This window comes from Crotalus tigris, unplaced genomic scaffold (assembly GCF_016545835.1).
Source record: "Crotalus tigris isolate CLP2741 ecotype Arizona unplaced genomic scaffold, ASM1654583v1 scf7180000018354.2857554, whole genome shotgun sequence".
NCBI lineage: Eukaryota > Metazoa > Chordata > Lepidosauria > Squamata > Viperidae > Crotalus > Crotalus tigris.
Genome location: NW_024096961.1, coordinates 190,544 through 260,685, shown reverse-complemented (window position 1 = coordinate 260,685; position 70,142 = coordinate 190,544). Strand labels below are relative to the sequence as shown.

The 70,142-nt window shown below is 37.6% G+C and overlaps 1 long non-coding RNA gene across 1 annotated transcript; it reads left to right on the top strand.

Moving 5' to 3' along the window:
- The first annotated feature begins 9,496 nt into the window (after positions 1-9,496).
- LOC120311346 lies at positions 9,497-47,793 on the top strand. The gene is made up of 4 exons (XR_005557594.1): positions 9,497-9,596; positions 13,598-13,662; positions 41,464-41,555; positions 47,326-47,793. It is a non-coding gene; the product is annotated as an uncharacterized LOC120311346 (long non-coding RNA).
- The last annotated feature ends 22,349 nt before the right edge of the window (positions 47,794-70,142 follow it).

Here is a 70,142-nt window from a genome sequence, read left to right as displayed (position 1 = left end):
AAAGACATCAATGACTTTGTACATAAGTAAGTTCTGGTGCCTGGAACAGTAAATTAAGGGTTCAGGGCCTGTGAAGCAGAGATTTTTGCCTGGAGGGCAGCCTATCATTGGGCATCCTATATTCTTGAGAACCTTGAAAATACTTTTATTTGCCTATTTTTAGGCAAAGATGACATTTACTGAACAAGGATGCTTTAACGCTGCTATCAACTCCTTTCCCTTCTCCATTTGTCTTAATGTGTTGTTTCTATATTTATTATAAACAGTTCTCTTTTTAGCTATGGGAGGGTCTGTTTTGGTGAAAAGGAATGAATTATTTATCTTGGAATATTGTCAGACAACTTTGCATTAATTTCTTTTTTTTTTTTTATCAAAATAAATAGGATCAGTTATTTCATGGAAATTTTAATGAGTGGCAGGTTCCTATGGGAGAAGGTACGTAGTTCTTCTCTATACTCTCTAAAGGTTTGATTCATTAAGTTGGCCAGTGGGGACCAAGTTCTTTTAGCTCCAATGCTGGTTATCTCAGATCAATTAAAAAAGCACCTTGTTAATCTTTGTGAGACTGTAGATGAAGAAAAGGGCTTGGAACGAAAGAGAAACAATCACAAATAAAAATGTATTGTATCTGCTATCTTCTTTAGAGAAATGTATATGTGATTGACAATATGAGAATAGCTTTAGAATAATGGAAAGTAGTCATACGCTTAATAGAATTGTTTCAAAGGGTGAATTACTTGGAAGCATTTGGTAACTATGTATGAAAGGATTTATTAGGTGCTGTACCAATCGGTGCACAAGTGTAAGATTTCTTTTTCTTTCCTACCTTCTCATGAGAAAAAGCTATAGATCTGTGGCAGGACAGGTATTTATCAAGAAACGATCCCCATGTCTAACTTTGGGAAAGGCATCTATTTAAAACCTTAAAGCAGTGTTTCTCAACCTTTTTAATGCCGCGACCCCCAACCGGTCGTAAGTCGACGACTACTCAACCGATCGTAGGTCGAGGACTACTCAACTGGTGCAGCACTGTTTGCAGAATGGGACTTTTGGCGGGCTCAGCAGGGCAGAGACAGCCTGGACAATTCCTATTGGCTTTTGAAAGCCAATAGAATTAGACTCTATTCAAGAGAGTCTATTCTATTGGCTTTCAAAAGCCAATAGAATAAAAGGGAGTAGCACAGCTAAGGAAAAGGGAGAAAAAAATGGCAGACTGCATTGTTTGGCGACCCCCGTGAAATGGTTTCGACCCCAAAAGGGGTCCCGACCCACAGGTTGAGAACCACTGCCTTAAAGAGTGATTCTCATCATTCTAGATAATACTGGTATGGGCCTCTGGTCTGATTTTATATTTGGTGTTCCAGTCCTAGGTCCATTGTAAATTCATCTCATGGAATTCTGCAGTGTTTAATAAGGAAAATCAGTATGAAATCATTCCAATATCTACCGAATGCTGCGTAGAACTGCACAATCCATATTCACAAAAAAGCAACTGTGTAAATGGTTCTCACAGAACAATATGTCATTCTCCTGTAAAAAAAAAAAAGACCTTGATTTCATTTTGAAAAAAAAGAAGGAAAAAGTCTGCTGCATTAATGATCAAGCCAAACTAATTGAAAGGTAGAGCATTTTTTTAAGGTATTTTTTTCCTTCCTATGTGCGGTAAGGAGACCTTTTTATTATCATATAGGAGAAGGCAGATGCTTCCTGTTTGTATCATTAAATTATGCTATTTCCTGAAAGGAAGCTTTGATGAAAAAAAGCTGTGGATAGCTGAAATATCTAACACCACCCTTGTTTTTCACTGGTTGACATGAAATATTTTCATTCATTTTAACCCTACATGTGTTTGCTGAAACTACTATTGCGCTCATTACCTAGACAGTTATTATAGTCTTATAGGAACTGGACTAAAGGAATGCTTACACAAAAAAATATTTTATTTATTTATAAAATGTATTGGCTGCCCAGCTTACCATAGTAATTCTGGGTGGCTTACAGTCAAAACATAAAAAGTTAAAATCAGATATTAAAACCAAGGACACATGGGGAGGGCAGGGGGGGAGTAGGGAGAGGTGGGATCTATTATTACTCAATCAACCACCTCCATTGCTCTGTTCCCCCCCTGGACCCCAAGCCCACTGGCAGAGCCACATCTTTAAGCCCTGACAAAAAGATAGGAGGGTTGGGGCCAACCTCACATGGGGGGAGGGCAAGATGTTCCATAGGGTAGGAGCAACAGCAGAGAAGGTCCTCCTCCTGGAACCCCACCAGCTAGAATAATTGGGCTGACAGGGCCTGCAGCATGCCTCTTCTGTCAGCATGAGTGGGGCGGACCAATCCCAGTGGGGTGAGATGGTCCCTCAGGTAACCTGGACCCATGCCATTATATCTTCTTATAATCTACTTTTCTACATATGGTCAAATGTCTGTTGTTAATGGGGGAGGAGGTTGGTGTTTTATTACATAAGTATCATCTGAATCTTGTAAACTCCTTGTTTCCTACCCCTGATGCTGATGTCATCGCTCCATCTTGTTTTAGGTCTCTTTCTTGGATGCTTTTTATCAAGTGGGATCCATTCCATGACTCCCTTGGTCCACCTGCCATCAGTTCTTCTTGCTATGTGACCAGCCCATTTCCATTTCAATTCTTTTACTTTCTTGATGATATTGTATACTTTTGTTTGCTCTCTAATCCATGTGCAGGTCTTTCTTTTTTGGCTTGTAATGCCGAGCATGTCTTGTTTATTTTTATTTATGCAATTTATATGTCTATCAATCTTATCATAGTTACTCTGGGTGACTACCAGCAGTTAAAAGCAATATATCTTAGTCAGGTACTATTAGTATTTCCATAATATAATAATAGAAATTGGAAAGTTACACTTTATCTGCTTTTCTGTATTGAAATTAGAATGCCAGTTGGAGAGAATTGTAAGATTATTCTCTTATTCTCTTACATAGTGTCTATGTGTCTGTTATTTTACAGAAAGTTTTAAGTTAGTAGAAAAAAATAAGTTTAAGATGAAGTCAAGAGAACAACTGAATGCATGGGAAATTTAGTTTTCAATGGTTTTCATATGCACAATTAAGAGAAAGATTTAATATAGATAAAAAGGTAACTGGAACTGAATATAAGATGGAGTTTGAAACTGAGCTATGGACAAATGATGAACATGTGATTTTAAACATGTACAAACTTTTATTCAGATTTGAAATGAAGAAGAAATTCATGATAAAATATGCTAAGAATTTTGGTTATAACATACAGATGGATCTATGGGAAAGAATGTGGTTAAAAGGATTGAAATTCACATTGTGTTATAATTTAAGAGACTTTTTTAAAATAAAAGGATGTACAGTTGGTGTGTGATACGAGAGTAATTATTCAAGGTACTTCTGGTCAATGTTCAAAATGTGAAAAATATGAAGGGGCATTTTACCATGCATGGCAGGCTTGTGAAAAAGAAAAAAAAAGATGCAGATACATATGTTTCTACAAAGAATTTTGAAGATAAATGTTGAGATGAAATGAAAACTTTTCTTATGGGGATTTAGTAATAATCATTTAGAAAAGACTTGTGGAAAATTGATTTTAAGAATTGTAACTGCAGCAATTTATTACATGCTTGGTGATGGAGAAATACTCAAACACCCACACTGAAGGAATAGATTGCAACGATGACAGAATTAACAGAAATGACAAAACTGACATTTCAGTTATCACATGGTCAGTGATAAAATAGTAAGTACTTTTCTAACTGACTGGAAACTTCCTATGAACTTTTGGCTGGAAATAGAAAAAAGTGAAATGATGATTGGTAGATTTGCTGATTGAAAAAGAGTTGAGTATGGCACAGAAGGAATCTCTGTAAAGTAAGCTGAATGAGGGAGGGGAAATTATAACTTTATAGAATATTCTTTATTGGCAAAGTGTGATTGAATGTACAAGGAATTTGTCTCCAGTGCATAAACTCTCAGTGTGCACACAAACAACCAATTAACAATCATTGGGATACCAATAGTGGAAAGTAATAGGAAAGATTAGAAGGATAATAATAATATGTCCCAAAGGTGCTTTTTCAAGAGGCAACTAGACTTTCTCGTTTTTCTTTGAAGACGATTCACTTCTCATCCAAGAAGCTTCTTCAGCTCTGACTAAATGGTGGGGAATAGAAGGATTTATATTCATTGCAGAAAGCTGGTCATTTACATTCTTTTAGAGAGATGTTGAGGCCACTTGGAGGTTTACCTATGCCCTCAGGATAGTGCCCCTGAGTAGAGCAAATGAGTGTGGAGCCTTCTTGGAACTGCTGAAAGTGACCTTGTTGTAGACTGGATATAAACTCTCAAATCCCTCCCCCTCTGTTGAGAGAGGGCTGTGCAATTTTAACACAGACGGCTTCTTTGACCCCTCTTTCAAACCAGCAGTCCTCTCTGTCCAAAATGTGGACTATGCTATCCATGGATTGCTGAATCTTGTCCTGATGGATTTGTTCTCCTATGTTGTGCCATACATTTATGAAGTGGTTGTTTTGTTGGCCAAAGAAGCCGTCTATGTCAAAATTGAACATACCTCTCTCAACAGAGGGGGAGGGATACAACATCATCTATCTCCAGTTTACAATACAGTCCTTTCATCAGTTCCAAGAAGTCTCCACACCCATTTGCACTACTAAGGTGAGATGAACCTCCAAGTAGCCTCAACAACTCTCTAAAAGAATGCAAATGACCAGCTGTCTGCAAGGAATATAAATTCTTCCATTCCCCACCATCCAGTCAGAGCTGAAGAAGCTTCTTGGATGAGAAGTGAAGTGTCTTCAAAGAAAAGTCCAGTTGCCTCTTAAAAAGCAGCTTGGGGACAACCATGACCTAGATGACTTCTTAGACAATAATAGTAATACAGCTTCATCTGTATTTACTACAAAGATGGTTTTTTTTAACTGTATTGTTTTCTTCACTATTTTTTATCTTTTTCTTTCTTTCACTTTTCATTATATTTCATGTTTATTTTCTATCTATAAATTTTCAATAAAATTTATATTTAAAAAAGGAGGCAGTCTCAACTGAAAATAATTCAACTGAGTTGGTTTTCTGCAAGCTGCTTAAGACCTGGCTTTTCCAGCAGGCCTGGGGTTTATAAAATCTGACCCCTGGATGAATGTTATTGTATTGTTTGTTTGTTAAGTTATGTTGTGTTTTTATTGTAAACCACCCGGAGTCCTGCGGGAGTGGGGCGGTCTATAAATTTTAATAAATAAATAAATTCAGCAGTGAATTAAATCCTGAATTAAATACAATTAAATAAAAATATAAAATACATTTTCTATCAGGCCCGTATGATTACCACTTTTTTGTATTATTACTATAGTGGTTCCCAAGTCCTGAAATCAGTTATCAAATTTGTTAATACTGACCTTGGAAACTGATCCTTTTAAATTAACTTTCTTAAAGCCCTTTATTTAGGAAAGCCTGCAATTAAGGCTTAACTATTGGCTTTTGTAATTAATTTTTGTAATGAACAGGTGGTTTTAATATTATATCTTTGTCTTTTATCACATCAAAGTGATCAGAGTTATTCTCCTTTATTTGCATTTCTTCATTTCTTTTCTTCTTAAATTGTAATCTCACCAATAGTTGGAAACTGCTCTCTCTCTCTCTCTGTCTCTGTCTCTGTCTCTCTTTCTCTCTCTCTCACACACACACACATACTCACTTACTGACTCACTCTGTCTCTCTCTCTCTCTCTCTCTCAAAGAGTAATTCACATATTTGAAATTTACATATTTTGGGGAAAAAAAGTGAGTAGGTGATAAGAAGTCAAATGATTCTAGGCTAGAAGAAACATATTGACTCCTAAGATACTGAAATTGCTCACAGAAGTTGGGTTCCAAAGAATCTATTTGAGGGGGATGCTTAGTTGCAATGTCAAAATACAATGGAATACATATCTACAGGAAGCAATACATTTAAATGATGAATGAGCAGGGTTAAGACAATATGACTAACTTGACTTTCTGAAAGGAATGTGAAACACTTCAAATGCCTCTTCACTAGGGGTTTGTGTTTTCAAAACTCAAGTTCAAGGAAAGGATTAAGAAAGACTGCCACATTTCAAATGCTAGTCTCATTTGCTATTTATAAGGAGGGGTGGGGAGGCAAAGCTCTCTGGAACTGTCTGTCATATGCAGCTTGTCCTGCTTGTCCTCATAGAACTTTCTCCACTCAATGATCTTGCTGTGAATTTGGAATTTACAGTAGTGGCCAAAATTGTGGAAACCTTTTGGGAAAAGTGTATTTTTGAGGTTTAATGGCACCTCAATAACACCCCCTTTTTGGAGTAGTATCATAAAATTATATATCAATGGAAGATAATTTAATTAAGAATATAATGTAACATAGTTTGTTCAATTATCTTTACTGTATTCTATGAAAAGATATAGCCAAATAACCAGAAAAAGGAAGCACAACTTGCTTAGGTTGATATCAGGTAGCTTTCCTTCATCTGATTGTAGCCAATGAGCTTGAGTGTTTAGAGAGCCAATCAGGTGTCATCTTGTTTTGGCAATGAGCCAATAAGATCACAGTAGGATTCAGCTATTGATGTCATGTATTAAAGCTGAGAGGAGGACATTTGTCGGTATGTTATGTGATCGCTATCAAGTTGGTTGGGTTTTTTTGTGTTCTTTCATTTAGTGAGCTTGTAAAATGTAATAAAATTAAAGTAATGATGCAAAGAGTTGACTAGTTACTCAGAAAGCGATGTAAAATAGTATTATTAAATGAACAAGGCTACAGTTATAAAGAAATTAGAAGAAAAATTGGTGGAAACTTAATCAAAGGTGGCATTTCTACTGTACATTTTTCCCAAAAGATTTCCACAATTTTGGCCACTACTGTAGCTCTTCCAGAAGAAAAAAGTTGGAAAGCAGAAGGGGTGCTCCTAATTCATGTCTGTTGGACATGGACATTTTACTCCTATCTAACTCCTTCATTCTTGGCCAGTTGCTAGCATCCTGGAGATAATTGGCTGGAGCCAATTATCAGTTTCTTTGTTAATTTTGTTATGAGACACTAGAGAATGAAAAATCACTTGGTCCAATTCTGATTGTTTCAAGGCTATTTGGACATGAGCTATGCATCATCACTGTCATCATTTCTGGCAGGTAAAATATCTAGAAAAAATATCACCATACTTTGTCAACAGAAAAAATCACCAGTCATTTAAAACATGATGGCTGTTCCAAGATGACTTCCCAGATCTTTCCTTTTCTGTCCTATTCAAGAGACAATTATTTAGTCGGTCAGGACAAATATAATGAGTCTCCTTCTAGTAATGAAATATTCTATTTTTAAGAGAGTAAAGGTGAAACTATTCTGGATCATGTGCATGTTTGTAATGTAAGACATGTGAAAGAGAACAGAGAGGAATTGTAAAGGCCAGCATAAATGGAAATGGAAAAGTGGACGGTTGCATAATGTCTGCCATCTGCAAATTACGATGCTACTTCTGCTGCCTTGTGCTTTACAAATTTCCCAAGAAATTTGGGTTGGGTGTAAGTGAGGGAATTGTTAGAATAGAAAGATTTCACTTCTGCTATTTAATATCCTCTCTCTTTGGCCATTTGTCAAAGCAATACAAAACAGGGCTTTAGGAGTTTTGCTGACAAATGTGGCAGTTTATCTTGAAGTTCTAGTAGCATTCAGCTTCCTCTTTAAGAAATCAGGAATGAGGAGTATAAGTGGTGGTAGCTGTCATTTAATGCCACAACAAGATTTTTTTTATTGTAGTGTAGTGTGTTTAAGTGGCCTCATTGTGTGTCAGCTTGTTAGCACAGACGCTCATAGTTTCTCAAGGGCCTGCTTGCTTCCAGTTTCTATCCACCATGTTGTGAAATGCAAACTATGCTATCTATACTGCCAATGCCCCATGTAAAAATAGCAAAAGTCAGAACAAAACCAAAACAGATGACTTTTAGAAATCCCAGTCTTAAGCGTTGTCATTTCTGAATGTTACTACTGAACTACATCAAAACTCATGCAAACAGACCTCCAACAGGAGATTTCCTTAGTCTCCTCTTCCCACTCTTCATGTATCTTTCAACCCTGCTGCAGAGGAAGCATCAGAAGAATCCAACCTTTTAAAAGCTTAATACAAGAAATTGAAAGAAAGGATTGGAAAGGACTAATCTAATCAACTTTTGGAAACATATATTTAAACCAATGTTTGTCAACTTTGGTAACTAAGATGTGTGGATCTCAACTCCCACAATTCTGAGAGCCACCAAGGTTGAGAAATACTGATCTAAATATTTCTTATCAGATATCTGGCACTGATCTGCATTTACAGAATAATTGGAATGCAGTGTAGATAAGCCCAACCCTTTAACCTATTCTTTAGAGAGAACAACTGCTTGAGCTAAAGGAGATGTTGGGCTCAGAGAGCTTTCCCACTGCCATTAGAAAACAATGCTGATATGGTTTGTATTCTGGGAATCTCATAATGTGGGTTTTGAGTCATGCATCCTGCTTAGTTTAGAATCATACACAATTTGGCAGGCTGAAGGATTGACTAGGTGAACTACAGATAATAGTCAAAGGAATCAGGTTTTTGAATAGAGTCAGCAGCATCCTGAATGAACCCAAGTCAGGGTCTGGATGTCAACAGCTAAATAAGAATGGTCAAAGAAGCAATGTCAAGAAAGGTTCAGGATGGAACTAGGAAAAGCTCCTTCTAACGCTCCAAGAATAACCAAAGCTTTGGGAGCAGCTCACTTCACTTTGGGTCTCTTCTCCACTTGCCCCAAACCACGTTGCAAGCAAATCTTGGTAAAATTCCTTTTGTCAGCTGCCATGTTTTAAGTTCTGTCTGGCTAGGCTGAAGTTAAAGTGTTTCCCACCTTAAGCCAATTGTATCCAACAGCTGCAAAGGATCAAAAATCAGTTATATTTTGCTATCCATCATATTGAAAAAGCAAAGTCAGATCATCAGCAATGGGTAGTATTAAAGCAATTCTTACTGACATGTTTCCTCTCCTTACTGACATGGCCTTATCCTGTCTGCCACCATTCTGTTGTTGTCTTCCTAAAAGTGGACATAGCAGCATGGTGCCGATGTGATCTGTCATAATTGTGCAATAGTGCTAAGCTAAACTATTCAGCTAGCAAGACTGTAAGTGCATTTACCTCTGTGGTCCTTACTGGCAGAGAAAAAGGCTGGAATAGCAACATAACAATGATAGGACCATCCCACCCTTGTCTTCTGAACAGAGGTAGGAGTATGAAGAAGCAAGGTATGCTATTTATATAAAAAAAGAAAAAGCAGGGAAGAGAAACCTTAAGGAAAATGTTGTTTGTGATTCAGCTTTGTGGTACTAATCAGGTTCTTTTGGTTTGTTTTGTTTTTAACTTTATTCAGCTCATGTTAGGGCAGGATGTGGTGTAAGAAGACAGGCAAAGGAAGATGGGCAGAATCTGGCAGCCAGACCCACCCCATGCTGACTGCAGCAATAGAACTGCTAGATGTTTTTCTCTCTGACTGGTGTCGTGCAGAACAGAAAGGACAGCAAAGCTGGAGGAATCGACCAGTTTCACAGGTGGGACACCTGAAAAATCAGAACAGCACCATTTGGTGTTGAGTCAAAGCAGTAGAAGCAGGATAGGAATAGGAAGTGGGGGCAACAAATTTCATGCAAGTGGTTTTCTTCCAGGATGGGTGGAGAGCACTTCAGCTCAGCTGGGAGGACATGCCTTCTAAATCATTCCAGTGGAGGTCTTGAACATTTCTGAAGCAACCTAATTTGGTTCAGTATTCAGTTATTTAATCCCCAGTCCACACCCATCTCTCCCTAAATCTAGCTTAGTGTTCAGAGGCAGGCTATTATATAGGAAAGCTAGTCATGTTGATTATTGTTGAAATCATTGAGGTATATTACTGTGAATTTGTGAATTGAACCTGTGCCAATAATTTCAGAAAGATTTATATATGGATACCTTATTCTGGATAAAGCCAGAGATTTCCAAAGGTCCCAGAGCAAAATCAAATCAAGTAAGCAGCCCAATTTTCAGTTTCATTTATTGCACATTAGTGTCCAGCCGCTGGTGCCAAATAACTAGCTTTCAAAATATTTTACAGGAATAATAAAAACTAACATTAAAGTGGTTAAACTGTTAAATGTCAGTTTTTGAAAGGATAACTAATGAAAGAGAAAGTTGTCCCTGGGTTAAAAGTCCCAAAGCATTAAAAGCCCCAGAAGTATTTTACACTGAAAGCTCCCTTTGATACCTTACCATTAAGAAACAGAAGTGTGTACATGGCCATGTCTTGAAAAACTCAGTGTGAGAAAACTTGAGCCCCAAAGCATCCACTCAGCCAATTCAAATATCTTGTAAAGTTCAGTTGGAACAGATAGCTCCCAGAAAAACAGCAAAATTAAGACAAGTTTAATGGAACTGAGATTGGCTAAGGGCTGAAACTAATACCCTTAGCTCTTTAGCTTTCCAAATCAAAATATGCCAATGGTTTTAAAAGTCCATAAAGGATATAAAGATGTGACATTGTTCCAATTCAACCTAAAATAGCCACTTAGCACATTCTACTTTTTAATAAACGAGCAGCCTTCCATACTAGTTATTGTTTGAGATTCAAGAAACATATTTTCATGCAAACAACAGTAGGCTGAGATATATCCTTGACTGAAAGTGCAGTAACCATAAAGAATTAACATTTTCTTTGAGAAATCTTTAACTTGCTCACTTGCTTCATAGCACCAAGTTCCCATTATTTTTTGAAGATGTCTTACCTCTCAGTCCAGCCCAATTTCATTTAAAATCCAGATCAGACCTGTAAAGAAATTCAGAGAAGCTATCCTATTCAGGACCTGTGGATGTTCCCTTGGTTCCTTCAGCTTCATTATGAAGTGTCATTCATAAAAAACAAGTGTGGTATAAATAATGTATTATATTCAGACATGGTCACCATCACCAATACTCTGCTAACATTCAAATAATACAATGGAAGAGTGTGCCATGTCTATCTACATTGTCAAATATTTAGAAAGTTCAAAGGGGCAAAAATACAAGCTGCTGCTTCATAAAGTGGAGGTTATGTTCCAAACAGCATAAATAACTTGTATCTTATTCTTTGGGTTACTATCTGGTTCCAGTACCAGTTTGTAGCATTTGTTTGATCTTCCATATTCTGCATACTCTGGGGGCAAGATGAAGTCCACTTCTTCCCATATGCCTCTACTTGGAAATTCAGGTCAATGTCAGGGACCTTGCTACGTATTCAATTTTTGGTCCATGCATATTTTCTGGCCTTGTCCTCCAAACAAAATTGTTTCATTTTTATTACTCAGTTTTGTCTTTCAGGACAATCCTAATGCATATATAAAGTAAACAATAAAGATTCTCAAAGCTCTATTTCTTATGACTTTATGGGCATGTCCATGTAGCTTTCTTAGCAATAATATTATGACTGATTTGCCTCTGTTTTCTTCCAGATGCTTATTGGCCTGCAAGTTGGAATTATTAAAGTCAACTAGTTTGGTGCAGTGGTTAAGGCATCAAACTAGAGGAGATCTTGAGACCATGAGTTCTAGTCCCACCTTAATCATAAAGCCAAGTGGGTGACCTTGGGCCAGTCATTCTCTCCCAGGAAGTGGACAAAGGCAAACCACTTCTGAAATTTTGCCAAGAAAACTGCAGGGACTTATCCAGGCAGTCATCAGGAGTCAATACTGACTAGAAGGCACCTACACACATGTGCACACACCCCAAATTTATAGCTTTCAGAGTTCCCCATTCATAACCTAGTACAGTCTGACCTTGCTTGTTTTTTTTTTTTTTAGATCAACAAATGCTGGCTAATTGCTGTTATCTACATTTAAGAGAATACATCTAATTAGACTGACTCTTTGAAAAATATTCCAGTATCTGACCAAGGGACAAGAGTTGGTTAGGGTCAGAGAATCTCAGCCAATCACTACCACAACAATCTACCCAAATTTCCTTTCACTGAGCCATTTCCAGTTCTTAAACAGAGAAGAAAATTGTGGTCAAAGTACAAATATTTTATTTATGGCACTGCAAAGTGTCTTTGGTTTTGAGGGTAGGATCCATCTGCTTTTCTTCCAAAAGGAAATGGGATTCATTTTCTGTTTGGGAGAAGATGTTGGTCAACATGAGGTTGACCTTACTGCTGGGTTTTTATTTTTATGATGTGAGGATTGGTGGCTACTTCCCAGTTCCCCTTCTGTATTTGTGCAAAACTTTGAAATCAAAACCAGCAAAATGAAGATGGATCTTATGTTTCTATAGTGCTACACTTAACATTAAGCACAGATTTAGCTCTTATCCTGCTTATTACTGTTTTCAGCTCTGTATTTTTTGTGATTTTTCAACAGTGCTGCATTTTTCTTGTCCTTTTTATTAGAATTCTGGTCTGCCCTGGCTAAATTAAAATATTTTTTATGAGAGAAAGGTGAAGTAAAATGAGCTTAATAATGAAACAGTAACAACAAAAACAACAGTTATCCTGTGTTGGTGGATTGTCAATGAGCAGAGAAAAAAAAAAAAGGGCCACCAAGATGTTTTGGGTATGAAGTAAGACAAAAGAATGGCTCTGACTGTAATCAGCAAGAGATTAGAGTACGCCTATGGCACTGGGCAGCTGAGGTCATATTCCCTCTCTGTTTTCTCCTTGAGGGTGTGGTGGGTTTTCCCTGCAGGCTTTTAAATGCTAGGAAAAGGGGAGGCGTGAAGGAAGAGAAATATCAGCATGAGAAAGGGGTAGTAACTTTACCTGAAAGTTGACATCAGACTCAGATAGTGACACAGAGTTGGGAAAAAGCCATTCCCTGAGTTATTCCTGAAGATAACATCAGAATGAAAAGGGTTTTCAATACAGAATGAAATGGGCAGTGAGTGGAAAGTGGGTGGAGGAATCCAACACTTCAGAACAATTAAAGGGTAGGATACTACCCGGCATAATAAATAAAGATCCTGAGGTGAAAGCCGGAGTGAGAGTGTACCTCAAAGTGGGTCTCTAAAACTTCTAAGGCCACTGTGCCCATCCTAGATAAATAAGAGATGTGTGGCTCCATCAAGTTCAAATTAAATGAATTCATTTTGGAATCACATGGTTGAACTGAGTCCATCTGGAAGAAAGACTTTGTTTGCATGTACAAAAAGCCATCAAAATATCAGATCAATCTGAAGGTAACCAATTCAATCTGATTATAGAAATCTTTGTCCAGCCCTAATATTATATATTTCTCTGTGAACTTTAGAGCTTCTGAAGAGACTCATGCATTTTGGAGAAACAGAACATCTGGATTCAAATGTTAGGGTCACTTCTTTCAATGAAGAGAGGACCACCCTCTCTTGTAAAAATGTATTCACCTTATGGACCCAATCATTTGCCACTTCCCAGGGCTTAATAGTTGAAAGGCTTGCTCCATCCTTGGAGAATTTCAAGAAGAGTTGGGACAGCCATTTGTCTGCAATGATATAGGATCTCCCATTTCAGAAGGGGGTTGGACCACTAGAAGATCTCCAAGGTCCCTGCTAACCTTATTTTCTATGTTCTAACCAGGAGAGACAAAAATCTAAAATACAAATGGCTCACAGCTCCAAAGACCTTATCGCACATGGAATAAGGTAAGACTATTTGTGAGACTGGATTTTTCCCATCATCTCTGCTGACCCCACCAGTCCTGATAGAGAGGACATACTCTGTAACCCTTCTGTGAAACAATGTCTTCTTGTTGAACCCTGGAATTGTATCTTCTCAGTGCTAGCACCTATACCATAGAACAGCATGTCTCTGGAAATGTAGCTGACACTTGTTTTTCACAAGGCACTGAAGATCTGCTTCCTCCCAAAAAATTTAGACCAGGGGTTTACATACATTCTGCTGCTATTGAGGTGTTTCTCATGAATGCAGTTGTTGTTTTACCCTTGGGTGCTAGAGGTTGCATGCTACAGCTTTTGCATTTTAATCATTATGCACCACTAAGATTCATCATTGTGAGATTCACCATAGATGGTCATATAAATCATATAGACAAATAAAGAAAAATGCAAAGCAATAGTAATAGTAATAATAACAATAATGACAATTATTCTAAATGTATTTAGAAATATGCAACCAGATACCTAATAAAAACAGATGGCCCAACAGCTGATCCTGCATCAGGTTCTCAAATATAATATTGGCCTTTTATCTATTAAATCATTAACTATTTTGAAAGTATATGAATATTTATTACACTAATAACTCATTGCAGCAGCTCAAAATGTTTAGCAATTTCACAGAAATAATAAAGTATCCATAGTCCAGTAAGATCCAAAAAACCTCCCCATAAAATACAAAGCAGAAAATCTAAAAACAACCAGAACAAAAAACAAAAAACAGTGTAGAAAAACTGACATGAGGTCTGAAGAATTCTATCTTTAACTCCTTCTAAAAGATACCGTAGTTAAAGTGAGGATTAATTTAATGTCTAATGGGAGGCCATCACAAAGGCCAACACCGGTTTAGAAAAGTTGTCCTGAAGAAAGATCTCTGGAGCTGCCCAAACATCCCAATAAACAAATAGCTCATTTTGCTAAGATAAGTTTTAATTGGTTTTCTCCTGTTGAGACCTTTACAAACAACAGGACTTCAACAACTTATCTAGTACAACCCAGGTAGAGAGGTAAAGCTGAGTGTCTTATCATACCACACTCCAACCCATCAATGATCTTACATAGTTTCATGTAGATATGTACAGTAGTGGTTTCCTCAAATGTACAATAGTGGTTTCTTCATATTGCATAAGATCTGCAGCTTGTGATCAGTCTGGCATATTTGCTGGTCAAATAGTCTGTTATGAGCTTCTTGGCCCATCGCTACCCTTGCTGGCCTCCTACAAACTCCTTAATGTTTCTTGGGAAAGACTCTTGGTTTTTGGCTTCAGTGTATTCAAGTCTGAAAGGCTTCCAGGTGAGGCTGTTATTGAGAAATTGTCTTGCCTCATTTGTGGAATTTTTTTTTTGAGACATCTACAGGAAATATCCATCATTTGTAATTATTTAGTGCTTCCCCACTGCTTCTTCTATTTGAGAAAGACAAAATAGCCATGCCTTTTGGCTGATAATGCTAGCAGCCCTTAGTCCGGAAACACTCAGCAGCTTTTGCTAGGGCCAGCTATATGGTTCTGTAATTGTAGAAGTACTCAAACTTGCCATGAAGTACCCCAATTTCCTAGTGACTTGCATAATACTACACAACATTTGCTCGCACTCTTTGCTGTGTTGGAAAGGCAGGGATGAAAAGAACACAGTCTGCACTCATTTCAGTATTAATATCTGTTCCAAGGATAGAAAAGTATTTTGCACACACCCAGTCTATAAATCAGATTATATAATGCTAATAAATTATCTCCTATGAGCCAATGCATCTGTCTCAGCCCATTCCCTTTGTCCAACTGTGCTTGCATCTTCTTCTGCTTCTCTTGTCTGCCCACTCTTTGGATGCTGCATTTGTTACCGTGTGATTCAGCTGGTCTGTGTCCTGCTTGTGGGCTCGTCCTAAATTCCAACCTCTTGTCTAATGATAAGCAGACAAAAATGTTGGCATTCAGTTTCTTGGCACTCCACTGAAGGAGTGTGGGGAAATATTTCACCTCCCAGTTGCAGTACAAATGTGGACCAGTTATTAGGTCACTGACACAAAGCCTGAACAAGCCCCACTTCCTCTGAAGTGTTGTGCTGAAGTGTTAACACAGCTGGTTGTATTCCATACAGGTGAGTGCTGTAGAAGAGAGACTACAGGGGGAATTTGGCAGTAGCATCAGTCAGAGGAACCTTCTGAGCTAAACTTGTGTTCTTTCCAACCTCTTCCTTTTGTTAAGTATTTTGTTTGGTTTGGTTTTTAAATTAGCAAGGAAAGCACAGAGCCTGATTTGTGATTAGCCCTAATGGTTCAGAGAGAAAAAAAGAAGAAGCTTGATTCCTGGGATACTCAGAGGGAGTGTTGAGCAACCTGATGAAGGCCATACACATATTATTAAATCACAGAAGATCTTATTCTCTAGTTTGCAATTTTGCATTTTAATTGTAAATGAAACTTCGATCTAGATTGTTCCCAAGTCACTGCAAAGCCATGTTTCCTGTGGTGTTTAATAGCATGAAGGCAGGATTGAGGAGACCAAGAAAAATATACCTTCTGGACTAGACAGTTAAGCATCACGCTTGACCCACAGCTATTTATTTTCTAACTTTTGTTGATGATCAAGGGTTTTTTTTCCCACATTTTTTTCCCTGCATGGTATCACTTTCCCCCTTTTATCCTTTCAATGCTTGCCTTATGAACTTAAGGAACATGTCATCAGGGAAGACTGTGGCTGTCCTAATTTCCTATTTTTCTTTAGAGTAAGAGAAACACTCAAATACTGTTTCTGCTCATCCCCCCCACCTCCTGATCCCTGTTGCTTTCATTGGTTAGACAAGGTGATTTTTGATTGATCGAGCTACCTGTCATTTTGTCTTTGGCATCTATTATTGATTATGAGTCGGTAGCAAAGAATTAGAGGTTGATTCCAGTTTGCTTCCATCTGGGGGTTTATCTGGAGTTTTGTGGTCCAGATCTGGCAGTCCTATTGATTCCTGTTAAATAGGTACACAGCTACTCTCTTGCCTACTAGAGCAGTTCCTTTCTTTCCAGGCTCTGCTCTTATTTACGTTATTCAGTCACATCTCTTGCATTGTTGCTGCCTCTTACTTACAAACAGAGTGCAAAATCCCTCATTAGGCCCAGTGTTAATGATCCCTGAGGTGTACGCCAGTCTTTTAAAATGACTTTTTTTTAATGACCTGAAAAATAATTGTAACACAAGCCTTTGTTCAATTAGGTGTTTCATCCTTCATTCCCCTGAAAGCCAGTTTGGTCTAGTGGTTGAGGCCCCAGGCTAGAAAGTAAGAGACTATGAATTCAAGTCCCACCTTAGCCATGAAAGCTAGCTGGATGACTTTGGCCCAGTTACTCTCTCTCAGCCCAAACATCTCAGGGTTGTTGTTCTGAGGAAAATAGAAGGAGGAAGGTGTTTGCCACCTTGAGTTATTTGTACAAATAATGAAAGTTGGATATAAATAAATAAAAATATTGTCATGTATGTTAATTTTTGATTTTTTTAAAAAAAATATTAATAGACGTGTAAGAGCATTATCAACACTTTCAATGGAAGTCAGATGACAGCAGAGTCTTGAAGCAGAGGAAATAGGGTTAGGATAAACAAGAACAGCAACAAAGATCACCAATTTCATGTTATAATAATTATCTGTCATCTCAAGGGTAGGCTGACAATTGAGCAGTTGAGAAACGTAGTGTGTTAGGTGGGACCTGAAAAATAACAGCCAAAGAGGTACATCAGGAGATCAGAATAAAAATCAAATCTAGCACTAGGAAGATTGAGTTACTTAGGTGAAGCTTGATTGGAATAAAAAAATGCTCTAAGGGATCTAATACAGTGGTATCAAACTGCTGGCCCATGGGCCAGATGCGTCACATGGAAGCTGTGCCCACCCCAGCTCTGGCAAGGGGAAAAAAGTAGCGATATGTCATGACACGTCACATGATGCGACGAGTTTGACACCCCTGATCTAATAGATCAGATGAGTCAGCCCAGGGCTAAACTTTATTAGACATGGGAAAGTTGTGCTCTTCTAAACTCTGTTGAACTCTAGCTTCCATCAACCTTAGCTATTGGTCAAGGAGTGAACACTAACAATTTCTGGAGGTTCATAGGCTCTTTTTTTGACCTAGACAGATCCTGCAACTTGGCATTTCATCTTGTGGGTCAGTTATACAGAAATCCTGTAACTGGATCAAATTCAAACAATTGATATTTGTCTTAATCCAAACTCCTGCCTTTCATTCTTAGCTTGTCCCAGTTTAGACTGTCTGACACAAGTATATATGCATGCTTGTGTTTATTACTTTTTCAAGTTCTAGCAAACAACTGAAGGACCAAAGTTTTTTTATTTCTCTTAGAAGGGTTCTTTCTCTCCAAGAGATTATAGGGATGCTTCTCCTAGTTAAATACAGTCTGCTTTACTTGATTCCAAAGAAAAACAGGTGAAATGATTTTGTGACCCAACATAGATTTTGATCCTTAAAGTAGGACATGAATGGATATGCTATGGTGCCAGTCAATAAGTATGATATTGGAAAGTGCTGTAAAGAGTTTTCAAATTCAAGTTGAGGTAGTGGATTAGGAGTGTACAAATAAGAGTCTTCAAGATTGCTTTTTAAAGAAATATTGTTAGTTCTGCACAGAAGTCCAGGAAAAAGAGAACCACTGCAAAAGTGTAATGCTTTTGACTGTATGGAAATACTAGATTTAGATATTGTAGGACAACTTTAAAAGCTATGGGAAACTGTTCTGAAGAGATAAATGTCCACTGGGACAAAAATTTGGGGTACTATCATGTTTGTATTTATAACATTTCAGTTACTGAGTGCTGCCTTGAAGCTTACAAAAGGCATAATATAAATATTTTACATACCTAGAAATAAAATCATGGTGTTTAAAATTTGAAACAAAATAATGGAGAGATGCTTTGAAAGTGACTCCTGGGAAAAAGTGGCCAACTGTGGGTTATTTTCTATACAGCTAAACTAAAAATTCTATCACAATAGTGTGGGATATTGACACATTTCATTTACAATGAATTGCTGCTGGAGAGAACCGGAACCTTCAGATCAGAGGCAGTGTAGTCTTGACTTTTTAGGTTCTAGGATCAAATATACCTTCGATGCCCTTATAAGATGTTTACTGGCAGATGATATATTACCATTGGTTAAAGAGTGGTAGGGCTCATTTGACTTTGACTTGCTTAACTCTTAAAAATATATTCTGACTTCTTTAGTTCAAAGATATTTTGAGTGAGTGTCGTGAGATCCGCTCGCAAGCTGATTCCCTATTCACAAAATAGCTATCATGGGGGCCTGAGCAGACACAAAGCACCAGTTTGTAAGAAAATCCACAGTTTAGGCTCCTCATTTTCTTCCCTTCTATCTTCATCATTCTTCCGGATGGGTTCTATCACAATTTGTGCAGAGTTGTGGCAAGGCTGGAGTAGAGGTGTACTGCACTGCACTGCATGGAATGTATGTAGCTATCATTTGGGGATGGTTGTAAGGACGTTCTTTTTATACATCAGCACTTGATGTTTTCCACCTGAACGTGCCTTGTCTTCCCTTGTCTCCTAGCAGGAAGTTGGCACCAATAAACACACAGGTGTGTATCTCCGTAAAATGCAACTTTGGGATTTGGCAGTTGTTTGCGCCAGCCCATCTGCAGCCCTCTGCAACCTCCTCTTACCCATTAACCCCTTTGCAGCATAGGTATATGGGATGGCTTGTTGTTAATTGCGAAGTCGTGTCCGACCCATCGCGACCCCATGGACAACATTCCTCCAGGTCTTCCTGTCCTCTACCATCTTCTGGAGTCCATTTAAATTCACACCTACTGCTTCAGTGACTCCATCCAGCCATCTCATTCTCTGTCGTCCCCTTCTTCTATTGCCCTCAATCTTTCCCAGCATTAGGCTCTTCTATCCTTCCTTCTCATTAGGTGGCCAAAGTACTTGAGTTTCAACTTCAGGATCTGGCCTTCTAAAGAGCAGTCGGGGTTGATCTCTTCTAGGACCAACCGGTTTGAACGCCTTGCAGTCCAAGGGACTCGCAGGAGTCTTCTCCAGCACCACAGTTCAAAGGCCTCAATTCTTTTGCGCTCAGCCTTTCTTATGGTCCAACTTTCACAGCCATACATTGCAACTGGGAAAACCATGGCCTGGACTATGCGCACTTTTGTTGGCAGGGTGATGTCTCTGCTTTTTAGAATGCTGTCTAGATTTGCCATAGCTTTCCTCCCCAGGAGCAAGCGTCTTTTAATTTCTTGGCTGCAGTCCCCATCTGAGGTGATCTTGGAGCCCAGAAAAATAAAATCTGTCACTACCTCCATTTCTTCCCCATCTATTTGCCAGGAATTGAGAGGGCCGGATGCCATGATTTTGGTTTTTTTAATGTTGAGTTTCAAGCCAACTTTTGCACTCTCCTTCTTCACCCGCATCAAGAGGCTCTTTAGTTCCTCTTCACTTTCTGCCATTAGAGTGGTATCATCTGCATATCTTAGGTTGTTGATATTTCTCCCGGCAATCTTAATTCCAACTTTTGATTCATCTAGCCCTGCCTTTCTCATGATGTGCTCTGCATATAAGTTAAATAGGCAGGGCGACAGTATACAGCCTTGCCGGACTCCTTTTCCAATTTTGAACCAATCAGTGGTTCCGTGTTCGGTTCTCACTGTTGCTTCTTGACCCGCATATAGGTTTCTGGGATGGCTATGGGCAGGCAACTCTAAGTCAGCCTTGAGAAATAGCCCCGTGGGACAAGGAGCCTGGGAATACCATTGTCTATGGGCTCATTGTAGCACATAGCCACTGCATTGCCAGCTTTCAATGGTGTTCATAGGGACCAGTGACAGCATATTTGTGTCATCATGCCATCACACAAAATCCACCACTTAGTTCCTTGTTTTAGATCCTGGCACAAAGTACATAATGACAACATTTGTCTGACACCATTATTGCACTGGGGTCAATCATTTGGTCATCAGAATGATTTGGTGTAGATCTGCTAGCAATCTGCCTTTAGTCTTTGATTTCCCCCCTCTTCCCATTGTATCCATAGAAGGCTGGAAATTCTAACAACCATTCCACTAATTTTCATTCTCAATTATGTCAGTCAAGAGTAGAATGTGCAAGTTCTTACTGAGTGATATAGAATGTACAGGCTATCTAGGATTTGGTCATAATACCTTCCTTTCCCTTTCCTCTGCATTACCTTAACCCGTTTACATTTAAGAAATTCAAAGCAGGTTTTCCTACTTCTGGTTGAAATAGAAAGGGTTAGCCCAATAGAAATACCTTCTGAAACTTGATACCAACCCCATCACCTCATTACTACAGATCATAAAGAACTTTATAAAACCCTAGTAAGATCACACCTGGAATACTGCAACCAAATTTGGTCACCATACTACAAAAAAGATGTTGAGACCTTGGAAATAGTTCAGAGAAGAGCAACTAAAATGATCAAAGGCCTGGAGACTAAAACATATGAAGAATGGCTGCAGGACTTGGGTTTGGCTAATCTAAAGAAAAGAAGAAACAGGGGTGACATGATATCAGTATTCCAGTATTTGAGGGGTTGCCACAAAGAAGAGGAGGTCACGTTTTTCACCAATGCACCAGAGGGCAGGACAAGAAACAAAGAAAGAAGCAACCTGGAATTAAGGAGAAACTTCTTGACAATGAGGACAGTTAACCAGTGGAACAGCTTGCCTCCAGAAATCTTGGGCACTCCATCACTGGAGGTTTTTAAGAAGAGACTGGACAGCCACCTGTCTGAAATGATATAGGTTCTCCTGCTTGAGCAGGGGGCTGAACTAGAAGACCTCCAAGGTCCCTTCCAGCTCTATTCTATTCTATTCTATTCTATTCTATTCTATTCTATTCTATTCTATTCTATTCTATTCTATTCTATTCTATACTGTTCTGTTCTGTTCTGTTCCGTTCCGTTCTGTTCCAGTAGCAATTTGTGGAAAATTTTTAAATGTATTGCTTCTCAGATCTTTAAAATTATCTCCCCCCCTCCCTATGCTCCTACTTGACTTGTGTGTATACTTCCCAGCTTTTGTTTCCTAATTGGAGGGGTATCCTTTATGTACATTCTAGTTCGCTGTGTGTGGATTGCAAAATGTAGCAGTTAAGAGTGGTACATAGGGAATTATTTACCACTGGAAATGATTTACAAACCTAACAGCATGCCAGTGTTTAGGGTAAACTAATGAGAAAGCCAACTTCTCTGAAAGTAGTGTTATGATTATAATAAGGGCAGACAAGGGACAAACAATATCTTTAAAGAAATTTTTAAAGAGAGGAAGTTTAAAGAATAGCAGCAAACACCGTTGACATGCCTACACTGGTTATTCAATGGGGATATTCTAGTTTATGGGGAAAGTGCCTCTCTATTTTTAACAGCCTTAGTGTGTGTTGCACTTAGTGAAAACTTCACTATTTCCTGCCACAACTCTAGGCCCTCCAAGCAGGGTTTATCCTGGCATATGATCTGATGTGCCGCCAAGCACCTTTGTTTGCTGTAGTGGGAGAACAATTCTGGAATGTGTTTGTCATTTCTATTGTTTTAGAAAGGAAGAACTGACCTCAAACTCTTTAGTGTACCCCTCCCGTCCTGCTCATGGTTTTCTTCTAACTTCTCAATTTGTTTGATGGCTATTTTTGTGTCTGTTTTACTTGAGGGAAAAGCATTTCTGGTTTTATCACAAGACTGTACCTTCAGGTAGAAAAGTCACTGATGTTGTCCATCCTCAGAGTTCAATGAAACCTGTTCTATATGAGTGAATATAGGATTGCATTCAACCTGTTGACTGCCCTTCAAAGAACTGCTAATACCAAACTTTCCTTTTCAGATGTGACTGAATTTCCTCCATTCAAGATTATTGCGACAAAACAATACAATACACTATAAACATGAAATCAGAAAGCAGCCTTCCCCAGTTAATTTTTTCCAGCTATGATTTGACCATCTTAGCTTGAAAAGAGCATGTTAAAATCCAACCCCTTTGAAAGTTATCTGGCTGATGAATACAGATATAAGCATGATGATTACAGTATGTGCTGATCTTGAAGTTATACTTCATGACATCTGAATCAGATAAGACTGTGCTGGTAGTGATTTAGAGTCTGGATTAAGAAATAGGCTGTCTGAGGGCAAATGAATTGAGGCTGAATTCTGACAAGGCAGTGCAGTGTGGTTAACCAGTTAAAATATATAGTTCTCATGTCCAGGAATTGGGTGTACAAGATAGGACTGCACTTCTTTCCTAGAATAGCTTCAGAGTACTTTTTGACACACACACACCCCTTTTTTTTTAGCTAAAGCACAGGTGTCTTTGGTATGTAGTAATGCCTATAAGCAGATTCCTTTGGTTTTCTAGCTTGGACTTTTCCTGACTTTGAACTCTGGCCAAAATACTATTTGAGCGACTGTTCTTCAAATCAGGTAGGATCTTAAGCATAAGCACATTGAAGGGCTAAACACAAATGGAGCTCCAGAGACATGTCTTTCCAGCAATCAGACTCAGTTTGTAGCCTTCCAGCTATAGTTTAGTTTAAGGATTGACACCGAATACCAATTCACAGAATTGCTTCCCACCCACCCCCACTCCCAAAGATTTTCATGCTCAAGGGCCCTTGAAATAGAGAGCCAACAAAATTCAAACTAATTGCAGTTTTGGGGCAATCTTCAAAGTCAGCTCCCCATATTATCCCTTACTATCTATACTTATGTGTTGCCCAGTAATGACAGTTCTCTGGGTGACTAACTATAAGAGTAGAAAAATGCATGAAAAAAATACAAAGGATGGAATCTAAACCTTGTATAAAATAGTACCAGAGAATAGCATCTTCTTCAGTTGGTGAACTAGTGGCAAAACTTGGCAGGATTTGTTGAAGTCCTACACTTTTTATGGTATTTGAGGGAGGCCTACTTTATGAATCTTAAGGAAAAGCCTATTATGATCATCATATTTTGTATACAGTTTCATCAAACTAATATTTCAAAAAGACGAAGCATGTTACAGTATGGCTGGAAGTGAGGAAAGGTGCCCAGGAATGGAGTGACAGTGGCAATTACATTGGAAAGCAGAAAACAAGTGATTGCTAAATAATGACATTCCAGCCAGAATACTAGAGGTTTTTAAATATAGAACAAGAACTCCATTTCATAAAGAATGTCTTTTATGACCAACTTCCAACATACATTGGGAACCTGTTGTCTATTGGGTAGGAAATAGCCTATGCCATATGCCATTATTTTTGCATTAGCTGGGAGTAAATAAAAAAGAAAAGATGGAGCTATTTAATAAAATAGGAAACAACAAGGTTGGGCAAAATGTACTACTTGATGTAACACTGCATCATTAAAAATGTAAAACTCTGTCATATGCCAAAAAGCTAATGTTAGACTGAAAAGTTAGAATCCAACATTTCAGCACCAAACTGTGGCTTCTCTCCCTGGAGAGTTTGTAGACAGCCTCAAGTGAACTGCTTCAAGGACAGAATTAGGAAATGAAGAATGCTTGCAACATAATTGAAATAGAATCCAAAATAGAAAATTATTTCTTGTTTCTATTTTTAATTATATGTCTTCCATAGGCTAATATCAAGCCCTGTCTTGTAACATGGGATTATAAATTAAATGAAATACTCCAAAGTGTCTTCAGATAAGATAAAAGATAACCTTTATTGTCATCTTTTACTGTGAGCACACTGGCCCACATTAAAAATGAAATTCTGTTGCCTGCTCTCAAAAGAAAGTATATATCTACTCAGAGCCATACATGGAAAGAGGAAATTTGAAAGTTTATAAGGTTGATGCTATTATGGAACAAAACTGTGACTGAATCTGAATGTTCTGCTTCGGATACCACAAACCCTCGTCCCAGAAGATAACAAGGAAAACAGGTCGCGAAGAGGATGTGTAGCATCCCAGACAACCATGCAACCTTACTCAAGCATCACTCATATGCTATATGTCCTGGGTAGAAGGAAGTGAACTACCCATACTCTTTTCTGCCATCCTCACCACGTTCTGCATCGTCTTCCTGTCTGAAGCAGTAATGCCTCCAAACCAGACAGTAGTGCAATATGACAAGATGCTCTCGATCATCCCTTTATAGAAAGTGGTAAGGACAGGGGAAGGAAGATGTAATTTTCTCATGCGACGCAAAAAATGCAGGCACTGCTGTGCCCGCTTCACCAGTGTCTCACTGTTGAGCGACCAAGCTAGTCTACTTGCTAGCTGCACACCCAGAAACTTGATGCTGCTAACCACCTCCCCAGGTGAATCATTAATACACAGAGGTGTATGGCTGTGTCTGTCTTTTCTGCAATCAACAGTGATCTCTTTATGTTTAAATGTTTAAAATGAGGCTGTTTTTGTTACACCAGTTCATCAAACCCTCTACTTCCTTTCTTTAGTGTTAATGAACAATCTGATCCTAACTAGTTTCTGCAGCTTGATGGACTACCATTTGTGTGGGTCTGACTCAATATAATTTTCTTGATTATGGTTTTAATGCAAATAATTTTCAGAGGTTAGGGGGTTGGGTGATTTTGCAATGGTTAAGCAAACTGGCCAGTAAAATCAGAATACTAAGCGCAAGGTGAAAATACAGGTAGCTCTTAACTTATGACCACAACTGTGATAAAATTTTCCATTGCTAAGCAAGAAGGTTATTAAATGAGTTGCTTCCAGTTTTATGAACTTTTTGGCCATTGTCAAATCACTGCTTGCCCCCTCCCACCACAAAACTATATAAATAAAGGATGAAAAACAGCTTATCTGTTTATACTAAATGAACTATCCATTTTCTTTTGCATATGGTAACTGCAGTAAGACCACTGGAATACCTACAACAGAGAAATGAATAGTAAAGATGACGGTATTTGCAAAAATGGCAAAATTGAGCTGTTTGATTAAGGATAAGTAATTTTATTAAAGACTGGAAACTTTCTATGGACCTTTTGCTGAAAAATCAGGAAAAAATAGTGATTTATGAATTTGCTGATTAAAAAGAATTGGAATCATCTCTTGGTGAGATGGATGGCATATAAGTTTAATAAGTAAGTAAGTAAGTAAGTAAGTAAGTAAGTAAGTAAGTAAATAAATAAATAAAGAAGAGAATTGTGATGCAATTTTAATGAAGGAAAAAAGAGGAATCGCTTCTTTATATATCTTTTCTTTTTATTCTTTTTGTATTTCTTTTTCACTACACGTTATTCTTTCTTTTTTCTTTAATCTTACTTTATATTATTTCATCTTTATCTTATTACAAAAATTATGTTTAAAAATGTCCATTTTAGGGGAAAAATCTAGTTTTTCTTTCAGTAAATACAGTAAGCATTAAAAAGCAGTGGAGAAGTTAACTTTAAGAAAAGGTTTCAGAACTGTTTAGTACCATTTCAACCTTCCTATTGGTTTAGGATGATGTCACAGACATTACAGTAACACATCTTAATGGGTTTTCCTTGTTATTCACACATTCCATTTCACATAGGCATTTCTAACAGTAGACTGGAGACAACAAATGAGTTGAATAAACTTATTTGATCTTCAGTTCCCAGTTTCAGATTCCTACCTAACATTTAGGCTTGGCAACCTTCAGTTTTAAATATCTTACCTGTAGTCTTGGAGAAGTCAGATTTCTCTTCTTTTAATTATTCTGTACATGTTTTAATTACTGTTTTTGTCAAATCAGGTTAATACAGAGAAAAACTGGTAAATAAATTTTATATTTGTTTGCTATTTATTTATTTCTGCCTTTAGTTATTTTTTAATTTTGTTTGCAGGTCACCCATTCCCGTGGGCTCTGGGCAGTAGTAATATAAACATATATTTAGCTCAGAAAACTCCAGATACATATAAATGGCTATAATCTAAGAAAAAAACACCCCAAGAAATGCAAATATGTATACCTGCAGCCTTTGCTTTCAAATTACAGATGAAACAGGTAGATCTTCAAAGTTTTTCAGAAGGCTAAAGATAATGGGAGATAATTCCTAGCAGTAGGGATGACTATTGAGAATGCCTTCTTCTGAGGCCCTAACAATTCTGTAAGGATGGAACTCAGACAGAATTGGCCCTTTGGGTGAGCAGATAAATATAGGAAAAATGTTCCCTCTGATGGACAGAACTGGACCTAAATAGGGCCTTAAAAATAACAATCAACATCATGAATTTGATTGGACATTTTGGAATATTCCATCATTGCCCATGCTATCACCTTCTGTACCAACTGTAGCTTCCAGAAGTTCTGCAATGGCAGCCTCATGTATAAAATATTATAATAATTCAAACAAGAGGTATCTAGTGTCATGAATGAGTGAGACCCCGGCTTCCTGGTCAGGGAAAGTTGTGACTCACACACATGGTATAATTGTCCAAAGCTCTCTTAACCAGAGCCTTGGAGAAAGAAATAAAGTTACTTAAAATTTCCATCTGATAGGAAGCTCCTTGAGCAGGAGACATGTTATGGCTTCTTTTAGAGGGATAAAAACACCTTCTCACTCAGTGGTTTGCAGAGTAATAACTATTGATTCCAACAGACTCTTGCAGATCCCAAAGACAACTCCACCCTTGCTTGCCCAAAGACTGCATCTGGTGCCAAACCTGAAACCTGCATAGGCAGATTTCCAAAAACTCTTCTACTGTCTACTCTTCCTTCTTGGAAGCTTTCAGTAAGCTCCTTCCAGCTAGTAATGAAAGCTAGGTCTGCCTTCTCATCCATTATTAACTTATGGATGAAGAAAGATCTTATTTTAGAAAGATGTGGCATTTCATAGCAGCAGCCAGAGCTCTTGAATTCCAGGGAGCTAGAATTCTGGTTTCCCATGTGAGAATAGAGAACTGGAAAGAGGGATTTCATGAAGATACCAAAATCGTCTTTCCTAAGTATGGTCTGCCCTCAGTTCCTTGCCATACTTCCCTGGGCCCTCCTCCTTCCAGCTAGTATTTTCTTCCACTCATGGTAAATCCCAAACTATCTGACATAGGAACTTTCAACAGAGCCAGCCCTTTGGGCTTAGTCAGCCCTTCAACCACCCACTCAACAGACTATCACCATCTCAGGTCTCATTTCCATTCTAAGTGACAGCAAAAAAAAAATTAAGCTGTTAGGAAACATAATCCTCCAAGTTATTCTGCTTGGCATACCAGGAGTTCTAACAAGTATATTTCATATTAATTCCTATCCATACCTTCTCCTCATAGGAACAAGGGAAAAAGATAAAGAATCTTAGCGCATATTTAAAGGGACCTTACAATCACGTTGAAGCAAAGCAGCTTGGATGGTGGTGGGGAACACTAGGTGAGAAACCCATCTCTGCACTTTGAATTCCGTAGAAGAATTATGATGTATAAAGTCAATAAATAGTGCAGTTGTAAATTGTTAACATAAAGTAATTGTAACAACCAGATACAGAAACCTTAGGAATGACTACAGAATGAACTGCCTACCTTAAAAGTAGCTTGAGGTCTTTAAGAAATTGGCAAAAAGACAAATAATTTCAACTTTCTATAAATAAATCATGGTACTGAGGGAATAATTTAAATTATTGAATTACATGATGTAATGATAGGCATTGATATGAAATTTAATAATATAAACATTGATTTTTTTTTCATTCATTCATTCATCAGTTTTGGAAATATTTTTTATCAACCACCTAAAATTGCTCATTAGTGACTGATTAATTTCAAACCAGTAAATATGTTGTTTGCTTTCAATAACCTATGCCAGGGGTGTCAAACTTGCAATGTCACGTGATGTGTTGTGACTGTATTGCGACTTTTTTGCCATTGCCGGCAATGGGGTGGGTGTGGTTTCGCTATGATGCATCCGGCCTGTGGGCTGGCAGTTTGACACCCCTAACCTATGCAATCCTGGAAATAGAGTAATCTAACTGGTTACTGAAAGAGACATTGCTTGGGAAATCCAAGCAGGCTTGAATTGCAGCTTTCAGTTTATGGAAGGTTTCTGTTCTGAATAATAATAATAATAATAATAATAATAATAATAATAATAATAATAATAATAATAATAATAATACAACCAGGGCCAGCAGATGCAGAACTACTGGAAGAAAAGATGTTTACCCGTCGCAGATACACAGTGATTGAAAACAAAGAAATAATGATCTGTTACTACAGATCAAGTCCAACAAGATGAGGATATCTAAAACGAATGCACCAGTTCTGGAAAGAACAACATCCAGAATCAGAAATAACAGAACAGAGACTAGCAGATCAACGCCGATTTATAACACGAAATAAAGTATTCACAGAAACAGAATTGGACGAACTGCAAAGGTTTACCCAGGGCAAAGAAATCAAAGCCTTACCAGAAGTAATTCAGAATGTAGAGGCAAACCAGGGGGAGTTGGCAGTGAAGGAATCCAGCAGAGATATACAACTGTTCTCATTTGGAAACCAGGCACCTCTTCCTCAGGAAGAACAAAACCCTCTAACTAAAGAAATAAAAGAATTGAAACAAAGAATAACTGAGCATCTAGAACAGCACAAAAACAACAGAATAAGGCTACCTGCATTGAAGCTTGTTCCAAAGAAACAGCTAGCACAAGCATTAAAAGATGCAAATACTGCAATAGCAAGTATAAGCACCAATTCACTGCAAGAAACAAACCAACTAATGTACAGCACAGCTGCAGTTATAACAGAATACCTGGGATGCAAAATCAACAAAGAAGAAAAACAAACAAACAGTGCACCACAAAAATGGAAGGTTAGACTAGAAAATAAGATCAGCAAGTTAAGATCACATGCAAGCAAGCTAGAACAGATGAAAGAAAAGAAGCTGAAGAACAAGAAGACCAAAGAATACCTAATCAAGAAATACCACTTAGAAACAAGGAAGATCAAGGAAGCACTGGAAATAATAAAGCAACAAATAACAGCTATAGCCAGGAAAATCAGTAGATATGAAGCTCGAATTGCAAACTATAGGCAGAACCTCCAATTTCAATCCAATCAGAAACGTTTCTACCAATCCATCAATGGAGAAACTGCAAGGAATCAGTCAGTACCTGACAAGGAAGAAACAGTGCAGTTCTGGAAGCAGATATGGGATAACCCAAAGAAATACAACAAGGATGCGGCTTGGTTAAAAGGAGGTGGATGCAAATAAAACAGAAGTTGAAATGAAAGAACTAGTAATAACAACAAAAATGGTAGAAAAAAGAGCAAAGAAAATCAAAAATTGGTCAGCACCAGGTGAAGATGAACTGCATGGGTTTTGGTTGAAACATCTAACTGTTATACACCCACTCATTGCCAAGCAGTTCAACAATATACTACAAGGAGGAGAAATTGAAAAGTGGCTAACAACTGGGAAAACCTACCTAATAATGAAAAATCCAGCAAAAGGGGCAACACCAGGTAACTACAGGCCAATTACCTGCTTACCAACAACTTTCAAATTACTAACTGGTGTGGTAGCTGATGCAGTACAACAGCATCTAGTTGAAAACAATCTCTTTCCACCTGAGCAGAAAGGAAACCGCCCCAATAGCAGAGGAACAAAAGATCAACTCCTAATAGACAAAATGATCTTGGAAAACTGCAAGAGAAGGAAGACCAACCTGAATGTGGCATGGATTGACTACAAAAAGGCATTTGACTCTCTGCCACATGATTGGATAATCAAGTGCCTAGAAATAACAGGAGTCAGTAGAAACATCAGAAAATTTGTGCAAAGATCGATGGCACAATGGAAGACACAGTTGCAGATCAATGGTGAGAGGCTGGGAGAGGTTAATATCAAGAGAGGAATATTTCAAGGAGATTCATTATCACCATTACTATTTGTTATTGCACTGTTTCCTCTGTCAACAATACTGAATAACTCAGGACATGGCTATCAAACATCAAAAACATCTGCCAGACTATCCCACCTCCTTTATATGGATGATCTGAAGCTGTATGGAAAAACATCATCTGAAATAGAATCGCTGCTCAACACTGTCCGTATATATAGCCAAGATATTGTAATGGAGTTTGGCTTGGACAAATGTGCCACACTTACTATCAAACAAGGAAAAATAGTGAAAACTGAAGGAATCAAGATGCCTCACGAAAATAACATTAAGAGTCTGGATGAGGAAGAGTACTACAAATACTTGGGTATCCTTCAAGCTGACAACATCAAGCACACTGAAGTCAAGAAAAAGATTAGAGGTGAATACATCAAGAGAGTGAAGAAGATCTTAAAGTCCAAACTCAATGGAGGAAATACCATAAAGGCAATCAACACCTGTGCAATCCCAGTCATTAGGTACACAGCTGGAATAGTGGACTGGACTCAAGCAGAACTAAAAGCAATGGATAGGCAGACCAGAAAAATAATGACAATGAATCACGCCCTTCATCCACGCAGTTACATTGATAGACTTTATCTACCAAGGCAAATAGGTGGGCGTGGAATGCTACAAGTACATCAGATGGTTGAAGAAGAAAAAATGGCTTTGGAAGAATATCTGAAGAACAATGATGGAGATGCACTGAAATTAGTATATCAGGAAGGCTTACTAACTACTGGAGAGACCAAACTGGCCTACAAGAAAGACCAAATGAAGAACAGAATAGAGGCATGGGAAGACCAAGCACTACATGGCCAATACATGAAAAAAATAGCTGGGAAAGCAGATAATAATAAAACCTGGCAATGGCTAAGAGCAGGAAAATTGAAGAAAGAGACCGAGGGACTAATTCTGGCTGCACAAGACCAAGCCTTAAGGACAATTGCATACAAAGTCAAAATTGAGAAGACAGCAACAGACAGTAAGTGCCGCCTATGCAAAGAAGCTGAAGAAACAGCGGACCACTTGGTAAGCTGTTGCAAGAAGATTGCACAAACTGATTACAAGCAGCGGCATGACAAAGTAACAACAATGGTGCATTGGAAGATCTGCAAAAAATATCATTTGCCTGTACGCAAAAACTGGTGGGATCATAAAATAGAGAAAGTCATAGAAAATGATAAAATTAAACTGCTCTGGGACTTCAGAATTCAAACAGACAAGCACCTGCAACATAACACCCCAGACTTAACAATTGTCGATAAGAAAGACAAAAAAGTCTGGATAGTGGACGTGGTAGTGCCTGGAGATAGCAGAATAGAAGAGAAAGAACTGGAGAAGATAACAAAATACAAAGACCTACAAATAGAAATAGAAAGACTGTGGCAAAAGCAAGCAAGGGTAGTACCAATAGTAATAGGCTCCTTGGGTGCAATCCCAAAACAACTGGAGCACCACTTGAACACCATTGGCATTGACAAATTCGCTATTAGTCAATTGCAAAAGGCGGCCTTATTAGGAACTGCTTCCATCCTGCGACGATATCTGTAATACCATCAAACATCCACATCTGCCTATCCCAGGTCCTGGGTAAGGACTCGATAGGTAGACAAAATGCCAAATCCAGTCTGAACATCTGGCTGACTGTGCGATGATCGATAATAATAAAGTTGGAAGGGACCTTGGAGGTCATTTAGTCCAACCCCCTGCTCAGGCAGGAAACCCTATACCATTTCGGACAAATGGCTGTCCAGTCTCTTCTTAAAAACTTCCAGTGTTGGAACATTCACTACTTCTGGAGGCAGGTTGTTCCACTGGTTAATTGTTCTAACTGTCAAGAAGTTTCTCCTTAATTCTAGGTTGCTTCTCTCCTTGATTAGTTTCCATCCATTGCTTCTTGTCCTGCCTTCAGACACTTTGGAAAATAGCTTGACTCCCTCTTCTTTGTGGCAGCCCCTGAGATATTGGAACACTGCTATCTTACAAAGAGGAAACAGCTAATTAAAGATCCAGTTGTGGCTGATAGCTACTGTACCAGGAAATCGCTAATTAAAGGGCCAGGGGGTGGGGAGAAGCCTCAGTGATACTTTGCTAGTTCACACAATAACAGTACTATAATTTTGTTTAAAATGGGGTGGGGGGGGGGAACCTAGATCTTTTGTAGTTTTTTAAAAGGGAAAAAATATTGACTTTTGTAGAATTTTAAAAAAGATAAAGCACTGACGGGATTTTTAAATCAATGAATGAATTATGCCAATTCCAGAGAAAATGGTTAATATGGAAGAAAAAATGATTAAGAAAAGTTAATTCTATATAATAATTTAAGATTCAGGAAATCTAAGGTATAGAAAAAAATTAGATAACTATACTATCTCTGGTACATAGCTACAGTAAAATTAGAAAGGGTTTTTCCTGTAGATGTTGACAGTAAGCTAAGATTATGTAAAAACAATGGCACATGTCTGGTGATATCATGATGCAAAACCATCCTTATAGACATGTGCCCCAATATCTGACAGAATGTATAAGTCACAATTTTGGTGTTAGACTTTATGATGTACAGATTTTCTTTTGCTTTACCATCTGTGCAGAGATTCACTTTACTGAGCAATTGAATGGGATTGTAGAAGAAGGAGTGGCAGAGAGATTGACAGGAGCAAAGACTGTTAAGAGGATAATATTTATCTTTTCATTTGATTTTCATTCATTTTCCTCTTTCCTTTCTCTTTTCTTGGTTTCACAGGATGGAAATACCCCACATCCCTAACTATAGCCCTAAGTCTAATCTTTTGCTAGGGTGGTATAGGACATACCGGAAGGCTGTCTGTTTGGACATAAAACTCTTGAGGCTCCTTTCGGAAGATCTAAGAAATGCATCCATTAAAAATATAGGAGAAAAATGATTTGAGAAGGTTAATTGTTGGGGAAGGTATTAGCACTACCAGGTTATTAAATAACAGCTGACATTAAGGAATGGCAAAAATAGAAGCATGATAAAGGGGTACATTTACTTCCTTCTCAGGATCTCCAATCCATTCTCAAAGATTTAGATAATATTGATTTAAATGTTATGGTGTAACTGCTTGCTGTAGCAGAGTTGAGTACTTTTTCTCTTCAGTGGTGTTTGCTGGAGTCATCTACATCCATCTCAGCCATTTGTCGGTTGAGGGAATCTCTGATGCACCATGAAACTATAATAAGATGAAAGAGAAAAAAAGAGACTGCGGAATTGAGAGAAAAAAGGGGCCTGGATAAATAGAGCAATCAAGACATTCTCTTCCCCAGGCTCCCAGTTTGCTTTCAATATTCCGTGTTGGGATGTGTGTGATTTTTTTTTTAAAAAAATGGGTGAACATAAGATATTTCAATCAAAAATAGAGGAAAAGTACATAGATAATGAAAACAGTCTGGAAGAGATTCTAAGCTGCCTCAGGGGCTGCCCTTACTTTGTGAAAATCTGATTTTAAATATGTTTCTTTGGCACTTATCTTAAAAACATATTGCTTAATAACATCCTTAATTGTTTCCATTGAAATCTATTAATTTGCAGTAAGAATTGTTTTTATACATAGTTGAGTTGACTATTGCAACATTTTATTTTTTTTAAATGGATCAACCTGGTATTAATGGATTGTTGTTTTGTGTGGTTGACTGAGTAGAATAACTTTGCTTTTTTTCCCCTCTCTCTCTGCTGCAGAATAACTTTTTGTGTTATATACTTTGGGAAATATTTTCTTTTTCAGACAGAATGATATAATATGTTATTTGATAAAAAGATCTAAATCCACACCTATCCAATTATCGTTTTCCTGATATATATATAGGGCTTATTGTAATTATATATATATATATATATATATATATATATATATATATATATATATATATAATTACAATAAGCCCTATATATATATCAGGAAAACGAGTTTTCCTCTGGGTGTGTTATTTTTGCTATAAGACTGATAAGCCAACTACAGCAGAATGATATATATGCCAACCTTCCAAACACAATTTAATTTAAAAATTTGCAAACTCTACTGATGTTCTTCCAATCTATCTGTCAAAATGGCAACAGAAATCATAGAACACTTATGTAAATATTTTTTTTTCAGGTCAACTTTTCCTTTTCAACAAGACTGGAGATATGGAAGATTAATCATACAAGTACGAAATTGGAATCATGACCCTATTTATTATTGTTCTTTTAAAGTCAGAGATACATTCATTTAAATGTATCTATAAATCCATGGATAATTTTTTCCCTTTAAAGCTAGGTGTATAGAATGCCCAATGGCAAGTCATAGCTATTGATGGTCATCTTGTGATTCCCATTCAGTTATGCAAAATAGATTGGTTAGCTGTGAAGCAGGGATTTCTTCAAGGCAATCATAAAAATCAAGATGGTGGGTGCAACTGCATGCTCTAAGCGTCACCCATTTTTAGTATGTCCTATGTGCACATAAAAAGAGATGAGCTTTTAATTGCATCTACCATTGTGTTTTTTTAAACTCTACCTCCAGACACTATGTCTATGAGGTAAAGTATAAACCACTTTTCCTAATATTTTAATTTTATTTTAAAGCCCTCAAGGCATTAGACTTTTTTAAAATTCCAAACCAAATATTTAAATGGCAAAAAAAAAAAAAAAGCAAAACCCTCTGGCCAGTCCTATGTTAAATTTCTTTTCAGGATTCCCATTTTGGTTAGAATCCAGGGCTGCGTGAAATGTATGATTTTTTCACTTAAAGCTAGTCTTGAGATTAGTAACTTTCTGATGACTAGGTGTCCCCTAACCTAACCAATCATATCTCTGGTGTCTTGTGGATAGTCTTCAAAAGATATGCCAGAAATCTGAGGAAGAATTTCTGTCTGCAAGAACTGAGAATTCTTGAATTTTTTTCCCAGATGTTCTGGCAGCTGAATTTATCATTCAAATAATCTTTCTGCCAAAGAAGAGCTGTCTCTGCAAGATTGCAGTTATTTTCATTATTTTGTGTACGTATGCAGTTTTATCTCCTCTGATTTATTTCCATAGGATTTGTACTAGAAGAAGATGTAGTAGTTGAGTTGGCCATTGCATGATTTCAGGTTGCTGCTTTTGGCTTGAGAATCAGTGACAATTTTTGTTTTGTTTTTCAATGTTTGGGGATGGACAAAATCAGAGGAGTCTTCCATACAGTTCTAAGGAAGACCTTTCTCTGTCCTAATTATCTACCTTTTTTATGAATTAACTTAAAATGCCTTAAAGGACAAACCTTAATGCTGAGAATTTTTATTTCAGGGTATGTTAGGAGAGTGGTTTGAACAATTATTTTGCAACCAAATAGTGGATCTGTAGCTGCCAGAGAGGTAGAGTGTCTAAACCAGTCAAGTCTCAACTTCAGACATAATATGCAGATGGGATTGGGTGTACTTGTGGATGATCTCTGATAAGACCTCACAGGATTGCTTGATCTCTCAGCAACCTGTGAGACCATCAATCAAGATTTCTTTTTAGCACATACTTGAGGAGTACAGATGGTGGAACCTATTTTTCAGAGGTCCTTTTTTACACAGGTGATTGGAGGCTGTTCAGGTTTGGATGGGGAAGACTGGGTTGAATCCTATTCTTTGCAAGATGGAGCAGCTCTGGGTTTGTCAGGCATTTGATTCCAGAAAGATTTCAATTTCATTCTGGATGGGGTTGCACTTCCTTACACAGAATTGACTTGCAACTTGGGGATCTTCCTATATTCAGAATTCCTATTCAAGGAGAAGATGGGAGTTGTGGTCAAGAAAGCCTTTGTACAGCTCCGAGATAACCTTTGTAAGAAATTATGACTCCTTCTGAAGTATAAGGTTTTATTCATAGTCACTCATGCCCATGTGCCCTCCCATTTAGGCTATTGCAACATATTCTATCTGATATTGCCTTTGAAGAACATTTGGAAGCTACAGCTAGTTCAAAATGCAGCAGGTTGACAGGCATGCCTCAATATACTCATATAAAACCACAGGTTCAAGATCTGCTCTGGTTACCAGCTGATTCCCAGCTACAATCCAATATGCTAGTTGTCACCTTTTAAAGCCCTTTATAATTCATGCCCTGGATATCCTCAGTAATATTTGTCTGCCCAGTAAGAACATGTAGGATGACTGTCTGTGGTTTTTTCACAAATAGCCATCAACAGGGACCATGAAATCATGTCTTTTTGATCACTGCCTTTTCCTTTGAGGATTGCGTTCCTCCTGATCTGTTCACTTTAAGAAAATCTAATGGCTTGGAAAAGTATGATTGATCCTTCTAGTAATAAAGGATGCTATACTTTTGGTCATGGTTCTGATCTAGGTGACTTATAAATAAATGTAAGAATACAAGTAAACCAACCAACAATTTTTTTTTCTCTTTCTATTGCCTTTCTAGTTGTTATCACCACTTGTCTCTTTTCAGCTCCTTTGTTAACAGCTGGCTTCCCCCCCCCTTCTGATAAGTTATTTGAAGGAGATATAAAGTGATGATTTGGCCTTCAACTGACCTCAACTTTATTTAAACTTCTTATTCTCTGTGGATGGAGCATACAAGGACTATCCAAGGTTGAATATCATCCCTTTCAGATTCTAAATAGAAAATAGTGAGTGGAATTTTAGTTTCCCAACAATCCTTAAATTTGAGGTGGTACAATTTATGGAATGTTTCATTGTAGAATTATAAAAAGTAAGGGATATTTATAATCTATGAAGAGTTGATATACAGCTGAGATTAAAATTCGGAATATACCTGCTAGGGCAGTGATGGCGAACCTTTTAGAGACCAAGTGCCCAAACTGCAACCCAAAACCCACTTATTTATCGCCGGGTGCCAGGTGGGCATGGCTCACTGGGTGGGCATGGTCACCTCGATGTTGTTCATGCAGAGGGACGCCTGTGGGGGTTGGGCAGGGTTGGGTGAGATCTGGGGGGGTGGGCAGAAGGCTTGTCCTACGGGGTGAGGCGAGGCAAGGTGAGGCAGGGCGGGGTGCCATTGTCACAGGGCAAGGTGAGGCAGGGGCTGGGGCGGCTGCTGCCTGACACCATTGGCCCCCTCACACAGAGGCCAGCAAGCGCATGGGGGCCAACAGTGTCCGTCAGCAGCCACAGCCTGCCGACCCCTCAACTGGTGCACTCTGGGGCTCTGCAGCCCACGCCAGCAGTTCAGAGAAGCCTCCTCTGAGCTGGACAGATAGCCGACAGCTGAGCAGGCGATGGAGTGGGTCATGCCCAGGAAAAGGAGAGCATGCGAAGGCAGGAGGGATGGGATGGAGGGGAGGGAAACCAGCCATGCTGAGATGCATCTGGCCACATGGGACCTCGGCAAGTTAGCGGGCAGCTGGTTGAAGAGGGGTGGTTGCCATTTCCAGGTCATGTGGAACCTCTATGTAGGCCAGAAAGCCACAATATGGACAGAACACTCTTTAGAATTTTAATTTTATTGTGCTTGTTTTTAACTGTTTATTTAATCACTTAAATTGACTGTTTATTGTACGCCACCATTAAAATGAAATTTTAATGTATGCCGATTAGTGTACATTCAAAGTGACAATAAAGTTATTATTTTATTCTACCCAAAGGCATGTTTGAGAGGTATAAATCAGATAGATGATAGATAGATAGATAGATAGATAGATAGATAGATAGATAGATAGATAGATAGATAGATAGGAAGGAAGGAAGAAACAGCTACAATCACACATTGCTCCTAGAAGCACGAAGCCGAAAACACCAGCTGAAGATGACGAATGGGACTTCATTGAAACGTCGCCAAGACACTTCCAATTTTACACAGGAGAAAACCCGAATAACCAAAGACCTAGATCAGTGGTTCTCAACGTTTGTGTGATGGCGACCCCGTCACACAAACGTTCTGCGCATGCGCGGCGCGCGTGCATGGGGGCACGGCCCCCATGCGTGGCACGCATGCGTGGCATGGCCCCATGCGCGGTGCAGCCCCTATGCGCGGCACCGCCCCATGCGCGGCGCTGCCCCCATGCACGGCGCCGCCGCCATGCGCGCCACCACCCCCTGAGGGGAGAAAATGGCGGATCGCCATCTTTGGCGACCCCAGAAAAATGGTCGATCGACCCCAAATGGGGTCGCGACCCATAGGTTGAGAACCGCTGACCTAGATAGATAGATAGATAGATAGATAGATAGATAGATAGATAGATAGATAAATGGACAGATGATAGATAATAGATAAAATAAACATGACAAAACAGACTGGATTTGGATTGGCAGGGAGTATAAAAGGCTGCATACTCTTCCTTTATTTATTCAACCTATATGGCAGTGATGGCGAACCTTTTAGAGACCGAATGCCCAAATTGCAACCCAAAACCCACTTACGCATCATCGAGTGCTGGATGGGTGTGGCCCATTGGCTGGATGTGGGCCATTGGCTGGGTGTGGCCAATTGGGTGGGCATGGCCCATTGGGTGGGCATGGCAGCGGTGGTAACAGCAGACTGGGTAGGACTAAAAAATTCAATCAATCAATTCCAACTTTGCAAGATCTTTTTTTTCCCGCAAGAAATTGAAATTGACTGATTGATTGAACCTTTTTTTTTTTTTTTGCACATGGCAGCGGAGGCCTAAAGCGAAAAGGTTTTATAAAACCCAGTTGAAGGCCTAGGACTGGGGCGATGGCACACGTGCCCACAGAGAGGGCTCTGAGTGCCGCCTCTGGCACCCTTGCCATAGGTTCGCCACCACGGCTATATGGAGAATATTTATTAAGAGAAATTGGACTGGAAGAAGATCAAGTACAACTAGTCCGCAGCTTACAACCACAATTGAGCTCAAAAATTCTGTTGCTAAGCGAGACATTTGTTATGTGAGTTTTGTCCCATTTTATGACCTGCCCTGCCACAGTTGTTAAATGAATCACTGCGGTTATTTAAATTAGCAACATGGTTGTTAAGTGAATCTGGCTTCCCTATTGACTTTGCTTGTCAGAAGATCACAAAAGGTGATCACACGACCCCAGGACAGTGCAACCGTCTTAAGTATGAGTCAGTTGCCAAGCATCTCAATTTTGATCATGTGAACATCGGGATGCAGCAGTGATAGTAAGAGTGAAAAACGGTTGTAAATCACCTTTTTCAGTGCTGTAACTTTGAAAGGTCACCAAACAAACTATTGTAAGTTGAAGAGTACGTGTATTTTTAAAATTGGAGAAAAGAATGTCAGTAATAAGCACCGTGCTGATAACACTATGTTGATAGCAGAAAACTTAATGGATCTGCAACCTTTAGTGATAAAAGTCAAAGAATAGAGTGACAACAGTCCAACTTTCACATCCATGTTATTGAAAATGCCAAGCTTTAAACAGGCTAGTTATTGGTACACAAAGAAACATCTTGGCACTTAAAATCTTATCTTGATTCTTTATGGCTGGTTTTCTAAGGGCAATTCACTGTTTGATTTTTTGTTTTTTAGCTCCTGGTATTTTCATTATTGATTGTTGATCCAGGTTGCTTGTAATATGATCACTGATTGCTGATCCAAGCAGATTAAAGTTATCAACTCTTTCTATTTATTCCCTGTCAAGGGTGAAATTATCGATTTTACCCAGAATTTTGTCTTCATTAAGGTGCAGGCATATTTTGAGACATGTTCCTTTAATCTGATAAGAAACATTTCTAATCATCTTTAGTTTCAGTAATATTATCAGCATAGTAAAGATTGCTGATGAATCTTCAACCTGCTTTCATACTTCCAGCAGTTTCATATCTCAATCAGACCTGTTTCTTTGGTTAATTATTATGCAGATTAGTTGAATGGGTCTGAAGAATATATGCAGCCTTTTTATCCACCTTTGCACATTTTAAATCATCCTCTTTTGTTTCTCCTTGTTCTGTTCTGATAGCTGTTCCTTGATCAAAGTAAAGATTGTCATGAAGATTATCAGATATTCTGGTATATCCATACATCTTAATATGGCCCAGAGTTTTTCATGACTTATGTAGTCAAAAGGCTTGCTATAGTTAATAAGTGCAAATATCCTCCTAGTATTCTTCTATATCTTCAGTGATGTATCTGTTTTCTCACCTTTTCCTGAAGCTCACTTGTACTTCAGATAGTTCTTGTTCCAGGTATGGTTTTAGTTTCCACTGAATCTATTGAATCGAGTAGAATCTTGCTTGCATGTGGGGTCAAGATGCTTGTGTGATAATTTCCACAGTCAGCTGAATCACTTTTCTTTGGTATTGGTATAAACATTTGTTCTTTTCCAGTGAGTTGGCCATGATGTTGTCATCTAAATTTCCTGGCAAAACCTTTTAAACATTGTAACAGCTGCATCTGGTGACAGCAGTATTTGAATGAGAATGCTATTCAGTGCCCAATGCTTTTAATGCTGCTTTAGCTTATTTCATCACCAATGGACCTTTGTTATAAGTTATAGATTTTGGTGGTTGTTGATCCACTTGATCTTTATGTTTAATGACTCAAGCTGTTCCAAGTTTTATTGATCTTTTCAGCATCATTTAATATGGGTCTTTGAGCATTCTTTAGCATTATGGTTTGAGGAATGAAGTCTTAAATCTGTCTATGCTTGATCCATTTGTCTGTACAGATTTTGTGTAATAGGTTGCAATGTTATTTAGGCTGAAGTGTCTCTGAGGGAAAATTTCAGAGACTGTAGGATCCTTTAGTTTTCTCTTTCCATGGAAGCCTGCAATTTCTCAGGGACAAAACTCCAACTTCGGAGTGTGAGAACTGGTTTTTGGTTCCCATTTCTGATCTTTGTGAAAAGATCAACAATGCCATCCTCTTTGCTATTGGAGCTTTGGTGCTGGAAGAAGTTAAAGAGGGAAGTGCAGTTGAGAACAAGACACCGGTATCTTGGAGAAAGTGCTGGATGCATGGGATACAAAGGCTGCCCCTCTCTGCCCTATTTTTATGATATTTAAATTTAAAAAATCTTTTCCATTTTTTTCAGTGGAAAGGAAATCAATCTTCAATGGAAAGAAACAACCTCAGAACAGGAAGGAAGAGAGGAAAACCTAAGAAGTATCTCCTCTCATTTTCTAGGTAGGTTTCTGGCATATTTACATTCTTATAGAGCAGTAATGGCAAATCTTTTAGAGACTGAGTGCCCAAAAACCACCACCCCCCTGCCCCCCCACTCCACCCCCCCACTCCGCCCTCACACTGCCCACAGGGCCACCCACTGCCTCCATGGCCCGCCACAGATTGCCCAGGTGGCACTGCAGCGCCATGGTGGCTGCAAGATTTGGAATGTAGTATTGCTGTTGAATTACATACATATTTTGCTGAATATGAGGCATAAATGTTTCTTCAATGATTTTCTGATCTTTGGAAATGTATACTTTTTTAAAAATAAAAGTATGCCAAATCAGCATTCTGTAGCTTAAATGCATAGGATGGAAAAACACCTTATCTCAGTGGTGGCGAACCTATGGCCAGAGGTGGCACTCAGAGCCCTCCCTGTGGGCACGTGCACTGCTGCCCCAGCCCTGCCTTCCCCCAAAGTCCCCTCCTCCTTACCAGCAACCCCCCTGGAGGAGAGTTGCCCCCAAGCACAGTCTGCGCAAAGCAGCACAGCCAAGGGCATGGCAGCCAGGCAGAGGGGACAAGACTCTGCCCTTGCATCCTATTACACACAGATGATGCTGCGGGGTATGGGTGGAGGGCGTGGCCGCCATGACGCTGCTGGGCTGCTTGGGCAATCTTCTGCGGTGGGCCGTGGAGGCAGTGGGTGGCCATGCAGGTGGGCGGGGTGCAGAGAGGGGGTGGGTGGGGAGGCAGGGGCGATTTTTGGGCACTTGGTCTCTAAACGTTTCGCCATCACTGCCTTATCTTTTCTCTAACTTATTGTTTTTAAATATTGGTGCTTTTAAAATAACAGAATAAGAACATTGGAAAGGATCTTGGAGGTCTTCTGTACAACCCCCTGCTCAAGCAGGAAACTCTATATCATTTCAGATAAATGTTTATCCAATCTCTTCTTAACCCCCCCCCCCCCAGTGATAGAACACCCACAAATTCTGAAGGCAAACCATTCCACTGTTTAATTGTTCCAACTGTCAGGAACCTTTTCCTTTTCAAGGTTGGTTTTCTTCTTAATTATTTCCATCTATTGCTTCTTGTTCTGATGCCTGGACAAGTCCTTGAAGTTTTTTTTGGTAAAAGTTTGGAAGTGGTTTACCATTGCTTTCTTTTTCAGGCCTGAGAGAATGACTGGCCCAAGGTCACCTAGCTGGCTTTGTGCCTAAGATAGGACTAGAACTAATGGCCTGCCAGAGTTTAGCCTGATGCCTTAACCACTACACCAGAGTGGCATACCCGTAATTAAAACTTTATGTTTTTGTTATGGATGTAAACTTATAACATTTGGGTCAATATTTCAGGACAATAAGATACCTTCTATTTTTTCTTCTAAGCCTAGAGATAAGACTCCACAACTGGAGGAGAAATTTAACATCAAATTTCTTCTTTGGTGTTTTTCCCAGCTACTGTCAAAAGACTCTCAAATATGGCAGAATTCCTTGTTTTATCCATGTCATTAAAAAGGTTGAGAACCACTGATATAAAGTTTTATAACATAAAAATAAGAGCAGGGAGTGTGTTAGGACAGATTCTCTTCTCCTAATCCACAAAAGGTGTAGACCAGTCATAAAGAGCCCCCCCCCCACTTTTTTTTCCATTTTCACCAAGGATTCTTGGGTTTAACATTCCTTACTAGAGTATAGTTAGAATAATGTTATTATTTGGGATGAATCAGTAGCTTGAAAAACTCATCCCTCAACCCAGCTTGAAATAGCTACTATGTACAAGGTTCAGGAAACCCATTAAAAAGCATGCCAAAAAAGCCATAAATTGGAGAATGTCTTTCTATGTGACAGATATTTCTCAGCAGTTTATTATAAGCATTTTCCACTTATTTAAAATAATAATTATAAAGAAATAATGATGGGCTTTTTTGTTATCCCAAATAAGATCTTTATTTCTTTTGGGGGAAAAATTAGTTGAATGGCTTACCAAACCTATTTTGACAAAGTCTTCCTAGCTTAAACCACAACTTTCCTTCTGCATATTATCTTGATTTGAATACTGTTTATTCTAAATTCATTTTTAAAATCTCTCTCTTCATCTCTGGGAGCTCAAACAGTAGTCATTCGTCCAACTGTGTCTCGACTTTAGCAACTATTTTGTGCAATAGTTAATTCTGAAAGAAGAGGCTGACCCAAAATTACCCACTGACTTTTCTTGGATTTGAGAACCTGGCCCTTTCAATCCTACTGCAGTACCCAAACCACATTGTTGATTATCACTGAAGAATCCTCCCTGAGCCTCATTGCTCAGAAAGTCTTTCTATAATCAGTGAAGCACGTATTGATCTTTTCTTAGTATTCTTTGGCTTTCTCAGTTATCTGATGTATCAGCATTGCTTCTTATTTCTTGGCCTATTTTAATGCCAGCTAAAACATCTGGGATTTCCTTTCCTATGTAAGGTTCAAATCTGTATTGAATGATTATTTAGCTAGAATGCAAAATATACTTGTAAAATCAAAAACTAAAATTAAACTAGACAACAATTTTTTCCCCAAAAATGTTTTGCTTCCTGAAATTTTTTGGTGATTATGATAGGCCCCTTCAAACTGAAAACAAATATAATTTCAGAATGACTAGATGACATAGGAATCTTCAGAAATATGAAGTTAACATTTAATGACTTTAATTTAATTGTGTAATGTTTCTGACACGCCACATGAGTTCAACAGGACCAAAAATGTTTTGTTGCTGATTTGCATTTACACTCTGATGCAACTCACTGTTGTTCTCACTGTTAGAAAGCTTCTCCTTAATTCCAGGTTGCTTCTCTGATTAGTTTCCATCCATTGTTTCTTGTCCTGCCCTCTGGTGTTTTGGAAAATAAGTTGACCCTCTCCTCTGGTGCTCTGTAGTTGTCAAGAAATTTGTCAATAACATCCTTGAATGCTTTCCATTCCAGGTTTTCCATTTCTTTGACCCCACTAGTAGATCTTTGAACCACTTGTCATTGATGGTGCATCTGATCTGTGGACCAACAAAATTTCCTTCTTTAATGTGGCATGAGTTATTCATGAAAACATCTCTCTCAAATAACAAAAACCTTCACCTTTCTTGTTCATCACTTTCACAGTTTTCTCAGTCTGAGTTTTATGTGAAGCAACAGCAAAAATAACTTTGTTGGATCAATAAGTGGTTTGTGTGCCATGTTTTTCTGTCCTGGAACTAAATTCTTTCAGAGTGGCTGTTTCTTTTTAATATAATGTGACTTTCTTGTACAGCAGTTCCATTTGCATATGTGATAAGCATATTGGTATACACTACCTACATTCCAAGGAGCCACTACTTTAGATCCCAACAGATATTCCTGTGGCATTCGGTGTATTGGATGTGCTTAGACAATAGTTCCATGTTTTTGTATATTTCTTTCATGTGTGCAGCATAGCCAACAGGTATTGAAGGGTGTACTGTGTAAAAAGAATTTCTGTAAAACAGTAAATGATAGGTTAAATTACAGGTTATTTTCATGATTAGAATTTGTAGGATACACCAAAAGTGTTCAGGAAGCAAAATCTTTGTTGTCTAGTGTTATTCTTATGATCTCACCACCATTTGCCCTAGCTTCACCCATGTAATTGGGAGATTGAGAATTAAAAGATTGATAGTAATAGCACTTAGACTTACATACCGCTTTACAGTGCTTTTACAGCCTTTCTCTCTAAGCACTTTACAGAATCAGCATATTGCTCCTCCAACAATCTGGGTCCTCATTTTACTGACCTCAGAAGGATGGAAGGATGAGTCAACCTTGAGCTGGTGAGAAATTGTCAGGAAATTTCTCCTTAGTTCTAGGTTGCTTCTCTCTTTGGTTAGTTTCTATCTCTTGCTTCTTATCTTGCCTTCAGGTGCTTTGGAGAATAGCTTGACTCCTTTGTGGCAACCCCTGAGATATTGGAACACTACTATCATGTCACCCCTCGTCCAATTCCAGCAACCGTTTCTTATATGTTTTAGCCTCCAGTCCCCTAATCATCTTTGTTGCTCTTTTCTGTACTCTTTCTAGAGTCTCAACATCTTTTTTACATCGTGGTGACCAAAATTGGATGCATTATTCCAAGTGTGGCCTTACCAAGACATTGTAAAGTGGTATTAACTTTATGTAAAGTGGTATTAATGCAGCCTAGCACCGTGTTGGCTTTTTTTGGTATCTGCAGCACACTGCTGGCTCATATTTAAGTGATTGGCCATTAGGACTCCAAATCTCTCACACAGTTACTATTGTTGAGCAAGGCACCACCTATACCAGGCGTGTCAAATTGCCGGCCCGCAGGCTGGACATGTCACGTGGAAGCCACGCCCACCCCATTGCCGGCAATGGCAAAAGTTTGACATGCCTGACCTATACTATACCTATGCATTTGGTTTTTCTTGCCTAAATGTAGAACCTTACTTTTTTCACCACTGAATTTCATTTTGTTAGATAGCGCCCAATGTTCAAGTCTGTCCAGATCCGTCTGTATCTTAAGCCTGTCTTCTGGTGTGTTGGCTATTCCTGCCAGCTTGGTGTCATCTGCAAATTTGATGAGTTCCCCATCTATCCCCTCATCCAAATCATTGATGAAGATGTTAAAGAGCACTGGGCCCAGAACAGAGCCCTGGGGCACCCCACTACACACTTCCCTCCATGTAGATGCAGTTTCCCACATTTTTATATCTTATCAAGTAGTAGGTTGTGGTCTACTTTATCAAATGCCTTACTGAAGTCCAACTAAATTATATCCACAGCATTCCTCTGGTTTGCTAATTTTGTCACTTGGTCAAAGAATGCAATAAGATTTCTTATTGCATTCTTTGACCAAGTGACAACATTAGGGGACCAGAGGAATGCTGTGGATATAATTTATCTGGACTTCAGTAAGGACTAGGACATGGCAGAATTCATTCCAAATCTGCTGTTAGTCATAGAAATTTACTTTTACCTTTTGGCTCTACCTTCCTTACAGTCTTATTATGGCCCAGACTAAATCAAAGGAAATCCCATGTATGCCACCTTGAACTCTTAGAGATATAAATTTTAGGATATAAATGTAATAGATAATTCCAGTAGGTCCAACTGAACTATTTTTCATAATTATTCTTTTCTTATTTGAAGCTCCTTCAATTATTTTTTCCCCTCAATCCTACTTTAAAAATTTAAAATCTTAAAGACACATTCAAAACAAAATTTAACTCCTGGTGACTGGTTCATGCAGCTTTTATGCCAGCATACCAAAGTGCTTAGCCATCGCCTTCTTTCTGGAAGTCTTAGCCAGAAGCATTGAAATTTCCAGATAGTTACCTTCTCACTCCCCACCCTCCAGGTATTAAGTATTAATTGCTCAACTTCAGAATCAGCCAACAACCGCCAACAGCCATCAACAGCCTCCTCCTCCTCCTCCTCCTCCTCCTGCTTTTGCTTCTATTCCTCTCATAACTTATATATATTATATCCCAATATTTTATTTTATGTAAAAATAATAACTTTTAGATTATACTAGTTTTTATTTAAGTTGTCTTGTATTTATATATCCATGGTACAATAATACACTAATGTTTTTTTAGTATATAAAACAATTTTAGATAATATTTGTGGGAGGAGACGAGAGAGGAGGTGGAGGAGGAGGAGAGGAGAGGAGGGAAGGAAGAAATGAAGGAAGGAAAAGAAAGAGAGAAAGAAAGAAAGAAAGAAAGGATTCTGATGGGAATGGGTGTTTTTAAAATGCTAATACTCGACCTCATTTTTTCCCAGTTCACATTCCTGATCTGGCAATGGTTGGAACAGACTATCTTCTGAGCCAATAGATGTGCTGGACTAATCTGGAGCCCAGAGTCCAGCTGCAAAAGAGATTGGCTGGTCTCTGAACAGCTCTAATGCATGCTGTTGCAGCATCCACCCTGCTAAGGCCACATCAGAAGAATTTCAGACTAATTTTACCAACTATTCTGTCTCAAACAATGTTGAATATTTGACTTCATAGGGGAAGAAACAATAACAACAACAACAAAAGAGCGGGTAGCAACAATAAAATAAAACACTCTATTGCTTGTTCATCTCTTCCAACAACTGAATAATTAGTCTCCCAAAAAGAAAATGTGCTCCTTGATTATCTATTTTATTATGTACTTTAACTGTATGGATTTGAAACTGATTTATCATGCAGGCACATATTGCAGCTTTTGAACTATGGTTAAAGTAGCATTTTGCCCAAATGTCAAATGATGTGTTATGTTATTTATATCAGATTTTCTCTCTCTCTCTCTCTCTCTCTCTCTCTCTCTCTCTCTCTCTCTCTCTCTCTCTCTCTCTCTCTCTCTCTCTCTCTCTCTCTCTCCCCTTTCCTCCTCACATTTAGAAGCTGCCCATCTCCCTCACAGAGTGACTCTGGGTGGTTTATTCAAGGGATAATTTGAGTCCAGTCCCTATATAATTCATGAGTAAAACATGGCACTTGCAGGATAACCCAGGAAGTTCAATAGTAGCAGTAACAGAGTAGTGTTAATTGAATAGCTAAAGGGAGACAAAAAGAGAAGCAAAAGGAATGGCAATGGGGCTGGATGAGCTTTTCTGTTTGGTTCTTAGCATGTGGACCAACTGTTCTTGAAATGAAATAAATAAAAATTCTAGCAGCACTCCCTTCTGCATTCTGGCCCCTCTCTTGGGACCCTGGCTAAAGTATGAGAGCTCCCAGGAGTATTGCCATTATTCCCAAACTTTATTGGTAAAGTTAAAATCCACCAATCTTTATTTCACCTTGAACCAAAAGGCTTGTATTTGAGTCAGGTTTTAGAAACAAGCGTTATGACTTCTCCTGCTACTTGCATTCTTGCAATATTTATCTTGCATTCTGTCCTATGTTAACAGGTAAAATGCAATTATCTGCAGTCTTTTCCAATGAATACAAAACATTGGAGCCCCTTACACATAAAACTGAACTGAACTGAAGTATTTAGAGAATTAGCTAAGCTTAAGCTTGTCTTTCTGATATTTCTTAAAAAGAATATAGATGGCTTGCTTGGATAAGATATTTTTTTTTCCCCATGGAGCCATTAGTTACTGTAAAATTGAAAAAAAAGATGCTTAGACAGGCAATAAAAATGTATGCAAATATTTATTTATTACCCACTCACTCATTCAATCAAACTTATAGGTTACCTAGATCACAAAATGCAATTCTGGGCAGCTTACAACAACTAAAATAGAACAGACACCAAAAAGAAATAAAAAAATAACAAAAACAGTAGAATGATACACTGAGACAAAGAAATCAGGAAAACTCATCAGTAGTTCCACATATTTCACCTATGAGAGAATATTACAATATCTGAGTCTTTTTAACTTATTACAAGAAAGGCGAGTAAATAGAAGAATGGGAGAGAAATATAAAATTATGCATGGGTTTAGTGGATAGGCCTTTCATACTACTCTGAGTTATTCACAAAAGCTAACCGGGATAAGATACATGCAGCCTATCAGCATCCATGCAGAATGACCCCTTAAACTGAACCTTTTTCATTTCATTCTTTCAAAATTTGAAGCTACCAAGTATGGCCCTCCATGTGCCTCACAAAGCCTGATGGAGATTTCCAAGGGCATTACTTGTGGATTTCTGGCTGGAATTAGCTTCCAGTTTCTTTCCAGGTGCAATTCAAGGTGTTGTCATCATCTTTAAAGCCCTGTATATCCCTGTCTGTGGAATCACCTTTTCCCAAGGACATCTACCTGCTTAAGCAGGTCAGATAGGGTGGGATCGCTCCTAGTGTCTTCCCCTAAATATTATAACCAGATGAGAGCTAGAAAGTATGCTTTTTCTGTGGCGGCCTCTACCCTATGGAACATATTGCCACCTCACGTTCAGCAGGCCTCTATCCTTTTAGGTCTTTGTAAGGCTTTCCTTACGGAAAGCTAAAAAGCTTTTCCCTCCAGGTTTTGGGAGAGATTAGATGACTGCACATTTGAATTAACTGGTGCCTGATTTATTGTTTTTAATGTTTTAATTGGCTGAGTTTTATCATTTTTAAAATGTTTTACATGTCTTTTAATTTTTGATTGGGAGCCACACAGAGTTGGGTGACTATATAAATGTTTAAATAAATAAATAAATTTAATAATTTACTCATGCTCTGCAATTTCCATCTTGAAGATAGATCTAAAAGGAAGAGCTCCTTTTAGCTAGTCCATCTAACTTAATATATATATATATATATATATATATATATATATATATATATATATATATATATATATATATATATATATACATTGCTTTTCAACTACTGCTTCTTAGCATCTAGACGAGGGGTCTGCAACCTTGACAACTTTAAGACTTGTGGACTTCAGCTCCCAGAATTCCTCAGCCAGCATACCTGTCAAGATTGCAGACCCCTGATCTAAACTAATGAACTCCAAAACCTACGTGCAATTAAAAATATTCTAAAGGCAATACTGTAAATCGAATACTGTGAGAATGAGAACATTTCAGCAAGGAAGTCCCAGTTTAGCTAAAAATCATTGGGGCTAAGTCCCATAAGAGCAGTTGAATTTAATAATTAGCCCTCAAGTTCTTCTTGCTTACTTAACTTCAGTGAGCTTAGTGATAACTATCTTGTCCTGGGTCAGAGATACCATATACAGAGAAACAGCCAATATTTAAAACAGAGAATATTTAAAAGGAGGGGTAACAACTCTGTGAATCCGAATTGTTTCTATAAAAGCTCTTATCTGCTAAAATGTTAACCAGAGCGCATCCTGGCCAGCTTTTTCATAGAATTCACAAGTCACCAATAGCTGCAGAAAGCAAAAGTGACAAGCAAATAACACCATGTGGATCATGAGCCAAATGACAAAACTTACTTTTATCAAACTTCACAGTGTGAGAACAAAGTGTACCGTGCACAGTGACATCATGATGCCTGAGTTTTGTCCTTTTGACATCATTCTCATTTGTTATCATTCAGGGACCAAAAAATGTTCACTCAGTATTTATGGTAAGAGAGTCAGTCCCAACTGTGGTTTTTTTTTTTTTTTTTTTAGATAACACAGAAGGCAGTTTTGTTCATACAAATTCCTCTCTTCTGGATCAGCCTTAGAAGTATCCATTTGCTATCAATGGAGCAATAGTTTTAGTAGTACTTTCCCCAAGAAAAATGGTGTGTTTGATATATTTACAGTTGGCCTGGAAAATAATGACATAATAGCTGTGTTTAATTCAGGAGTTACCGAATTAACACATTTTCTGAATTTGCATAATATATTGAACAAATAAGCTACATTGCACAACATGCTGAAGACACACAAACTCACTGTTGGTTCCTTAGCCAAACAGCTTAAGCACGTTCTGTAATATGGAAATGGTGTCTTTCAATCCCAGTTCCTTCTTAAATGACCATAACTTCCTAAAATTGATCTGAATTCTACTACTGTCACCTCAGATTTGTCATCATTGAATTTCTGCTGCATAAACTATTGATCTCAACTATGGAATACCTTGGTATATTTTTTTGAAGGACGCTATAAGAATTGAGTTTTTTAAAAATGAAAAGGAAAAGTTAATTTCTTTCAAATCAAACATGACATTGTTTTCTCTGGCAAAGAAACTGACCAGGCTTTCTGACTCTCTCTTTTTCTCAACCTCTAACAATACTATCTATTATAGGGAAAATAAAACATTAATAATAGGGTGTCCTATTTTTTTTCTCCTTCCCCACTCTGTTTTTTTCTCCTTTGGAGTCATAACTTCAATTTAAGGGCAAGTGCTGCTGGATTTTTAAAATTCTTATTCCTTTATTTATTCATTAGATTTTTATTCTACTTTTTCTCCAAGAGCTCAAAGTGGTATTCATAATTCCTTCATCCTATAACTGTAGCTCTGTGAGGTTTGGCTGTTTTAAGTTAGCAGGTTCGCAATGGAGTGCAATTAATTTAGGGAGCTTCTGTTGATTTTTTTCCTTAACCGCTACATTACAGTGGCTCTTGTGCTTATTAACTTAGCTTTGGGGTGGGGGGAACCCTTTGACATTGAATTTAAACAGACAACATTGTTAAACAAATGATAAATGCTTCATGTGCTTGAATATATCAGACGGCTTGGCTCAGTTTCAATTTTACTCCTTCCAAATTATTTCTTGCCAAGAGCATAAGACATCTCTGTACACCTGATGTTTTGCTTGAGAAATGTCCTTGGTTTGGAGATATGTGGTCCATAGACCAAGAAAATGGGAGGATAGATTTATCAAAGGCATTCCCTAAACAAGAGCAGTTTTCTACCAGCTATGGTTCTAAGTGGGAGGCAGCAATGGATCTGCAGCTTAAAGTTTTCAAAGTAATTTAATTATCTCTCTCCATTCAGTGAGCTATGATCTTAAAAACTGAACAGGTGGCTGAAGTCAAGCACATCCTTGAACTGTGAAGTCTACCCTGAATTCCCTGCAAAGTAGTAGCTACATCCAATTACTTAAAAGACTAAAATGGCCAAATTTGCAATGCAATACATTCATACCAGGTTATGCTTAATGGTTGATGTGTGCAAAACTAAAGGGAGACCAGCTTGTTCTCAGCGATTCAGTGATAAGCAACTTTGTTGATGTTTCATTAATAACCAAGGCAAATAACACGTTTAACTATCAGCATTGTTTCATACCCTACCTATTGTGGTGGAATGCTTTTACAAGTTGAAATCACTTTGTTCTTTATACCAGCTAGGCTTGGTTTACATTGTTAATATCTACCACATATAGTATTATTATGAACATGTAATTATAGCACCTCAATGAAGCCCCCTCACATATAATCAAACTGAATTTACAGGTTGTAGATATACAACAGTTCATTTAATGACTGTATAAAGTTACAACAGCAATAAAAAAGTGACTTATGACCGTTTTTCACACTTACGGCTATTGCAGCATCCCTATGGTCATGTAATCAAAATTGAGACTGACTCATACTTATGACAGCTGCAGTGTCCCAGAGTCATGTGATCACCTTTTGCGACTTCTGACAAAGTCAATCAGCAAGCCAGATTCCCTTAACGACTGGGTTACTACCTTCACAACTGCAGTGATTCACTTAAGAACTATGGCAAGAAAGGTTGTAAAATAGGGGAAAAACTCATTTAACCAATGTCTCACTTAGGAACAGAAATTTTGGGATCAATTGTGGACGTAAGTCAAGGACTAACTCTATATTATTATGAACCAAGCTGTAAAGTCAATGATCTTTGAAAAAGGCTTTGGCTCACTTTGAAGAATTCACCCATTTAAAATATGATCTGAAAAAAAAAAAGAAAGACCATTTGGAAAACCGAATCAATGAATATAATTCACCTCTTACCAATGAGAAATCTAAGGGATTAACTCTGAAGATATTAATAGGACTGTGCATATTTGCAAAATGATTCAGAAGAAATGTTTTCAACCCTGCATGGAGCCTGAGCATAGCACCAGTCCCTAAGGTTTTTTTGGACCCTAGCTTTGCAGAGCTTAAGATTTCTACTAATTATTCTCTTATGTTGTCAAATAGGAGCTTGGATGGTTTTCCTTATTCTTCCTGCATTGTCAGAAGAAAATGCATTTGAAGAGACAGAGGCTGATAGGGTTTAGGTGTATGGATATTCAATGAATTTATATGAATATATTCCTTTTTGGATATATGTGTTTATGGATAGGGATCTTTGTGTATATTTGTGTGCATAAATCAGCACTAGATAAATCCATCAAACACAGGGCACATAGATTTTTAGGCAATCTGTGAAAATAATTTTATTATGTCATATTTATGAAAAAAATTGTTAAGTTACCATGTTTGTTTTAATAATACAATACATTATTCTATTAAGATTCCTCACATTCACTTTTGGATTCATTTTCTTGGACTGCATCTCCTATTGTCCTAAAGGCTTGTGGAGCAGATATTTTCTATTCCAAATTAGATTGCTATTTTATGAACATTGAGTATGATTTGGTGGTTTCACCAATTTGTGCCTCTGAGTAAAATCATTGGCAGAATGCAAATCCAAACAGGATCCCACTGAGCAAATACAGAACTTGCCAAGAAAAATATTTTATAAGCAGTCAATAACTCAGTTTTATTGCTTATGTTCAGAAAATCAATTCAATTTTTAAACAGCAAAATAAAGGAAAGATACTAGTCTATTTTATTTCTGTGTTGAAATGAAACAAGCTTATAGATGATAGATAGATAGATAGATAGATAGATAGATAGATAGATAGATAGATAGATAGATGTTGCATAAAGAGAGAACTGGTATAGCTATTTCGAGTTCCATTAACTCTCTTCAGCCAGACTTACTCTTCTGAGATTCGAACCTGGGCTTATCTGCATGTTAGGCAGTTGTTATATGCAGATAAGCCCAGGTTCGAATCTCAGAAGAGTAAGTCTGGCTGAAGAGAGTTAACGGAACTCGAAATAGCTATACCAGTTCTCTCTTTATTCTTTGTTAGCAATCTAAAAAATGTAAAATGATGTCGCAGTTGGCGACTGCTGCTTGTGGATGGCTCTAGATTGAGCTGATACAGGCAAAAGAAAAAAGAAAGAAGATTTCTTTCTCCCATATTTAGGCTGACAGGGTGTACATTCAAGGTAATATATATATATATATATATATATATATATATATATATATATATATATATATATATAGGAGAGAGAGAGAGAAATGGCCACATATCATCTATCCAAGGTATTAAATCAGGTATGGCAGAATCTTTCCACTGAAACAGTACAATCATTTTATCTCTAGTCCAAGCATGATAAATTTAAATTCATGCATTCATAAACTCCTAATTATTGTTATATAATTCAAAGACACATTAAACCAGATTTGTAAGCATTATTTATCTTATGAATACCATATTCATAAATATATTTAATTTATATATTTAAATTAATTAAATATATAATTATAAACATATAAATTTGCATAATAAACCAAAGCTTGAGAACAATGAGGAAAGCCAAAACAGAGATGTGAAGATATCTTCCACTGTCTTATCTTTCCAACAAAGTGAAGATCTTATCTATTCCTTGATAAATGCCCTGTGAGATGTCTAACATAAAAAAAGTGTGCATGTTTTGTTGGACTAAATGAATTTTGTTAAAAGGTACATATTTAACATTCCATAAAATTCTAACTATTTGGTTTGTTAAACTAGGTGCACCAACAATTTATTCCAAATTTCTGGTAAATTTTGAATATCTCTCATAATACTCTTTACTTGATGGAAATGAATTGTAGGTTTGGAATTGTTGAGAATTCACTCCAATGATTATAATAATTTAGGAGGTTTGCATGCTGCTAATGCATCCAAACCAAACTTTATGACCAAAAGATATTTTAATGGTTTATATTCCTATTCATAGACTTAGACAATCCAAATTCTTTCTGCAGAATTCTTTTTTTCACCAGAAATTCTTTGAAAGGCTATTAAAAAAGAAGTAATCATGATCTATTCAGAGAGGAAAGGAAAGGAAAGGAAATTTCCAGCAATTTTCTAGCTAGGATTAAAGCAAATAAGAATCACTTTTACATTTTCTTTCTAACCACAGCCAATTGTAACTTACAACTTTCCCTAGCTATAACATGTGTTTGGGAAAACTGGCATGTTAGAAAGGCTGAACAAAGGAAAATTGATCTATTTTAATTTGTGGTACTGCAGAAAATAATTGGAAATACCCTAGACCACAAAAAGAACAAATAATTCAGCACTAGATGAAGCAAAAATGATCAGTGAAAGTACTAATATTGAGGCTAAAGCTTTAATATTTTGTCCATAGAATGCATGTGGCACAATAGATAGTTTTATGCAGTACAAGGAATCCATGGAAGAGAAACAGTGAGGTTAGGCGTATAACCTTTATAACAACATTGTTGAGGCTAATACATATTAGGAAATAATATGGTAATAAGAAAGCAGTGGTATTCAAAAGTCCTCTTTGCTTTCGCCATAATGATGAAGCCAGCTTATAGTACCTGATGAAAGATACACCCCTTTGGGAATGTTTGTGACTTCCCAATGCACATAGAAAGGGGGTAGGGTATTAAAAGATTGCAACATTTCTTCACTCTGAATCCCCTCAGATAGTCTACACTGGCATTGTAAAAAAGCCTGAGGTGCTTAAATCTATTGACAGCTAAGAGCCTGTAGAGTGTTTTTCTCCATTATGGAAAGTCCACGAGCCAGGTAAGAACATGCAGGAAAAAAAGACAGAAGGAAGGGATGGAAGTAACGGAAGGCCTGAAAATAGTGTTGATAGGAAACAGATTACATAGAGATGTGCAAAATAATCATTATAATAAGAAACCATAAGTGCAGGGTCTCTTTGCTAACTATCTCTGCATCTGCTGATTAATAGGTTAAAGAGGTGTAGCAAGTCAATCTACATGAAGTTGAATTCCAATAGTGTGAAGACAACCATGCCTGGAGAAGACCTTAATGCTTGGAAAAATCAAAGGAAGTAGAAACAGAGGCTGCCCAAAGACAAGACATCTAGTGTTGTCATTTATGACATGCATGAGTTTAAAAGAACCCAAGTAATTACAGACAGGCAAATCTTACAAAATTATGTCCACTGAGTACAAAGTGTCAGAAAAGAGTGAACAGCAATAATAAACCAGAACTCAATTCAATGATCAAAAAGAAAATTAAAAACCCCTTCTTCATTAGGATCAAGAATTTGAAGAAAGAAAACCCGTGGGGGGGCGTTGTTTATCCCACAAACATTTTCTCTGATATTATATTATTATAAAATGTTTAATACTAGCCAGATATTAAATACTTAATACTGAGAATCCCTTTTAAAAATGTTGACTCCAAGTCTCTTTTTAAGAATATTTATTCCTCCATATAACCTCATAGGCATTTTAAACCATTTGTTAATATTAATCAGAGGAAAACAATTTGAAACATTTATCTGTGTGACATGGACATTTTGTTTGGGATATTTCATGTTAATTAAAAATAATTCAAGCAATATATAGAACCCATATATTTACAAACTTTATCAAAATCTTTAATCCTAACAAAAGTATTAGACCTGTTCCCAATCTGGTAATTACTAAAATATTACTCTATAACCATAAATTTTGATTACAAACACTGATTAAGTAATAAAGCAAAAAATATAATGAACATATAATAACAACTTGTGAACAGCTCCAACCGCTTTAATATCCATAACGTCCTCCAACTGTTGGTTGAAATCTTGTTCATACCTTGCATTTGAAGAAGCTTCAGTCTAGTTCTGCATGCCTAAAAGATGCTCAACCTTCAATTCTTTAATGACAGCTCACAACCAACCTCATCATATTATATGGCAAGTCTCTTTGGTGGAAGTTTAAATAGAAGCCTGTGATACAGTAAAGCAGCTTAATCTTAAAGTAATAATAATAACATTTAGTTTGACTTTATCTAAAATATATTCTATAAAAAAAACCTTTTGCAGAAAAGGACAATACTGTTACCTCGCAAAGATTCATTGCATTCCATCAACAACTGAAATCCCAGGCTCATAAGCCAAAAACAAGGCCTATGCAGACTGGCAGAAAGATCCACTATCTATCCCAAAGAAAGAGCAATTTAAGCATATTCAGTCCAATATATAGACAGGACTGTGAGCAATGAGCTCTGGCAGAGGAAGACTGAGCAGGTGGAATACTATGGAGACATGCATGCCACCAGCAAGTACTTCAGTACCATAAAGTTTATGGTTTATGGTCCTTCTAAATCAGGAGCTCCCCCTTGCTATCATCTGATGGGTTAAGCATGATCAAAGATGAAGAAAAATTGAAAAACCATTGTGCTAAACACTTTTCTAAGCTGCTGGATAAATGGTCCACAATTGATTCTGAGGTCTTATAGCTCAACTGTCAGTTTTGGATGCCCTAGATCTGCCTCCCTCTACTGATGAGATCAAGAAGGTGATCTCATGGAGTAACTCAAATAAAGCAACAGGGCAGGATGGCATTCCTGTTGAGATCTACTAAGCTCTAGACCCAAATGCCTTACAGGTGTTGCAAGACATCTTAGAAGGCATTTGGCCCACATACCATATACTTCACAAGTTGTTCTATAGTGGACTGGTAAGATAAGATAATAAGATAAGATAAGATAACCTTTATTGTCATTTTTATACTGTAGGCACAATGGCACACATCAAAAATGAAATTTAGTTGCCCGCTCTCAAAGTGAAACACATACATGACACACACCTAAACATACTATGAACAACTAGGAAACTAGAAGCTGTGGCTGCTGACAGAGCCTGCTGGTGAGCCCTATGCTATGAAACCTCCATCAGCTTTGAAGACGGCACCACCAAAAATGATAGAAAACTATGAGTGGCATCAAAGAATAACACCCACAGTTACTACAATGGACTTCCAGAGCACCCATTGTGCTAACACCAGGGGTGTCAAACTGGCAGCCAATGGGCCGGATGTGTCACACTCAGGCCACATTGTGGTGACCAAAACTGCATCCAGTTTTGGTCACCACGATGTAAAAAAGATGTTGAGACTCTACAAAGAGTACAGAGAAGAGCAACAAAGATGATTAGGGGAGCGGAGGCTAAAACATATAAGGAACGGTTGCTAGAATTCGATATGTCTAGTTTAACGAAGAGAAGGACAAGGGGGGACATAGCAGTGTTCCAATATCTCAGGGGCTGCCATAAAGAAGAGGGAATTAAGCTATTTTCCAAAGCACCTGAAGGCAGGACAAGAAGCAACGGGTGAAAACTAATCAAGGAGAGAAGCAACCTAGAACTAAGGAGAAACTTCCTGACAGTGAGAACAATTAATCAGTGGAACAGCCTGCCTCCAGAAGCAGTAAATGTTCCAACACTGGAAGTTTTTAAGAAGAGACTGGACAGCCATTTGTCCGAAATGGTGTAGGGTTTCCTGCCTGAGCAGGGGATTGGACTAGATGACCTCCAAGGTCCCTTCCAACTTTACTACTATTACTATTACTATCCCAGCTCCACAAAGTCAAAAAAATGTTCACGATATGTCATGATACATCACGGGACACAATTGAGTTTGACACCCGTGTTCTACACTCTGCACTTCCACTGGGACTGCAGAGCCACCTTATCTCTGCAGATGAACTGCACAACAGCGTGCCTTCTTTGAACCCAAAAGACAATCATATGTAGAAAAAAGAATGTACATATATGTAAACATAGTAACAGTCCAAAGCGTGATGAGGCCTCTTTCAGAATTGGTAGCAATTATTCAACAAATAACTTCCTAGGGGCTTCCCAAATGCCTATATCAAATACTAAGACGGAAAAAGATGGAACTTATACTGAAGGCCAGTTTGTTTTCATTCTGTACATGGACCAGTGCTGAAGATTAACATCTTTAAAAATGTCTCTTTTCTGACACCACTTCTCATAGCTAAGTAGCATTTCCTCTTACCTGAATGTGTTTTTACACATACTGGCTATTACTCATCGTTCTTCAGTATGTGCACATATCATATCAGAACAAGCAGAAGCAGGTCCAGGAAGAATTAATGAGAGGAAAAAAAAATGTTGCCATTAAAACTCATTCCAGGCTTCAGAAGTAACAGGATGGAATTTATCATTGGAATTCACAATATCTTAACAAGTGCCATTCCTGATTCAATGGGTGATTTCTTGCAAACATCTATAATACGAAACTGCATATGCTGTGGATGCATAGAAGAAGAAAAAAAGCAATTTGTGAAAATGTGCTGTTTCTGAACAATAATTTTCAAATAGCCTCCAAGATGGTTTGTCTGAATTGTACTTGTTGAATCACATTTGTGAAAGTTTACCTCCTGTGCCGGGAAAAACAGAGGGAAGATAGTAATGAATATATGAAAAATATAAGGAGCAGAACAGGCCAAAGTCTATTTTAATTTTTATTTGTTTTATTCTTTATTGATTTATTAAATTTATAAATATAATAAAAAGAGGAATAAAAATATAGAAAAATTTGTAACTAAAAAGAAAACTTACAAGCACTGTATCTTATATTAGTCTGAAAGTTGAAATCAGTGTTAAAAGCATATTAGAATCATATTATTGCTTCATATTTGGTGACAGCGTTTAAGGTGTAATAATAATGTTATTATTTCTTATAAAATGAAACTGATTTTAAAGGTGAATTTTTCTTTTCAACCCATAATCTTTCTGCTAAACATTGTGTTCGCACTAAATATATATAATCTCCATTGTACATGGTAACAGTTGCTAGAATACACTATATTTATTTTGGAAAGTGTTCTGAAAAAAAGGAGAATAAAATTAGGATTGTCCAGCCATTTGTTAGTTAGTTGTAACGAACAAATAAAGATGGCTTCTAAGTGAAGTTTTCCCATGGATTTCTGTAAAAGAATTGCACTGCTGGCAACGGTTTTCTTTATTCTTTTTCTAATGATTCTCAATGTGGAATTTGATCTTTGCCTAGCAGCCACACAATCCAAATGTGATTAGTCACCATCAGCTCACCACTACCTTGACTTACTTCTATTTAGAATACTGTTTCATGCATCTTTTCTACTTGCAGGATCCAATCTGGGTCGGTCATCGGGACCAGAAGTTTAGTCTTGCAAGCTTTTATACTTTTATCTCTGCTTATAATGAACTGACTTCTATCTGCCATTTTAAGTCTCCTTTCAATCAGTTTGTAGACACATTCTGCAATGAAAAATAGAGCCAAGGAATTTATTCTACACAGCCCTCTCTTGTTTGTATTGTCTTTATAATCCTTCAGTGCACCCTCACCATACCATGCTCTCTCCTTTCTGCAGCTTGTACTTAGAGATGACTAAATCCAGTTTTCCATTATGCAATGCTTCTTTAACAGCCTCTACAAAGCATGGGTAGGTAGGCAGATGATAGATGGATAGATAGATGATAGATAGATAGATGGATAGATAGATAGATAGATAGATAGATAGATAGATAGATAGATAGATATAGAATATGCATACAAAACATAAATACTGGAATTCTTTAAATTCCGTGGAGGAAGTGTTTTGTCTCAAGTGTCTTGTGTTATTCTGCATGTCATTTTAGTCTTTTTCATCCATCTTGGCATGGCTGGCATACCACTGGTACATGGACAGGAGGCATCAACATCTGTATGATGGCAAATGCAGTGTTATGAGCCAAGCCCTGCCTTTTTATACATGTATCTTTTCCCTCAAAAACTTTATTTAACAATGATACAGCATATACAGATATAGTGTACACAAACAGAGAGAGATTCTTTCCTTCTTTTAAGAAGTCCATCAGCAGTACTCTATGCTTGTTATATCACCACCATCACCATCACCATCACCATCATCACATCATCATTATGTTCATCCTTACTATAATCCATTAATTTTATTTCAAAAGAAGTATATTTTTAAAAAAGGTGTCATATATGTATAAACAGATAATTACTGAGGTTATGTAATTATTACCCTTTTGTATACCACATGTATTGACACTATACAGATATATACAAAATGGGTGGGACATGGATTATGATGCTGCACTTACTGCCTTGCAACACCCTACACAGATGTTCTATGGCAAAATTGATATTCTCAGAGCAGAGTTGTCAAGACTGTATATTGACATTACAGAAATCAGTGAAATGAAGAGAATAGGAATGAACCATTTCATATCAGAGAAGCACCAATGCTTCTAGTGTGGAAAAGAAAATCATAGAATGATCTCAAGACTATCCAGTCAATGTCTGCAATCATGCGGTGTATGCTCTAAGTACAGATGTGAAATAAATGTAAATTCTATGCCAGCCTGCAACGCTTTGTCAATATAAACCCTCCAAAGACAACATATTAAGTACAAGAGACTGGAATGCTAAAGTTGGAAGTAAAATGGTACGTGGAATAATAGGAGAAGTTGGTTCTATCTGAAATAAGGCAGGGGAAAGACTAATCGAATTCTGCCAGGAAAAGTGAAATATGAATAGCAAATATTTTCTTCCATGACAATAGAATAGAATAGAATAGAATAGAATAGAATAGAATAGAATAATAACTTTATTGTCACTTTGAATGTACACTAATCGGCATACATTAAAATGAAATTTTGTTGCAAGACAAGCCTGCATATAAACATCACCAGACTGACAACACTGAAGTAAAATTGACTATACACTGTGCAAGCAAAGATGGAGCAGCTCTGTTCAGTCAAAAATGAGAAAAAAGAAAGAAAACAGAAGAAGGCCTGGTGCTGATTATAGCTCAGATGATGAACTTTTTGCAAAAGTGCAACTAATGAAAACAAAACACTAAAACTGACAAGATACAATACTTTGCATGATGTGGATAGATTTAATGGATTAGATTTGATAAATAGAGCCTGAAGAATTCTGGATTGAAATTCAAGATGTTATTAAAGATCAAACAAATAAAAATATCACCGAGTCCCAAAAAACAAGAAAAAGCAAAAGGGCTGTCTGCTGAAAAGTTGAAATTAGCGGAAAAAGGCAGAAAGAAAAAGCCAACTGAGCCAGAGGACAATTTACACTGCTAAAACACTGAAATTCAGCAAAGAGCAAAATAATAATAATAATAATGAAAATGGAAGTCTAAAAAAGCCAGGCAAGGAAAAGGCAAGGAAATCAAGAAAATGTGCCTTTTGTGGTGTATTATAAAGGTGCTGGATTTGGAGCAAGGAGACCCAGGGTTTAGCCTTCCCTTAGGCACAGAAGCCAGCTGGGTAACCTTGGGTCAGTCACTCCCTCTTAGCCTGAATCAGAGTTAGTGACAAACTAGTTGATAAACAAAAACCCTTGTGGCATCATGCATTGATAAGCTTTTCTGCAGGATTCAGGTGAGCACATTGCAAAACAAGCAAATAAGTGGGACACATGCAAGGAAAAACAACGACAGAAATCAAAGGAATCTTTTCTGCAAGGATGGACACAATCAGAGACCAAGAAAGCCAAGATCTGCTGAAAATATAAATAAGATATGGTTTGAATCTATGGAAGAACTGTACAAAAAGATCGGCAATCAATGATAAGTATGACGGCTTAACAATCAAAAGCGAAGTATGTGGGCTCTAGAAAATACTGTTAAGATCAAAGCTGCAGAAGCTGATGAAATATCAGCTGAAGTGCTTACAACTTTACTAGATGATGCAGCTAAAATGCTATTGTGGATTGTAAGCAGGCATTCAAAACAGCACTGTTTAAGAGACTGGAAAATATCAGTTTAACAGCAACAAGATAGAAAAAACAAAGCACAGCTTCTGGAATTTTTTCCAATGCCTTTACCAGTAATGGTCACCGGAAATATATTTTCTTCTTCTGTATAATAAAGTACCTTGTTGCATGTGTGTGTATGTTTTTGCTCTTCCCTCATGTTGCATATATTTGTGATCATATGTATGTGTGCTGAGGGAAGCCAAGAGCAAATTGCATACCCTCTGCACTGGATCATTTGACAAAGAGAGGAAAAGAGACTTAAAATGGAACAGTCAATAACTTTCAAACAATAACTACCCAACTGATTCTTTCACAGGAATTGATGGGGGTTACTTTTTTTTCTTCTGCAGCTTCTTCAGTCATCCTGCTGATGGACAGACAGACAGACAGACCAGAGTCCTAAACTATTCTTTTTAACATGCCATTGGGTTGTAAGAAATAAGAAATGCCTATCAGCTGTGGCATGGCATGACTGAGTTCCATAGGCTTGTCCAAACTGGTACCAAGCTGATGTTCAGTATTAAAGGACTTGCATTTTTGTTCTTTTCTAACTCAACAGTCACTGAAGGCATACTTTTAAGTAAACATGAAATAAAAGTTCCTGTTCTGGTTGGTCTCCATTGCCTTTTTTCATCCTTTGATTCTGTACAATCTAAATAACAAGGGTGGAAAGTAGAAATTTCCTACCCAGATTTTTCAGGTTATGAACCTCTGAAAAGTTCAAAAAGTTCCATCCAAATTTGGGGAATTATTCTCAATTTTGGCAGCTGTTTATGATGAATGAACAGCAGCCATTCATTAGTGTAATATGCACTTCTAGGTTAGGGCTGGCAAGAAATATATTCTGATGTGTGTTTTTTTTTTAAAGGAATAAGGAATGAAAATAAGCCCCCAGATACTGTGTTTATGTTGCTTGGTGAACTGATGAACTTTACTATGACTGGCTGTTAGGAACCACTAGGGAACTGTGGTGGTATCGATACTGGTACAGCTACAGCCAATGTGGATATCTGCTTGGCAGCTGCATTAAGAAAAATGTTCCATAATTATGTACAAGTTACTGTCTAGACCAGAATATACCCATATAAACAGACACAGAATTTCAAGTCTTCTCATGCAGGCATATAGCATATTATTTTCCAATAACTATAAATGAGAAAATCATAGTTGACTCTGTGAGATGAGCCCAAGGAAACCATCACCATCACCACCATCATCTTTTCAATCTATACACAGATGTGTAGTGGCAAGTACTGTGTATCTTGGAAGCAATTATTAGCATAACATATATAACATCACCATACCGGCTAATTGTTTCTCATTCTTATTTTGGTAAGTTAATAATTATTGCTTCTGGATATAGATGATTCAGATATATAACTTAAGGTCACTCTTCTCTTCTAGTTTGCCAGCTTTGAAATATCAATCCAATGCCCTTGTCACCTCACGTCTGGACTACTGCAACGCGCTCTACATGGGGCTACCCTTGAAAAGTATTCGGAGACTACAGTTTGTCCAGAATGCAGCCGCGCGAGTGATAATGGGTGCTCCTCGATACACCCACGTTACACCTATCCTCCATGAGCTGCACTGGTTGCCTATTGGTCTCCGGGCCCAATTCAAGGTGTTGGTTATTACCTTTAAAGCCCTATATGGCTCAGGGCCAGGCTATTTGCGAGACCGCCTACTACCTCATAGTTCCCTTCATCCGGTTAAATCCCACAGGCTGGGCCTCCTTCAGGTCCCATCGGCCAAGCAGTGCCATTTGGTGGGGCCACGGAGGAGGGCTTTCTCTGTGATGGTGCCCACGTCTTGGAACCAGCTCCCCCCCGGAGATTAGAACCGCTCCCACCCTGTTGGTTTTCCGTAAGCTGCTTAAGACCTGGCTTTTCCGGCAGGCCTGGGGTTTATAAAATCTGACCCATGGATGACTGTTATTGTACTGTTTGTTTTGTCATGTTTTATGGTGTTTTTACTGTTAGCCGCCCAGAGCCCTGCGGGAGTGGGGCGGTTTATAAATTTTAAAAATAAAATAAATAAAAATAAATAAATAAATGTGGCCAGTTTTCATGCTGATTTGTGTAGATAAATCACACTGCACAAGGTTCACAAAAATATTATTTATTTTAAATATAGTTTGTTGAACAGGCTGTCAGGTTGAGTTTATACATCACATTATTTCATAAAGTATAAATCATGTTTCTAAATCAAATGCTTGGATTCACACATTGCAATAAACTAAAACCAAGGAAATCATATCCTAGGTTGGCAGAATGTACAAACCAAAAGTATACAAAAAGCTATCAATTGGCTTAATATAGATCTTCAAAATATGGCTAATCCTTAAAAATACAGGTTAGAATTAGATTTCACAGACGATTTCCAAAGATATTTTAAAATAAAATTTTTATATGTATTAAGTATATGAGGGAAATACACTTTTCTATCCATACAGTAGAATCTTCTTATTTGTGGTGTGTTCCTAATACCTATATGTGTATTTTATGAATATAGAAATAAAATCTAAATTAGATGATCAGACTCAATATATTTCAAAAGGTAGTAAGAAACAGTCACGTCACTGTTACGGTTATGAGATCCTTTATCTGTAATGCCATTACTTTTAGATCGATTTAGTCTATTAGATTTGTTCTGTTTTGATTTGAAGGGCTTTGAACAGTAAGTAATTGCATTTTAATAGTGATTTCAGTGACTATCAATCAAAAGGTCAAATGCTAACTCATGATGATCCTGATATTTCTCTGATACCTTTTGCAACAGAGCTGATGCAGATGACCTGGATGAGCCCAAGGGAGGGGTCAAATGTGTCATAAGTCATGAGTCCCTGTGTGCCTCCAAGAGATCTAAGTTCAGCCCAACTTGAATGCCTCTCTTATGTCCCGCTCATTTCCCTTGACCACTGCCAGTAGTTGGTCAGATTCTTTATAGAGAGCTTAAGCTTAATAAATTTTTATACTTGTTGAACTGCCTGAATCTCCTAATTTTCCTGGTCCTTGATAACTGGACATATAAAGTGTTTCTGTAACCTCAAACAATGCATGTTAGAGAGTAGGAAATGATGCTGTAGCATTGGAGTCCCCTCTCTCTGGCTGCAATGTTTTGAATTCTTTTTTTAAAAAAGTTTCTAAAGCCATTATCTTCATGGAATGGGGAATAACATCTTGTGCATCTGAGGCAACTAACAAACATCTTGGATCTTCATCAACGGCACACCTCAAAGGAGAATTTGGGCCACAAAGAATGACATGAAACAAGCCATAATCTCATTATCTTAAACAATAATGACAGTGGATTAACCACATTCTTTGTTACTGATGATTTCATTTGTTGACAGAGAAGATTAACTGCAGTGCTACTTTGATTAAGAATAATTAGATTTATCTTCCACTGAATAAGAAAGAGCAAACAGCAGGTTTTTTGGATATGGCATATCCCTGACCAAAACAATGGCATGTCCAATATCTGTCGATTGTGAAAGCTACAGTCCCTGAAGGAGAGACAACAGCAGATATTTGATATGAGAAGGACAAATATCATTTTGTGTGATCCTGACTTGCTCATTTAATTTCTATATGTTATTATTGCACAATAAGAGATTACTCTTTCAGCATTTGGAACAAAATATGACTACTCTAAGATTGATCATCATAACTAAAACAAATGTAACTGAATATATTAAGAGGCAGAAAGTGGGGGAAGAAATTAGCATACCTTCACTGAAGGGTAATGCTCTAGATCAGGGTGACCCCAGGAGATCTGAATGATGTGGAAAGAGAAAGCTTTCTCCTACTGGGTAACACGGCAGCAACTGCTATTTCAGTAAACATATCATTTTGTGTCCAGTAAACACACATTCCAGAGAAATGCTCTCATTGTTTTTTTGTGCTGTAATGCATTAATGAAGAAATAGATTTTTTTAATGGTGATAGCTTGAAAGAATTTTACCTAGTGTTGTTTCATAGGAAATTTTTAGAATGAGAAATAGTGGAAAGACCCTATTTAAATTCAATAAACAAAGAATGGAGAGAGGGAGGGAGGGAGAGAGAGAGGGAGGGAGGAAAGAGAGAAAGAAAGAAAAAAAGAAAAGAAAGAAAGAAAGAAAGAAAGAAAGAAAGAAAGAAAGAAAGAAAGAAAGAAAGAAGGAGGGATGAAGGAAGGAAGGAAGGAAGGAAGGAAGGAAGGAAGGAAGGAAGGAAGGAAGGAAGGAAGGAAGGAAGGAAGAGAAGGAAAAGAATTCTGTACATTCTATGACAAAGACTTTCTGTATTATGTAGTTACACACTGGACAATCTGTGATAGATAAAATTAAGAAACTATTAGAGGTCTTTGTTTTAAATTTACCTGAAATTTTTGAGTAGTTATTATTTTTAATACATAGATTGATTTTGTTGCCGGGGGTGGGAGGTGGGGAGGGATTGCCTACAGATTTAATCCCAAATTAACCAAAGCTGGAATCTCATGATCAGAAGAACAGGTTACAAGGCAAAAGAGTTCCATCAAATGTTCCTAGAATGGTAGGTTCTTCAGATGCTCATTCATGCTTAGTCATCTCATGTAGTTGCCTTTGAAAATCACCCAAAAACTATATCTGGTCCAGCACGCCCATGTAATACTGTTGCTCTACAAACTACACTAGGTGCTGATGGGCATCCAGGTGAAATTCAATGTGCTACTTATTACCTATAAAGCCCTTGATGGCATAGAATCTGGTTATTTGGGAAATTGCTTATTTTCTATAATTTCTGCCTGTCCAGTAATATCAGGAAGAGTGGATACACTCAAGATTCTCTCAATTAAGCAATGTCTTTTATCAGAATTTAGACAAGATGCCTTTTCTATTGTGGTGACTGCCCTCTGTAATAGAATCACCCCAAGGATCCATATAGGTCTTACCCTGGTGATATTTAAAAAGTCTTTTTAAAACCTGCATGTTCTTCAATACTTTGGGACAGGGTGGCTGCTGAGACTCTAATGACTGTTGTTTCATTTCTTCTGAATGTCTGTTATCTGTTCCCTAATGTTATTGTTCTTGTAAAGTATAAGCCACTTTACATTTTGTAGTTGTTTAGAAAGTCATTTAGAATAATTTGGAGTCAGAGAGCCTATAAATTATATAAATAAGTAAAATAAACAGAAATGTCAATTGTATTCAAACAATGTATCTTAAGCATTGTCGTTATAGTATTTTGCTCTTTATATCAACCTCCCAAAAAGGAAGAAAATTTTATATTTGTTTTTTCTCAGAAAGTCATCCTGTCAATAAGGAAATCGTATCATCCAGAAACAGTTCTTGCTATACTCTGTTCATGAACAGTTGCAGAACATACACGTTTTTACTCTTTATGACTCCATGTGCAGCATGAAAATGTGTTTGACAGATCATCTTCCTTGTTATGAAAACAAACAATGGTTGCTTTTCTTTAAGCAAAACAAAACAGTTTTCATTCTTGAGCTTTCAGTTAAATATTAAAGAAAATCTCAGTCCAGCCAAATTTGCCTAAAGCAGAAGATCACATGGAATATCCAATCCTGAAAGTTTTCTGGGGGAGATTCCTCACAAATTTCATTTCAAAACATAGAATGTCACTTTACAATGATTCAGTTACTCCTATTAAAATGTCACATATAGAATTATCTGATCATTGCAGGTCGCCTGACTTCAAGAATTTGAAATATCCAGCTATGAGAAGAAAAAGAGAAATCAAAAGATAAATCTTTTTGAGACAGGCACAAAATGGTATTAACTTGATCTAATTGTTAAGTTACTGAGATAGGATTAAAGAGAACTATCTTTACCTTCAGTCATGAAAGTAATTTTGGTCACTATCTCTCACTCCAATTTCTCTCATGATAGAAAAATAGGACAAAAGATGGACGATGATGACAATGGTAACGATTAAATAGAGCTACCTCCATTTTTGTTATGCTATCAAATTTGCAGCTATTTCTCAGTCTTGGATTGATTGATTGATTGATTGATTGATTATGTGCCATCAGGTTGCTTTCAACTCCTAGTGACCATATAGATAGATTTCAGTTTTTAATCTGTCTTTAAAAAGATTATTAGGGCTTCTTGTTAAACTGAAGATAAAAAAGTTGATTGTCCCCATCTCTATTTCACAATGCGTCAATTTGCAAGGGCTTATCAGCTGTGTGTGTGTTTTACAAATGAAACACAACTGAGGTACTATAGAGAGGTGGGAGACCTTAAAGATGAACTGTACAATAAAAGTAACTGTAGGCTGGTACTCAGTACATTTCAGTGCTGCCTCTCAGAATTCTATGCAGGTTGAAATTATTAGATGTTCTGAATAACAGAGTTGGAAGGGATCTTTTTAAAAGCCTCCAGTGACAGAACACCCACAACTTCTGAAGGCAAGTAGTTCCACTGCTTAATTGTTCTCACTGTCAGAAAATTTCTCCTTAGTTTTAGGTTGCTTTTCTCCTTGATTAGTTTCCATCCATTGTTTATTGTCTTGCCTTTGGAGAATAGCTTGATCCCCCCTCTTCTTCGTGACAGCCCCTCAAATATTGGAATACCGCTATCATGTCATCCCTATTCCTTCTTTTCCCTAGACTAGAGATAGCCAATTCTTGCACCTGTTTTAGCCTCCAGCCCTCAACATATTTTTTTCAATATGGTGACCAAAGTTGGATGCAGTATTGTAAGTGTGGTCTTACTAAGGCTTTATAAAGCAGTACTAGTACTTCACGTGATCTTGATCTTCTTTTATAAAACTACCCTTTCTTTTGAATTTTCTTTTACTGTTTCTGTTGGTGGAAAATGAGGGGAGCAGATTGGAGAAATATCTTGAAATTAATAATACAAGTTATTCAGTATCATAGGAGAGAATGTAGAACAATGCTGCAGTTCAAAATTGACCAGGCATAGTTTTGCATGCCTAAAATTGCCAGTTCAGTTCCTCGTTGGATGGAGTAAGAAGATGAGTATCTCTAAGAAATAATAAAGTGTTGGAAATATAGCTCCAAAGTGCCAACACTTCACACTTTCTATGCTATTGGACTCCTGTGGCCATTAGGGGTAATATCATAGCAAACAAACATTGTTCTACCTCTTTGTTCTTTTCCTTATCCCTGTCCTGCTTTTTTTCCTCAAAAATTTTAGGCTCCCCACTTCAGATCCTGGATTGCTCTCACCCCTTTAATACTTATCCTCCATTTTTTTTTTAAACTATAATGCATCTGATATTGGAGATTTTCTTTAGCTATTACAGATGGGCAATACTTATGCAACATAATAATATCTTGTACTTCATCTCCTCCTCATTATGCTGCTACTATTACTGTTTCATTTATTTATCTATTTTTATTA